Source organism: Sphaeramia orbicularis, chromosome 11 (genome assembly GCF_902148855.1).
Source record: "Sphaeramia orbicularis chromosome 11, fSphaOr1.1, whole genome shotgun sequence".
In the NCBI taxonomy this organism is placed as follows: Eukaryota; Metazoa; Chordata; class Actinopteri; order Kurtiformes; family Apogonidae; genus Sphaeramia; species Sphaeramia orbicularis.
This window is the reverse complement of record NC_043967.1, coordinates 6,750,791-6,822,879: the sequence shown is the minus strand read 5'-3', so window position 1 is coordinate 6,822,879 and position 72,089 is coordinate 6,750,791. Positions and strand designations below refer to the sequence as shown.

Here is a 72,089-nt window from a genome sequence, read left to right as displayed (position 1 = left end):
AGGCTCCAGGCTCCAGGCTCCGGGCTCCGGGCTCCAGGCTCCGCGCTCCAGGCTCCGCACTCCAGGGTTCGCGCTCCAGGCTCCGCGTTCCTTGCTCTAGGCTTGGGGTCAGTTCCAGGCTCTTGGTCAAGGCTCCGCGCTCCAGGCTCCGCGTTCCTTGCTCTGGTCAAGGTTCTGGGCTCAAGGCTCCAGACTCCAGGCTCCAGGCTCCAGGGTCGGGGTCATTTCCATGCTCCGGGCTCCAGGCTCAAAACTCTGGGTTCGGGGTCAGTTCCAAGCTCTGGGCACCGGGCTGCAGGCTCCAGATTCAAGACTCCATGCTCCACACTCCGGGCGCCGGGCTCCAGGCTCCATGCTCCAAGCTCCGGGCTCCGGGCTCCGGGCTCCAGGCTCTTGGCATGGGGTAAGTTCCAAGTTCTGGTCTCCAGGTTTTAGGCTCCACTTTTAAGGCTCGGGGTCAGTTCCGGGCTACAGGCTCCATCCTTCAGGTTTGTTGCTACGCATTCCAGGCTCCTGGCCGCCAGTACCAGGCTCCAGGCTGAAGGCTCCAAGCTCAAGGCTCCAGGTTCGTGATAAGGTCCATGCTCCGGGCTCAAGCCTCCAAGCTCAAGGCTCCAGGTTTGGGGTCAGTTCCAGGCTCCGGGCTCCATTCTCCGGGGTCAGGGCTCCAGACTCATGACTCCAGGGTCTAGGCTCCAGGCCCCAGGCTCCGGGCTCCGGGCTCCGGGCTCCGGGCTCCGGGCTCCGGGCTCCGGGCTCCGGGCTTTGGGCTCGGGTTCTTCTTCCAGAATCTTGGCTCCAGGCTCAAGGCTCCCGGCTCCAGGCTCAATGCTCCAGGCTCTGGGCTCTTGATCAGTTCCCGACTCCGGTCTCCAGGACCCAGGTTTCAAGTTCGGGGTGTATTCCATGCTCTGGGTTGTGGGCTCCAGGCTCCAGTCTTCGGGCTCAAGGAAAATTCCATATCGGGGTTTCACCCCTGGACTTCAGATTCTTTGAACAGGGTCATTTCCACGCTCCGGGCTCCAGAATCCAGGTTCCAGGCTGCGCACTTTGGGTCAGTTCCAGGCTCCAGACTCCAGGCTCATGGCTCAATGCTCCGAGCTCCAGGCTCCAGTCTTGGGATCAGTTCCAGTCTACGGGCTCCAGGCTCAAGGCTCCAGGCACGGGCTCAAGGCTTCAGGCAGGGGGTCATTTCCAGGCTCTGGACTCCTGGTTCAAATCTCCATGCTCACGGCTTTGGGTCACGGCTCCATGCTCCGGGCTCCAGGCTCAGGGTCAGTTCCAGGCTCCAGGATCCAGGCTCTTTACTCGTGGTCAGCTCCAAGCTCCGGGCTCATGGCTCCAGGCACGGGGTCAGTTTGAGGATCTGGGCTCTGAACTCTAGCCCGTGGCTCTAAGCTCCGCGCTTCAGGCTCCGACCTCCAGAGACACAAGACTCCATGTTATTTGTAAGTTGCAGGCTCCATTCTCCAGGTTACCGGATCCAGACTCCGTGCTCGTGTTCAGTTCCAGTCTCAAGGCTCCGGGCTCCTAGCGTTGCTCTACAGGCTACAGGCTCACCACAATGCCAAGATTTCTCGGTTTTCCTTTTTTTCTGAGTAGAAGAGGGAAAAATGTAATGTTGGAGCGTTTCAGACGATAAGAACCTTTTTTTTTTGTCACTTTAACACAAGAATGTTTTTGTCTCATGGAAAACTTTATGAACTGATAAGACTCGGACAAAAAAGCCATAAACCACTTTTTTCTGACTTGTTTTTTTGTGTTTTCATGCCTTTCTTAGTAGAAGAGGCAAACGTGTCATTTTTGAGCGTTTCACGCGATAAGAAGCTGTTTTGGTCACTTTGAGACAAAGATGTTTTTTTTTCAAGCAGAATTTCATGATTTGGGAAGACTTTGAAAAACAGCCATAAAACACTTATTTCTGACTTGTTTTTAGTGTTTTCATGCTTTTCTGAGTAGAAGAGGAAAAAAATGTCATTTTTGAGCGTTTCAGAATATAAGAAGCTGTTTTTTTCACTTTGAGACAAGGATGTTTTTTTCTCAAGCAAGACGTCATGAACTGATAAGACTTTTACAAAACAGGCATAAAATTTTTTTTCTGACTGGTTTTTAGTGTTTCCATGCTTTTCTAGGTAGAAGAGGCAAAAATGTCATTTTTGAGCGTTTCACGCGATAAGAAGCTGTTTTTGTCACTTTGAGACAAAGATGTTTTTTTTTCTTGCAGAACTTCATAATTTGAAAAGACTTTTAAGAAACAGCCATAAAACACTTATTTCTGACTTGTTTGTAGTGTTTTCATGCTTTTCTGAGTAGAAGAGGAAAAAATGTCATTTTTGAGCGTTTCAGAATATAAGAAGCTGTTTTTGTCACTTTGAGACAAGGATGTTTTTTTCTCAAGCAAGACGTCATGAAGTGATAAGACTCGAACAAAACAGCCATAAACCACTTATTTCTGACTTTTTTTTTTTTTTTTTTTTTTTTTGCGTTTTTCTACTTTTCTAAGTAGAAGTGGCAAAAATGTCATTTTTGAGCGTTTCAGACGATGAAAAGCTGTTTTTTTTCACTTTGAGACAAAGATGTTTTTTTTTCAATCAGAACTTTATGATTTTAGAAGACTTTTAAGAAACAGCCATAAAACACTTATTTCTGACTTATTAGTGTTTTCATGCTTTTCTGAGTAGAAGAGGCAAAAATGTCATTTTTGAGCGTTTCACCCGATAAGAATCACTTTTTGTCACTTTGAGACAAGGATGTTTTTTCTCAAGCAGAACATCAGGACCTGATCAGACTTTTACAAAACAACCATCAACCACACATTTTCTACTTGTTTTTTTTTTTTTTTTTCTCCCGTTTTTCTACTTTTCTGAGTAGAAGAGGCAAAAATGTCATTTTTGAGCGTTTCACGCGATAAGGTTTTTTTTTTTTTTTCACTTTGAGACAAGCACGTTTTTTCAAGACCTGAGAAGACTTTGACAAAATAGCCATAAAACAGTTATTTTTGACTTGTTTATTAGTGTTTTCATGCTTTTCTTACTATATTGGTAAAAATGTCATTTTTGAGCGTTTCACGCAAGCAGAAGCTGATTTTGTCACTTTTGAGACAAGGATGTTTTGTCTCAAGCAGAACGTAAGTAAAGCTTCACACTTAGTTCTTGCATTTCTCAAACCGCCCCGTTGAGATGGAATTCTTCCTCACATTTTGCAGCCACACTCTAGTGGAAGAACTCTGTCCATGGTCCTGATTCTTTATCTTTCTTGCTCTCTCTCTCCCTCTTTCCTCCAAAGCTGCACACTGGGCGTGTATGGACGAGGAAGAGCACTGGGAAATGTCGCACTGACCCTTGTCAGGGTTAGACCGGGACGGCTGGTGGACGGTGTGGACTCTGTCTTCTTTCCAGCCCGTGTGGGACATTGCTATTTTTCCAGACAGAACCCCGGTTTGCCTAACCCCTTTTTTAAGCTCCGGTTCTTTTCTCATCTGGAGCTTGATAACGATTAAACATGAACCGTATGTTGAACTTTTTTTTTTTTTTTTTTTTTTTTTTTTTTTTTTTCCAGGGACAACCCCTGTAAGCCTAACACCTTTTTTTTTTTTTTTTTTTTTTTTTTTTTTTAACCTCCGGGGCTTCTCCTCAACTTTAGCCGGACACCTAAGCTTGTTCCAGGTCTGAATCTTTTCCCCTCTCTTCTCTCCAGCCCCCTTAAAGCTGCTCACTGAGTTGTGGAACTTATTCAAACCCCCCCAGTGAGGGGGGGGCGGGGGGGTTGAATGCCGCCCCACATCAGAGCCTCACACTCGGTGAAGAACTCTTGCCCTGGTCCTGGTTCTCCCCCCCCCCCCCCCCCCCCCCTTCTTTTCTTCCCGCCACCTTTAAGCTGCACATTGGAGTGCGCTGAGGAGGAGGAACACCGGGAAATGTCGCGCTGACCTGGGTCAGGATTAGGCCAGGAGGGCCGGCGAACCGTGTGGACTCTGTCTTTTTCCCAGGCCTGGGTGGGACTTTGCTATTTTTCCAGGCCTGTGTGGGAATCTGTTATGTTTTTTCAAAGACAGATCCCCTTTTTAACCTCTGGTGCTTTTCTCATCTGGAGCTGGATAACGGTAAAACTCGAACCGTATGTGGGACTTGTTTTTTTTTTTTTTTTTTTTCCAGACAGAACACCTGTAAGCCTAACCCCTTTTTGACCTCTGGTGCTTTTCTGACGTGGAGCTTGATAACGGTAAAACTCCAACCGTCTGTGGCCATTTTTCAGAACTCCTCTCCTCCTCTCCCTGGTCTGACTCTTTTTTTCTGTCTCTCCCCCACTCTTTCCTCCAGCCACCTTAAAGCTGCACACTGAGTTCTGGCATTTTTCAAACTGTCCCGTGGAGACGGAATGCTGCCCCACATTGCAGCCACACAGTGGGGGCTGAACTCTCGCCCTCCTTGCCTGTCTTCGGTGTGACTCGGGCTTCTACAAACTGATTGCACTTGCTGTATTTATCGTATTTTAAATGTATTTTAATTGTATTTTGTTGTGTTTTAATGGTATTTGAATTATATTTTATTTGTACTGTTTATTTATGCTTTGCACAGTAAAGAACTTTTTGACTGTGTCTGTGAAAAGTGCCCTATCAATAAAATTTATTGACTATTTTGCCTACTTACTGTCTGACTCTTCCCCCCCCCCCCTCTCCCTCTTTCTTCATCAGCCACCTTAAAGCTTCACACTCGGACTGAAAATCACATCCTCCTTCCCGGTTAGGGTTAGGGCTGAGGCCAGGGTCAGGGTTAGGACTCTGAGCTCGGGCTCAATTACAGGCTCCAGGCTCAAGGCTCCAGGCTCCAGGCTCCAGGGTCGGGGTCATTTCCATGCTCCGGGCTCCAGGCTCCAGGGTCCTGGCTCCAGGCTCAAAGCTCGGGGTCTGTCCAGGCTACAGGCTCCAGCCTCAAGGTTCCTGGTTCGGGGTCAGTTCCAGGCCCCATGCTCCTGGCCCCAGTCTCCGCGATCAAGGATCCAGTCTCCTGGCTCGGGGTAAGCTCCGGGGTCATGGTTCAGGCTCCAGGCTCCAGGCTCAAGACTAGGGCTTAGTTCCATGTTCCAGGCTCCGGTCTCCGGGCTCCGGTCTCTGGGCTCCGGGCTCCGGGCTCCGGGCTCCGGGCTCCGGGCTCCGGGCTCCGGGCTCCGGGCTCCAGGCTCTGGTCTCCAGGCTTCTTTCTCCAGGCTCCAGGCTCCTTGCTCCAAACTCCAGGTCAATTCTCCAGGGTCCTTAGTCAGGGTCATTTCCAGGCTACGGGCTCCAGCCTTCAGGTTTTGGGCTCAGTGTGTGTACCAGGCTCCGGGCTCCAGGCTCTGGTCTCCAGGCTTCTTTCTCCAGGCTCCAGGCTCCTTGCTCCAAACTCCAGGTCAATTCTCCAGGGTCCTTAGTCAGGGTCATTTCCAGGCTACGGGCTCCAGCCTTCAGGTTTTGGGCTCAGTGTGTGTTCCAGGCTCCGGGCTCCAGGGTCCAGGATCACAACTCTATGCTCATGGCTCCATGCTCCATGTTCCGGGCTCCAGGCTCCAGGGTCCTGGCTCCAGGCTCCGCGCTCAAGGCTCCGGGCTCGTGATCAGTTCCAGGCTCCAGGTTCTATGTTAGGGGTCAGTTCAAGGCTCCGGGCTCCAGGGTCCGCGATCAAGGATCCAGGCTCCAACCTGGGGGTCAGTTCTGTGCTCCAGTCTCCAGGCTCCAGTCTAGGGTTCAGTTCCAGGCTCCAGGCTCCAGGCTCCAGGCTCCATGCTCCAGGCTCCAATTTGGGGTCAGTTCCAGGCTTCAGGCTCCAGGCTCCCGGCTCAAGGTTCCGTACTCTGGGTTAGTTCCAGGCTCCAGGCTCATGGCTCAAGGCTCAAGGCTCAAGGCTCAGGGTCAGTTCGAGGATCTGAGCAGTGGGCTCAAGTCTTTAAGCTCTGTGCTCTAGGCTCCACGCTCCAGGCTCCGTGCTCCAGGCTCCAGGCTCTGTTTCAGTTCAAGCCTCCGGGCTCTTGGCTCTTGGCTCTGGGTCTGTTCCAGGCTTCAGGCTCAAGGCTCAAGGCTCTGGGCTCCAGGATCCGGACTCAGCGTCAGTTCCAGGGTCCGGTCTCCTGGCTCTTGGCTTAAGGCTCCAGGCTCCTTGCTCGGGGTCAGTTACAGACTCCGGGCTCCAGTCTCCATGTTTGGGGTCAGTTCAAGGCTACGGGCTCCAGGCTCAAGGCTAAGGGCTCGTGTTCAGTACAGGCTCCGGGCTCCGGGCTCCGGGCTCCGGGCTCCGGGCTCCGGGCTCCGGGCTCCGGGCTCCGGGCTCCGGGCTCCGGGCTCCGGGCTCCGGCCTATAGCCTACAGACTTCGGGCTCTGGGCTCAAGGGTCACCCCAATGCCCAGACCTCTTGGTGAACCCATGTACCACACACTTCAACACTGCTCGCTGTGGAACCGAGAACGGTGAAATCCCCGGTGGCGGAAGACCTGCGCCCCTTTGATAACCATTTGGAAAAATAAATAAATTTGAAAGAAGACTGAGATGAAATTGACTCAGATTTCATTTTTTGGTGTTTCACAAGAAAAGAAGCTTTTTTGGTCACTTTGAGACTGGTAGGTCTTTTTTTTCTAAAGAAGAACTTCATGATCTGATAAGCTTTAAAAAAAAAACAGCCATAAACCTATTCTTTCTGACTTGTTCCAAGTGTTTTCCTGCTTTTCTGTGTAGAGCAGGCAAGAATGTCATTTTTGAGCATTTCACGCGAAAAGAAGCTGTTTTGGTCACTTTGGGACAAGGTTGTATTTTCCTCAAGCAGAACTTCATGTCCTTATAAGATTTTAACAAAACAGCCATGAAACACTTATTTCTGACTTGTTTGTAGTGTTGCAGGCAAAAATGTCATTTTTGAGCGTTTCACATGAAAAGAAGCTATTTTAGTCACATTGAGACAATGTTGTTTTTTCTCAATAAGAACTTCATGGTCTAATAAGACTTATACAAAGCAGCCATAAACCTATTATTTCTGACTTGTTCCAAGTGTTTTCCTGCTTTTCTGTGTAGAGCAGGCAAGAATGTCATTTTTGAGCGTTTCACTCTAAAAGAAGCTGTTTTGGTCACTTTGAGACAAGGTTGTATTTTCTCAAGCAGAACTTCACGATCTGATGAGACTTATACAAAACAGCCATAAACCAACTATTTCTGAGTTGTTTTAAGTGTTTTCCTGCTTTTCTGAGTAGAGCAGGCAAAAACGTCATTTTTGAGCGTTTCGCGCGAAAAGAAGCTGTTTTGGTCACATTGAGGCAAGTTTTTTTTTTTCCTCAAGCAGAACTTCATGACCTTATAAAATTTTAACAAAACAGACATAAAACACTTTTTTCTGACTTGTTTTTAGTGTTTCCCTACTTTTCTGAGTAGCCCAGGAAGAAATGTCATTTTTGAGTGTTTCACGCGAAAAGAAGCTGTTTTGGTCACATTGAGACAAGGTTGTATTTTCTCAAGCAGAACTTCATGACCTTATAAAATTTTAACAAAACAGCCATAAAACACTTTTTTCTGACTTGTTTTAGTAGAAGAGGAAAAATGTCATTTTTGACCGTTTCACGCGAAAAGAAGCATTTTTGGTCACATTGAGACAAGGTATTTTTTTCTCAAGCAACACTTCATGACCTGATAAGATTTTAACAAAACAGCCATCAAACACAGATTTCTGACTTGTTTTTAGTGTTCCCCTACTTTTCAGAGTAGAGCAGGCAGAAATTTCATTTTGAGCGTTTCGTGCAAAAAGAAGTCATATGTATTAGCAGAGCTACCGCTAATGTTTATACTGCCCTGACGTTATTCTGAAACATTAGTAGTAGTTGTGAGATGTAGAGCACAGGGATGTTTATTTCAGTTTCAGAAGAGTTTTCTGCGTTTACCTTCCACACATGTGTTTTCTCTCCATAGCTTCTCACATGAGAAAACTTCACCTATCCGCAGTGCGTACTCCTTCCGCGTCGAAATCCGACGTGGAAGGAGTACTATCAAAGCAAATGTGTGCCATCAGAGATTGAAAGGTTGTATTTTGCAATAGTTTAGGTTGAAAGGTGGTATTTTGCAATATATATATATTTTTTTGAATGGTTGTATTTCATAATTTGAATTTTTTTTTTATAGTTGAATTTTTTTTTTTTTTAATTTTTACACATAGATTTTTGTATTCTGAATTCAATTATTCAAAAAAAATTTCTTTAATTCAATATTCTCAAATACAATGTGTTTCAAATTCAATCTAAAAAAATTCAACCTAAAAAAAATTCGATATAACATCTTGGCCAGGCAAAACCAATGGAGTGCCGAGCCACTCGATCTAACTTTCACCCGATCATACATCACGCTGAAGATCACGAGACACTCAGGAAGTGGCGCAGGCATGGTGATTCACACATGAAATGGTTGAATATAGATAGCCTATGAATTTCACAAAATCACCCCCCGTTTTTTCCTAAAAAACTCTTAGTTTCATCATTATATCCTGCCTGTGTGTGTGTGTAGAGCCTTGTGTATCTGTGTGAGTGGCAGCTTCCAGTGGGATGATGTAGGCACGTCCGGCTGTGCTCCAGTTAAAGCCTTCCCCAGGTGAGTTGTTGTAGAGCTGAGCTCTGCCAATAAGAGTTTATTAAAGTTATTATTCATGAAGAAGAAGGACAGACTCCTGTAACTTGTTGTTTGTAATATCCGACTCATCCTGTAATAATTCTGTTGAGTTGTCAGTTTGAAAATGTTGAATTTTTAATGAATTTAGCCTCCGTGCTAACGCTAGCATCCGAAGTTAGCCCCCATGCTATCCTCTGAATGTGCTGCTGGTTAATGCTGGTATTTTGGCCGATTTCCAAATGGTTTGATTTTTTGAAAACATTACACATGTAGGTATGATACTGGATGCTTTGGCGTTTTAAAAAAAATGTCGGTTTTACTACCCAAATCCAAATTCTACATCGTGTTTCCAACTGACAATCTTGACAGAACCGTAAATGATGCTGGACTTCTGTGGTGCTTATGACTGTTCTAATGAGTGGAACATAAACACAAGATCTGGTGGAATTATCTTTCACAGGTAAGGTGTAAGTAAGAAATACATTTGAGTGAGCAGGTTGGTAGTGATATAAATCAAGACCAGACCGATAGAAACTCTCTGCTCTGCATCCGGGCTCTACCAGCTCAATTTACGATATCTCTGTAGCACCGCATCCTGTAATAACAGTGCAGTATGTAATGATGTAATAATCTTTCACCCCATTTTGTAATAAAATTCTTGGAACTGGTAGGAACTCAAACACAACAGTATTAGTATAGACAGCTGGTACAGGGACTTTCTGGACCTCCTTCTATGGAACAGGCCTCACTTTTTTTGAACTCTACCAGTGATTATAAACACCAGGGCCATGGGCTACTGTCAAATCTGGTTTGCTTAAAATAATATGTTAATTTGATGGTCCTGTTCTTTTTTGTGTAACAAATTGTACTAATATAATGCTCTGTAACCCCCCACCCCCACCCCAGCCTTGTCTGTGTATATATGTGTATTATTTCTATCTGTCAGAAATTATTAAAAAAAAAAAAAAAAAAAATCTTTAACGGATTTCATAATAAACTTTGCTGCATTTTGTAATAATTTCAGAAATGTAAGTGTAGCAGTAAATTTTTTGTCAGTAATACTTAATTAGTGCAGCTTTTGTCTGTAGTTTGCAAACACATTCCCCATTATAATGAATACACAGTTACATTTGATTTAGGTTTGACCAAAGAAACACTTGACTAGTTTTTTTTTTTTTTTTAATGAATTCTATTTAAGCTGGAATGCCTAATGTTGCTCTGCTAGTATGATGGTTTTTCCAATTAAGGCATTAATTACCTCCGCCAAGGAGGTTATGTTTTTGCCGGCGTTGGTTTGTCTGTCTGTCTGTCTGTCTGTGTGCAAGATAACTAAAAAAGTTGTGGACAGATTTGGATGAAAATTTCAAGGAAATGTTGATACTGGCACAAGGAACAAATGATTAAATTTAGGTGGTGATTGGGGGTGGGGTGGGGGAGGCACTGGTCTGCCTTGGGGGAGGTCTGCGCTCTCTGAGTGCTTTTCTAATTTCAATGGTTTTTGATGGTTAATTACATAATGCACCGAATTATTACATTTTCTTTTAAAAAAAAAGTGCTACACTCACATTTTGCAATAACTGTTGCAATACGTAATAAGTTATTACAAAATGCAGCAAAGTTTATTACAAAATACGTTCAAGAATTTTATTACAAAATGCGGTGATATTACATAATGAGGTGAAAAATTATTACATTATTACATATTGCATTGTTATTGCATAATGTGGAGCTACAATCCCACAGCTGCTTACAAGTGAGACAAAACTGAGGTTAAAATGCAGTGGTATTTATCTATAAACTGCCTCTTGGTAAAAAAAAACAAAACAACAACAACAAAAAAACAGACCTTAGATTGCAGTCATTGATATGTTAGAATACAGCATTTAATAGATGACAATTAATGATAGATATTGGATGTATTAAATATGAAGACCTATGGATTATGGACAAACCCTTTATGTGAACGGTGAACATTCTGTTTTGTTGTAGACAATTTTTTACGTCTCTGGATACTTTTCTCGCATTTCTAAGGTTTTCCAAAGACAGCTGTTTGAAAAGATAGGTAGAAAGGTATACGTGCCATTTAGCTAAATAACCAATGTCTATGATTCATATATCTTTGTAAGTATTTGATAACTACTTAATGCCACAAGTTTCTAAAACTTTTTTCTGTCTGCACAGTTAGGAATAAAGTACAGCACATTTCTGGATGCTTAATACTTTTCTTAAATTTTGTATTATGTTTCTTATTTTTAGCAGCACCATCAAGGACCACAAAAACTTAGAGGAAAGCTGAAGAGAGCCTGCCAGTGCTGCCAGACCTCAGCATTTCCATGAGGGCGGCCCTCAGGCTAATGTTGGAAGTATTTACATGGAATAATTCTCAAACACATGAGAGCATCAAGACCCTGGTCACATTCAAACCTCCATCACAGTTGCTTTCTGCCACTCATTTTAGACCCACTCAAATCCACTTGAGCATCAATTTAAACCTACTGTAGTTGCTGAACATGTGTCCCTGACACTAAGATGCTCATACCCAAGGTGCCCGCAGTGGGACTGAGGGATGAGATGAAGCATGTGAGCCAGCAGTGGAAATGAGGAGTTAGAAACATCACTCAAGATTTTCCTCCCTTTTTCCATTTTTCCAGGGATAGAACATCATATATGAAGAGCTGAAGGACAGACTGAAATGATCCTGTGGAGGATCTGAGGGAGAGAGCCTCATATATGAAGAGCTGAAGGACAGACTGGAATGATCCTCTGGTCAAATGGAAATACTGATTTGAATATTTCATGTAGGTGCTTAATGTTTACACTCAGTTAGACTCCTCCTTCCTTATTATTTAAAGGGGTTTATGCTAACTTCATATCAGAAGTTAGCATAGAGAGAGTTCACCTTCACACTACACCTTCATGGTCTGAAGGCAGATGTTTATTGGACACAGTCTTTCCATTTTCCTCTGCTCCATCCATCCTCATACATTACTACAGTATTCTTCATGTTGCCTACTTGTTAAATTCATGAACTACTTTAGTCCTACAGATTAGGTTTTGTTACAGAGAGTAAAAATTAAAGCTCATATCAAATCATCACATCACATTACGCATTCTGATGCATTTTGAGGTTTCATATATTCCATTTTTTATTTATTTTGTATAAAGGTGATGAAAGCAGCAGAGCAGGAGATTGGCCAGGTCCAATTAGGACAAACTCCCGAGGTGTCAGTATTGACGCATGTTGTCCAGGAAGAGACTGACACAGACGATGTGTTTTTGCTCAGGGAACATATTGAAGAAACATGATTTGGCATTGATAACCACCATTCACACCTACTGAGCTTAGTATCTATGTTTCTCAGAATTAGGCTGCACCACTTTGACTATAACAATGACTTCAGGAATCAACTTATTGAACAACTTCAATGATGAATTGAAGGAAGTAACATCAAATAACACATTTTAAAGGTCAATCAAAACAAAAACGTTAAGAAAATATGACCAAAGTATTAGTTAAAATGTGTTACAGTATGATCAGTTTGACATATAACACTGTCATGAAATGGACAGAGTTTATTTTTGATGTGAGTAACATTTTGTGTTTTGTGCAGGCTTAGAATTTATTTGGATATGTATAAGGTTTGTTAGGCTCATAGGAGCTGACATGAGAATGTATGGTCAGTAAAAATATAGGGTAAGGGGGAGGGAGTAAATAAGTTGAACTTCATCCTGCTCCTTTTTAAATGTTTTTTTTTTTTTTTTTTTTTTTTTTTTAACCTTCATCCTACCAGCTGGGGTCCAAGTGGACCCCAGGACATGATTTTTATATGTCTCTGCTGTATCATTCATTGATTGATCACTTTGTGCTGGAGTTTCTCTGTCTGTATGTCCATGTTCGATTGCTTCTATTAGTTCCAAAAACAATCTGACATAATGGGTACTGTATTCAACTTGCGATCAGGGTCCAAATGGACCCCAGTTGAATAGCAGTTTTTCTTAGTCCATAATGAGCATCTAAAATATAATTTTATTGTTTCAGTAAGTGATGGCGAATAGAAATAGAAGAGCAAGGTTCACTGCTGCACAAGCCCTTAGGTCTATTTTAGAGGCAGAGGACAGCTCTGAGGCTGAATTTGTATTTTTAATTTGTATCACCCTCATTCTTACACAATTAGTTATTGTAACGGTGTTTTCTGATGCAAACTGTTTTCATACGTAATAAAAACATTCCAAAATGAAATGACATTTCCTGTCTGTTACTAAGATGTGATATCACCATATATCACAGTGGGGTCCACATGGACCCTGGTTGGTAGGATTAGGATGTGAAATACGTTGGTAGGATGAAGGTTAATATTGATTTTTCTTGTACTGGTTTTAAATGTTGATATTTGAAATAATCAATCAAAGCTGTGCAAAACAGTTCTCTGTTTTCAGGGGTTTTATCTTCCATAGGCCTGATTCATGATAGGCCTGGTAAATATTCTTGTAAATTTCTGAGTATTTTCAAGGGGGATTCTTTATGTTCTTGCACTTATTTCAAATATTTCAAAGTTATAATGATAATATGGCAGTGATAATGGCAATATTAATTAGGATTTTGGTTGTTATAATAGTCAAATTCTAATTGCATTATTTATGATAGTGATAATAGTATTTTTATGATAATAATCAAATGCAATATATACCCTTAAAGCAATTGTTTAAAATAAAGACCTGAACACACCTTGACGTTTTCTGAGTTCCTTCTATTCTATTTACGTCTCTATCTGTCCTCCATGTCTGACGTTTGTAACAAACAACCCGTGTAAATATATGTTAACAATTGAGCGATTTACGATCAGTTTAATAGTGCAAACGAACACCTCTTTCCTCTGTAGACTTAATGCGCAGTGGCAGTGAGTAGCACTGTGCTAGCTTAGCTGCACTGTGCCACGATGGGCGCCCTGTAGGCCTGTCACTCTAATGGGCAGCAGCAGTGCGTATATATGTCTGTGGCTGGATATGAAAACAAATATTTTTAATTGTAAACTGTGTTGTTCTAAATTAAAAAAAAAAAAAAGTATATATGTCTATGGCGCTGCCATCTGAGCATCACATGACATCCGGCTTGACGCATGATTGGGTGAACGTTAGATCGAGTGGCTCGGTACTCCATTGGTTTTGCCTGGTCAAGATGTTATATCAAATTTTTTTTGGTTGAATTTTTTTAGATTGAATTTGAAACACATTGTATTTGAGAATATTGAATTAAAGAATTTTTTTTTGAAGAATTGAATTCAGAATACAAAAATCTATAAAATTCAAATTATGAAATACAACCATTCCAAAAAAAAAAAAAAAATTGCAAAATACAACCTTTCAACCTAAATTATTGCAAAATACAACCTTTCAATCTCTGATGGCACACATTTGCTTCGATAGAGTACCCCCTGCGTCAAATAGTGCCGCTATGGGGCTCTGACCACATGCGTCGATTTCTGACAATTAGGGATGAGACTGTGTTGGTATGTATGTGCTTGCGTTAAAGTCACATGAAAAACTCTACAACTCACAACTACTAATGTTGCTGTGAGCTTTCTGGTCCTATGATCTGAAAATTAAAGTGAAGATGAGAGAGAGTAAAATTCAGAAGTGATTTATCTGAACATGGTGGAATATTTTAAATCCTGTGTGTGCTCATTAAAGCCCTAAAGGCTGTTTGTGTTCTGTCAGGAGTTTAATTGCACTCATAGCAACTGTTATACTTTTTTATGTAGCTTTTGTCATATTAATCATTAATAATGTAGCAACATAGTTTTGAATGACAGGGTCCCTGCTATTGCAAAAATATAAAATTTAATAATGAAGTCAACTTAAGGCTTCCCAAATGCTGTAATAAATTAAGCATGATGCGTTGAGCATAAGTCAGCATGTGGCCCAAGAGTTTGCAAGAGTCTCCCTGTATTTTTGTTGTGTTTGAACTTAAAACAAAGATAAGTCAGTATAGTTATATTTAAATTTTACTTTATTTACTGTGGAAAAATTTCAGGGAGCTATTTATTTAAGCTTTTATTCAACTTTATAAGAGATGCTTCTGAGTCTAGGAAATCCATGCACTTCTGGAGCTAGTATTTTCTATTTGATTAAATAAACATGCTTTAGGCATTTAAATGAAGTTCAGTGTTTGCATTATTCAAAAATTTTCACGCCAATTTTTACACTTTTACTGCAAATTAATATCGGCTCCAAATATCGGTTATCGGCCTCCTCTAACTACTAATAATCGGTATCGGCCCGGAAAAACCCATATCGGTTGATCTCTAATCTGATTTAATAAAAATGCAGCTGTTGCAGGTATATTAAACTGAAGCCGAATTAAACAGGTTAAGCTGAGTCTAAAACATCCACTGGTTTTGTCGTAAAGACTGGATCCAGGCCGGCGGAGGGAAAACGCCGTTAAATCAGTGTATTTTTGGGGACGATCCGGTTGGGAGTCTGCGGATTGACACCGCTGCCACCTCTGCTTCGGTGTCTCCCTCTCCCTGCTGTCAGTCAACCTTGCTATGCCTGTCTCTCTCCGCATTGGTCAATGCAACAGCTCTGTCTGTCAGTCTGTCTCAGTCAGAATTTAACCAGAAAACAGACAAAAATTATAGAGAACTTATGAAGCAAATTATAGAAGGACTAGGATTTCATACATTTTAATGTAAATACCATAACATCTGATATGAATTAGCATTTAACAAGAACAACTATAAAACAGTAGTAGAAACAGGCAACTGTACATTAGAAGTAATAATAAGAATAGATGTCTTCAGCAAGGTTATTATTGTTAACGAAAACGAACGAAATGACGAAAACTAAAATTGAAAAAATGTTTTCGTTAACTGAAATAAATAAAAACTCTAATTAAAAGAAAGAAACTATAACTAACTGAAATTGTATTGTGTGTTTACAAAACTAACTAAAACGTATAAAAAATATGGATAAAATTCCCTTCATTTTCGTCTTTGTCAATGTCGGATTGATATCAAATTGATTTATTTCGCTCCAGCAATTGTAGCTGCTGGCACCATAGGGCACTTCACAGTCTGTCATGTCTGGTCACTTGTGGTTTCCAGCCGTTTTCTAGTCCCCACTCTACATGGAACATACAGACTAAAGCTGGGACAAAGCACCACAGTCCTGTCTGGGATTTATTTTAGTGATGCGTGGGGTCGTTTTTTTGTTGTTGTTTTTTTTGCGCACCGTGTGTGTGCCTGAGTGACAGAGACAGAGTGGCGCTAAAGAACAGAGTCAGTGTTGAACTAGCATCCAAGTAAAGACTAGAGAGTTTTTCACCACGAAAAGGCCTTCCAAGCCCTTAACTGCACAGTTTAGATGAGGAGAAAAGAGAGGGATGATAAGTAATCCAATTACAGAGGTATGGAACCTGTTATAATGTTAAAAAATGTTTGATGTTACTAGCTACAGCTAGCTGAATTTAAATGAAGCAAAGTTAGCTAATAATGGAACTGTTGATGATTAAGATATGAGATATCTGCTAAGGTGTGGTTTACTGCTGATGAACCGGGTTATGTATGTTTATAAGTGGTTTATATATGTTTCTATATGGTTTCTACATGTTTTTATCTGGTTTAACTGCTGGTTAGCTGGTTTATATATGTTTCTCTCTGGTTTAACTGCTGGTTAGCTGGTTTATATATGTTTCTATCTGGTTTAACTGCTGGTTAGCTGGTTTATATCTGTTTCTATCTGGTTTAACTGCTGGTTAGCTGGTTTATATATGTTTCTATTTAGATTATTGCTGGTTAGCTGGTTTATATATGTTTCTATCTGGTTTAACTGCTGGTTAGCTGGTTTATATATGTTTCTATCTGGTTTAACTGTTGGTTAGCTGGTTTATATATGTTTCTATTTTGTTTATTGCTGGTTAGCTGGTTTATATAGTGTTATGAGATTGGTGTATGTGTGTGTTCCTTTAAGTACGAGGGTGGTGTGTGTGGCGCGTGTGTGTGCGTAGGGTGTGAGTGGTCGAGTGAGGTGAGGGAGCGGTGGTTTTGAGTTGTGCCTGTGTGAGAGGGACGGGGAAAGAGAAAAGTGTAAGCTAACATTTATATACAGTGTATAAAATAAAAGCTGAAGTCTGATTCAAGGACCCGAGTCTGCTGTATTCCACCACTGGTAAGGGAGTTAACCCCTGTCATTGGCCCTGGAAGAAGTCTCTCCTGTGCTTGCTGACCATGGTCAGACGAGCTGAGCAGGAAAGGTTAACACTGGCGACCACGAAGGGACCTTGCAACGTTTCAGCAAAAGAGCAGTGGTGAGCAGACAGCGGTGAAATAAACCGGACAGTTAACGGTGAAGTAAACCGGACAATTAACGGTGAAATAAACCGGACAGTTAAGCTAAGCTAAAGTACCCTGTTTGCTATAATCGGCCGAGCAGCTAACATGGCGGCCCGTAGCCCATTCCCCGCTGTCACAGATGTGTGTGGACAAGCCACTAGCGACTCAAACCCGTTCATGACGCTAACAGTAGCTAATGATAATATAATAGAAGTACAGACGGATTGTGTGAGCAAGAGAAATGGGAAATATAGTCATGCTAACCCCTTTCTCTGTGAAGAGGCGCCAGTTAAAATGTGGCAAAGAGAGACTGAACCACAGTATGACCCCCCCACAGCTAAAGTGGTCAAGCACCAACCCCTTTCTTAAAGACATTGAGGCCAGTCACCAAGCATATGGCCAGTCATTAAAGCAACAATATCCAATTTTGCCCTCTCCTGCCACTGTTATAGCCCCTTACACCAATCCATTTTCCCCTGTACACCAAGATAGTTTCACCCAAAGCACCCCTGTCACCTGTCATCTCCCACGTTTCACCTGCACCGGACTGCATACCCCCAGCCATAATCCACCTGAAGAAATAATGAAATTAAAAGAGCCTCCCACCAAATGTGTCCAGCCCAAGTCACATCCACGACAGCCTCTCAGCACTTTTTACCAGCCTTCATCTGAGAGTGAGGATGAGTATGACCATAGAGAGAGAGTCCCTGCCATACGTCCTGGTCAGTATGATGGCACCACTCCATGGAATGAATTTCTACGCAGGTTTGAGAGCTGTGCAAAGGCAAATCATTGGTCAGAGAAGACAATGGCAGTTCAGTTATAGTTCTGTCTGGTGGGAGCTGCAGGGGCCATCATTCACAGAAATCCTCGGTCTTCACGGTGGGATTATCGCCGCTTGGTGGAGGAGATGGAAACTGCATGCGGTCCTTCTTCAGAATATGCAGCTGCAGTGGCTATTGAACTGAGACAGCATGTCCACCAAGTGGGAGAGGCTCTTCATGTTTTGAGGGACAACATATATGGTAAAGTGTCTGTTGCTTACAGTGACAGAACAGAGACTGAGCAAGACAGCATAGGTGTGGAGGTTTTCACTAATGCCCTGGGTGATGCAGAGATTGCTCAGAGACTGTTAGAACAGCAGCCCCGTACACTAGCCCAAGCCTATGACATTGCCCACCGCCATGAAACTCCCAAGCGAGCGGCATCATATGTGACCAGCCTCATGCACACAGGGGTGCGCAATATGGCTGAACGGAGGCCCCGAGCAGCTGTGATCAGAGAAGGCACTGAGGTGGAGGAACCAGAACCGGCTGTTGCATCCCCAGTAGCCAGCTGGAAGCCTAAATTTCAGTCACACAGTCCCAATCACCCAACGCGCAGGGGAAAGGGGCGTAGAGAACATCAGTGGGAGGAGGTACGTTGCCACAACTGTTCAGGCCTGGGCCACATGAAGAGGAACTGCCCCTCACCAAAGAAGAGCATTAAAGCCCAAACTCTACCAGCCTCCCCTGAACTCCCAGAGCCCGCTGTACTTCACCTTAAGCCCCAAGGTCAGGAAATGAGCATTCACATGCTGATACATGAGCTGGAAGTATGTGCTGTTTTAGACAGTGGGGCCAGGAAAAGTGTGCTGCCTTTATGTCACTACAATGCCATCCACCCAGATGTTCGTCCTTCCCTTCAACCATCTGTGATAAAGACTCTGCTTGGTGTTGGCCCTGGTGATATACCTGTCCTTGGTGAAGCTTATGTTCTTGTTCAGATTAACAGCCGGCAGGTGAGCGTGCATTTCTTGGTTGCTGATATAGCTGGTGATGAAGTGCTCCTCGGCCACCCATTCCTGGTTCAAGCCCATGCACGCCTCGATTTTGGACACCATCGTATAGTGCTGTTTGGGGAGGAGGTGCCATACTTCCAGCCACAAAGTAAATCTAAGACATGTGCAGTGAGAGTGGCCCGGACTGTGTTGGTGGAAGCTGGAGAGGAGTGTGTGATACCAGGAAATACCCACTTTAGGAGACCGGCCAAGGGGGAAGTGTTACTAAGCCCCACCAAAGGGTTTGTGGAGAAACACAAGGTGCTAGTGGCCCGTGCAGTGGTGGAAGCTCAGCCCCTTAAAGTTGAACCCCTCCGCATTTTCAATCCTGGGAGCAGGGCCGTAACCATAAAGAAGGGGGCCATTGCTGGGGTCCTCCAGCCTGCTAAAGTCCTGTCTCCAGCATCCACAGCCCAACTTCAACAGACTATTAGCAGTTCCCCCATCGTCCCCCAGCACCTACAGGAGCTCTATGCACAGAGCTCTACTGAGCTTAATGCTGAGGAGCAACATCAACTGGCACAACTGCTGTCCACCTATGGCAGTGTATTCTCCACGGGCCCCAATGATCTTGGCCGCACCAGCCTGGTTCAACATGACATCATAACCCGACCAGGCGCTCCAGTCAAGCAGCCGCCACGCAGGATGGCGTGGGATAAACAACAAAGTGCTGACCAACAGATTCAACAGAACCTGGAGGCGGGTCTGGCCTGCAGCAGCCACAGCAGCTGGGCATCGCCTATAGTTATGGTACGCAAAAAGGATGGAACGTATCGCCTCTGCATAGATTATAGGGCCCTGAATGACTGTACTATTAAGGATGCATATCCACTACCACGCATGCAAGACACATTGGACACTCTCTCTACTGCCAAGTGGTTCAGTACGCTGGATCTTGCGTCTGGCTACTGGCAAGTTGAACTGACCCCCAGAGCATGCAAGGCAGCTGCTTTCTGCACCAGACATGGACTGTTCGAGTGGAATGTTATGCCTTTCTGACTGTGTAACGCTCCATCAACATTTTAGCGACTGATGGATCGTGTTCTGGCGGATATGCAGTGGGAGACTTGCCTGGTCTATCTGGACGACATTATTGTTCTGGGCAGGGATGTGCCAGAGATGTTAAAGCAACCAGGCCTGGTCTTTGACAGACTCCACCAAGCCAACCTGAAACTCAAGCCTGTGAAATGCTGTCTTTTCCGCCGCCAAGTTACTTACCTGGGCCACATTGTCTCGGAGGATGGTGTGGCCACCAACCCCAGCAAAGTTCAAAAGGTGTAGGAGTGGCCAACACCCACATCAGTTCAGGAGGTCCGACGGTTCATTGGCCTCGCATCATATTATCGGCAGTTTGTGAAGGACTTTGCCACTGTAGCTGAACCGCTCCACGCCCTGACCAAGAAATATGCCCGGTTTCAGTGGACTGAACAATGTCAGGCAGCATTCAATGAACTCAAGCACCGGCTAACCACTGCACCAGTCTTGGGTTACCTGCTGGACCAGTGTGATATGATATTAGACACTGATGCAAGTGACGTGGGCATTGGCGCTGTCCTCTCCCAACTGCAGCAGGGCAGGGAACATGTGCTAGCCTATGGCAGCCGTGCATTGTCCAAAACTGAACAGAACTATTGTACTACTAGGCGGGAGCTGCTAGTGGTGGTGGAGTTCACATCACACTTTCGACAGTACCTCCTGGTGCGGCCCCTTCTTATTCGTACTGACCACAGCAGTCTTCGCTGGTTGACACGGATGAAAGAGCCTGAAGGGCAGCTTGCTAGGTGGCTTGAGAGACTCGGTGAGTACAACTTCGAGATCATCCACCGCCCCGGTTGGCTGCACAGTAATGCAGACAGCCTCTCCAGGAGACCTTGCCACCAATCCTGTCTATGTAAGCTGCCAAGCTCCCATCTCCACCCCACAACCTTCAGTCATCAGGCTGTGCAATGCGAGTTGGACTCTGATATCAACGTGGCGGTGAAGGGTCCAGTGGGGGTAGAGAGACACTCTGAGTCTGCAGCGATGAGCCTAGTGGGGGTAGATGATGCTTCATCTGCTAGCACTGATACACTAAGCTCCCCAGAGAAAGTTTATCTGACTAGGACTAATGAGACTGGAACCGAGTTGTTCTGTCGCTGGTCATTAGAGGAGCTACATCAGGCCCAGAAAACTGACCCAGACATCGCCCCTATCAGAACATGGATGGAGGCTAGCAGGAAGCGCCCTCTATGGGTAACAGTTTCACCATATAGCCCAGCCACAAAAACGTGTTGGAGCCAGTGGAACTGGCTCTACATCCAAGATGGAATATTACTGAGGTGGTATTACTGCCTCAATGACACTCAGTTTTATCCCCAAATTGTGCTGCCTCGTATCTTCCGTCCTGATGTCATGAAGCAGATGCATGAAGGGCAGATTGGTGGGCATTTTGGGGTAGAACGCACTGTGACCCGGCTGCAGACCCGATATTTCTGGTACCGGATGAGAGAGGATGTTGCCCTCTGGTGTGGCACCTGCACCAGCTGTGCATCCAAGGCCAGGCCCTCCAAAACACCACAAGCACCTATGGGCACGGTTCATGTGGGAGCCCCAATGGAGCATGTTGCATTGGATATTATGGGCCCACTGAATGAGACAGAGCGCCATAACGTGTATGTGCTTGTCATTCAGGACTATTTCACCAAATGGGTAGAAGCTTTCCCTCTACCCAATGACAAGGCTGTAACTGTGGCTGAAGTGCTCGCTTCTCAATGGGTGTGTTGTTATGGGGCACCACAGTCGCTGCACAGTGATCAAGGACGGAACTTTGAGTCGAAGTGTTCCAGAAAATGTGCACACTGTTTGGTATTGAGAAAACGCACACCACACCCTTCCGACCCCAGTCCAACGGCCAGGTTGAAAGGTTCAATGCCACGTGGCAAAAGATCCTGGCCACCACAGCGGAGCAGTGTCACTGGGACTGGGACCTCATGATCCCCTATACGGTCATGGCATACAGGGCGACAAAACATAGCACGACGGGGTTTACTCTCAACTTCATGATGTTCGGCAAGGAGGTCAGTGAGCCAGTGGACTTGGTAGCTGGCCTGCCACTGAACCCTGATGAAACTCCCTCAGCTCCTGAGTATGTTCAGCACCTCAGACAGCACCTGGAGCTGGCACATCAAATTGCCAGAGAAGCACTTGGTGAGTCTGTGAAGTGTGCTAAGAGACAATATGATAAGAACTGCGGCCGCACACAGTATCAGGTTGGTGATGCTGTGTGGTACCTCATCAAAGGCACAAGGAAAGTCAAGAACAAAGTCAAAAAGTTCCTCCCATCTTATGAGGGACCGTTCTTCGTCCTGGGGCAGTTGGATGATTTGGTGTATCGTATTCAGAAAGGCCCAAAGACCAACGTTAAAGTAGTGCATCATGACCAGCTGAAACCCTATCGCTCCCGCGATCCCCTGGACAACGTCTGGGTCTTCCAGCAGGCCGAGAACTGGACGCCAACAGAGGTGCCACCTCCTTCATTGGACACAGATCCTACAGACCCTGGCCTGGGTCTGCCAGAACTGTTCTCCACTGCTGACACTGAGGGAGCCTCCAGCTTCAGCCCATCAGAAACAGCAGTGGACATCCCCATAACTGAAGCCACACAGCCTTCCACCTCTCTTTGCCTGGACTCTCCCGTTCCTGAGGACTCACCGGAGAGTGGGGGTGGTGTGGTGGCAAGACATCAGCAGAACCAACGCCCTCAAAGGCCGAACCGCCAGGGGAGACCACCGGTCAGGTTGGGTGAGTGGGTGGCTCAGTGAGCCGAAAAATTCATGGACAGTTAAAGGTTTAAAGTTAAAGGACTGTGTCTAAGAGTTAAGTTTAAAAAAATAAATGAATAAAAGAAGATTCAAGATGATTGGGTTATTTGAGTTGAAGTAAAGACAACTGTTGTTGACTGTTTGTGCTGTTTAAAGCTAAGATAGTTCATTAATATTCAGTTTAAAAAAAAAAAGAACATAAGTGGCAACTAACTATTGTATACTGTACCTGTCCCCTCTAAGATGTGGCATTGTGAGTTATCCCATATGCTCTATGCTAGTGCTCCTCTCAGAATGATTTTTGCACCACTTGAATAAGTACACAGTCACAAGATGAACTGCTTCTTCATAAGCACTAGGACACTCTTCACCATCACTCCCAAACAAATGGACTTGAAATCTGCATGTTATGTTACTACAAGGACTGTATTTTTGCATGAATATGTTCTGGATTAGAATTCTAGAATAATGTCCATCCAGAGTGGGGGTAGTGATATGAGATTGGTGTATGTGTGTGTTCCTTTAAGTACGAGGGCGGTGTGTGTGGCGCGTGCGTGTGCGTAGGGTGTGAGTGGTCGAGTGAGGTGAGGGAGCGGTGGTTTTGAGTTGTGCCTGTGTGAGAGGGACGGGGAAAGAGAAAAGTGTAAGCTAACATTTATATACAGTGTATAAAATAAAAGCTGAAGTCTGATTCAAGGACCCGAGTCTGCTGTATTCCACCACTGGTAAGGGAGTTAACCCCTGTCATCGGCCCTGGAGGAAATCTCCCCTGTGCTTGCTGACCACGGTCGGACGAGCTGAGCAGGAAAGGTTAACAATATGTTTCTATCTGCTTTAACTGCTGGTTAGCTGGTTTATATATGTTTCTATCTGATTAAACTGCTGGCTGCTTTGTGCATCTCCTCTCACGCTTTGCACCCCCCCACCCACCCAACCTGCTATAGCGAATTTATACATTGCACTGTACATGTGTTTGTGTCTCTGCTCAGTCAATGAGCCGCCCTAACCTGACCCCCAAATGAAGTGTCCAGGGTAACCCGCTGATTTGCACCTCACTAATTTCTTTGAATAGGATGGTGAGGAAGATAAAATATATGAAATAACTAAAATTAATACTAAAACTCACATTTTTTCCCGCCTATTAAAATAATCCTTTAGTTGAATTGAAATGATGAAAATAATGGACAGATTAGTCAATTACAAAAAGAATCGATAGTTGCAGCTCTACCCATTTTGATGTGGAAAGACATGAACTAGCATAACAAGAGCATACTCCAACAATAATCCTTAAATATTGCCTGCTAGTTGTGGTGGTTGTAAATAGTTGACTTGATTTTATGTTCAATATTCTACCATCTTCACATGCATGCATTGGCCCTTTTCCACCAGAGGGGGCGTGTGAGAGCCAATGAACACTGGGTCAATAGGTGAAGCACTTTGAGTGCCCAAAAAAGAACTATAGAAATATAATTTATTATTATTATTATTATTATTATTATTATTATTATTATTATTATTATTATTCACAGAGACTCATCATTTTATTTTTTCCCCTGTTGAACCAAAAAAGATACACAGCAAAAATGGCTTGTACAAAAATAAGAACATTTAACTTATTATTGGGATAAAAGGTCTTATCATCTGTCAGTGCAGTAAGGAAATGTCTGTCTGTCCGTCCGTCTGTCTGTCTAGTCTTATGTAGATGTAATGATAGAGTGGCTGGTCCACTGACTGTATGACCCTTACCCCAGTAGGTCCTGGTAGTTCCACCCACTGGTGTATGAGTGAATGTTAGGCTTTGTACAGGCCACCATAAAAGTGTAGAAAATGTGCTAAATAAGTGCAGTCTATTTAACATTTAATGACTACATACACATGTATTTACTGGTCCAACTGTTTAAAGCAGTATAAATGTGTTGAGGGTTAACAGTTCCTGCGTCCTCCATAAATAGTTCCTGCATCCTCCATAAACAGTTCCTATGTCCTCCATACACACTTCCTGTGTCCTCCATAAACAGTTCTAGTCTAATAGTGGAGCTGGTTTTATTATAGATATTGTTTAAATTAGTTGTAATATCTCAGTAGAACAAGAGGAAAATACCTAAAAAAAAAAAAAAAAAAAAAAAAAAAAAAAAAAAATATATATATATATATATATATATATATATATATATATATATGTGTATATATGAGACAGAGAAATTCATCATACAATGATAAGACTTACATTGTACATACTCAAAAGACAACAAGCTGAAAGTATGTTTGTAGATTTGTTGGTATGAATGATGTGATACTTTCAGTTTTGTTCAGTCTTTTGAAGATGAAAATTATTGGAACAATTCGAATAATCTGAACAAGATCAAGTTTAAATAAGTAAAAATTGACCTTTCAAAAATAAATATTCTTAATTCAATTCAGTTTATCTGAGTCAGATATTCCTTTTTTTGCAGTGTAAGGGCTCGCGCGCTGCCTGTGACCCCTCAGGGAGCGGAGCCGCGCGCGCGCGCACACTAGCCCTGCTTGTTAATAACGTTCATAACGTTATCTCTCGCGTCACTCACGTCCCTATCGACGGCGGCCGGTGCAGGAGCTGCTGGAGCTACGGTTCAGGTGCACCGCTCTGATTCAGACACACGGAAAAGAACTTTGGAAAATTGCACACACAGGATGAACCCACGACTGAAGAATCTCACCCTGATTTGTCGGGAAATGTTTCTGTGTTAACGTTAGTCGCCATTGTTTTCCTTTTGTTTATTTGAGTCGGTGATGGGATTCCTTCAGGACCGACAGCGGAAACCCCTCTGAGGTAAGGAGCGGACGGACCGGAGTGTTCGGCTGGACTTTATCACATGTACATGATGTGGTTGTGGAGTTTGGTCCAAAGTTAACTACAAACAGACAGTGAGTTTTCGGATGGACAGATGGACTCAAATACCGCAGCGAAGTTGAGTCTTGTGCTGCTCCTGGTTATATCAGCTTCACCACCTTATTATTATTATTATTATTATTATTATTATTATTATTATTATTATTATTATTATTACATGTGTGTTTGGACAGTTCTGGTTGACTAGTAGTGAACACTGGGTTAGGGTTAGTTATATCAGCTGTACCACCTTATTATTATTATTATTATTATTATTATTAGGGTTAGGGTGGGTTATATCAGCTTTACCACTTTATCATTATTATTATTACTATTATTACATGTGTGTTTGGACAGTTCTGGTTGACTAGTAGTGAACATTGGGTTAGGGTTAGTTATATCAGCTGTGCCACCTTTTTATTTTATTTTATTTTATCTTATTTTATTTTTAGGGTTAGGGTTGGTTATATCAGCAGTGCAACCTTATAATTATTACTGTTATTACATCTGTGTTTGGACAATTCTGGTTGACTAGTAGTGAACAGTGTGAGTGCACACAAACTTGTGGTGAGTGAGTGCAAATGGGACAGACAACAAGGCTGCCATTGTACCGGATCAGCAGCGGATTAACGGAATTCCTTTTTTCTGCACTGTCTCAATGGCTCTCTCTCTCTCTCTCTCTCTCTCTCTAACACTAAACATCCCCCAGCCAACATCCAAGGGACCAGGGTTAGGGTTAGGACTGGGGTTATGGTCCACCCTGACTGTTCTTAACCCCTAAACAGCTGTGAAACATGGACAGGGTCCAGTCAATTATTGTATATCTGTATTATCATGTGCTGATAACAACAAACCATTAGGTTCATCGTTGAATCTCTGCTGCATTTTCATAATATGAAATTGTTGTAGAAAATGTAACCCCTTAAATAATCACCTTGACAGTGTGATGAGTCTGTAAGACCCAAAGGGAATATATAACAAAAAGCAAAAACTCATATCTGAGAAAGTTTGGCATTTGAGCTCAGGTCGGCCCCTTCAGGGCTGATCTAATGATAATGTCAATTAATCAGATATTGATTAGTAGAATCCTCAAATATCCACCCTTAGGGTTAGGGTCCACACCCCACTGTCTGCCTGGGCATCTGGGACTGTCTGAGGCTCATACTGGTCTTCAGGCTGTTGTGTCACTGCTGCTGCTCTAAATCTCATGACTGATGAAAAGAATGAACGTTTAGGGATGTTTGTGAGTTGTTGTGTGTGTGTGTGTGTATGTGAGCTGCACAAGGTGGAAGAACACCAAGTACATGTGGTTGTTTGTTCATCTGCGATGTAGAAGAGCTGCAAACATACGCCTGGACACCCCCCCCCCCAATACACTTGCACATCATGCACAACATGTACCACCCCCCACCCCACCCCCACCCCCCGTATGTGGCCAACCAACATGTGGGGAGGTAATCCCAGCTATTAGGGTAATCTCCTCAGCATGACGATCAATAGGGGAGGGTGCTGTGCGACAACTACCAGACAAGAGTAGTGGTGGAGGGGGCACAAAATTTGTCCCAAAGAAAAATGATTTAATCATCCAGATTAGGTCAAGAGGAGACGCAGCGTCTGTACGTCTGTACAGAAGGGGGGAGGGTCCAGACGGACCAGACAGGAAGATGTGAGGGGTTAAAGCCTTCTCCACTTTCCACTTAATCTGACATATATGGAAAAATAACACAAACACCTAAGTCAAACATCTAATGGGACTGTTGTAGTAAAGAGACAGAAAATCAGTGAAAAAATATTTGAAGCAGACTTTTTCCTTAAAGATGAGAGTAAATTGAAACATAATGCTCACAACCAGGTGTTTTATGTGCAGCAGTGTAAGGATTTCAAACCCCTCTGTGAGGTAGATTACACACAACATAAAATATAAAGGGATAAGTCACATATGTGCAGTAAGTTCAATAATATGGTTAACTATATTAACTTTAGATTAGTCTGAGTTACTCCTTGAAGAAGTTTATTCTCGGTGTAGAGCTGGCCCATCAGGCCTAAAATGTTATCACAGTAACTAGTAAATGTCAGATCTAGGGCTGCAGCTATCAGTACTGTCAAGTAGTGTCAATAAAGTCAAGTAGTCAACTGAAAATGTCAGCGATTAATTAAGTAATCAGATTTTTCGTTTTTTTTTTTTTTTTTTTTTCCATTTTTAAACAACAATACTCTTGCCGCTGCAGGTGGGTCTGAAGAGGGGCGGTTTAGAGGACATGGGCATTTCTGACTTTGCAACACTACCTGACACGATGGAGCCAGATGTCAGCACAGAGGACGTCCACGCAAGGGTGGGGTAGGGATTAGAGGTTTTGGTGCTACAGCTATTGTCAGGGAAATAATCGCGGTTTCACGATTACTACGATTATTATGCGAGGTTTATATGTGGGGGTGTGGTTTCAGACCTCCAGCACATACCTCACAATTGGTATGCGCAGATGTGAGAGTGAAACTTTGTAACAATTCACTTATTTTTTTCCAAAGCGATGTGTCACAGGTGGATCAACTATCAGCAGGAAATAAGCAAAATAAAATAAAATTTGGTTCTATATCGGCCTTTGAAACTGCACAGGTGAATCCAGCACACACACAAAACAAACCCTAAAATAACAAAATTAAACCATGAAGCAACCACACAGCAGAGCCAACAAAAAACATGAACTCATTTAACACAAATCATTGAACATAAAGGTACTCAAACCCCCCAAATACCTTCCCCTTTTTAAGTCCCCAAAGTTTTTCCACATGCTAATAGTCCATATCATAGATCAGTAGTAGTTCTGCTGCAAGCTTTAGTCACTGCACCAAACACCTGCACAAGACTGGTCCACGGTGGTCCAGTTGGCCCCCAGTGGTCCAGTTGGTCCACGGTGGTCCAGTTGGTCTAGATGGCCCTTCGGTGGTCCAGTTGGTCCAGTTGGCCCAGTTGGCCCACGGTGGTCCAGTTGGTCTAGTTGGTCCAGTTAGTCCAGGTGGTCCATTTGGTCCATTGAGGACAGTCATCCACTGGACAATGGGTCAAGTTTAATTAGGGCTGGGTAAAAAAATCGATTTAATCGATCTTAGATCAATCTCATTTTAATTTTGCGTAATCGATTAATAGTGGATGAGATAGATTTTTCAGAGCAGGACCGGGAGTATGTGGAACCGCGGGCGGCTCCGTCTTACGAACCCCTGGGGAAGACTTGGTCAAGCTCGCGAAAAAGACAATGTCGGACCGTTACACTACACCCCAACCAACATTCACGGAGCACGTGCACCCCCCAGCCCCGCTCCGGCCAACAATCAGGGAAGATTACTCTGAATCAATCAATTAATACTGAATCGAATCGATATTGAATCAAATCGAATCGGGATTAATCGATTCAGAACCTTATGAATCGAAATTGAATCGATTATGGAAATTGGCCATGATACCCAGCCCTAAGTTTAATCCACAGAGGTTTTAAATCCACACAGTTTGGTTCACAGCGTCTCAAACTCTGACAGGCGTCCACCTTGGTGTAGGACGTCCCTGTCCTCTGTGCGTCTGTGTGTGCGTCATATTCTCCTCTTTTTATGCTGCCAGTGCACATACATTTTATAAATTCTTTTTAAAGAATATAACAAGCAATAAATCAACACTGTGACCAAGTTTTACACAAGGAGTGTAAAATAAGTTACTTCATCTGTGCTGGAGGTCTGAAAGGGACACATATTAACCCTTAGGGGTCCACGGGCACGACTCTGTGACTGAATCACATGACATTTTCAGCACATTGTAGCGTCAGAAGGCAACGACGTAGACCACTGGGGACAATTGCATTCGAAAGTGCGGACTTGAAGCACTTTCCCACTTTTTATTTGATGTTGATAGAGCAAGTACAACTGGAGATGTAACGGTGCGCTATTATAGGAAGTGTTATATTTCTGACCATATCTGTCATTTTTTGTCCTTTTTCAAAACAGAAAAACTGTCCGAATGTGTAGATTCTAATCCACAGACGGCATTAGCATTACAGGTAAGGGTGAGAAACACCTCCACCTGAACCGGATGAGGAAATTGTGAGGACCAGGGGTGGGGGTTGGGGTGGGGGGTGAGAAAACACGAGAAAACTCCTATGTAAAGATATGCTTTAATGTCAAATATTTGAGTATCGTTTTAATTTTTTTTACAATTTTGATTTTATATACCTAATATTTGGAACCAATATTCACTTTTAACGTCTTTGAAAAGGTTCGATAAGCATCTTTGTGTTATTTATGCTATAAATTATATACATTTTAAAAATTGGATTTTATATTTTTTGTGTTTTTTGTCCTTTTGTGTGTGTTTGTAGGTTAAAGTGAAAAAATAATAGACAGATGAGATAGATGAAGTTGTGCTGAAAAAAAAGATACCAAACATGGGTATAATAAACATGTATTTTTATAGTCTATAAAGGCAAAATCAAAAGTACTGAAAAACAGACAAAATAGGCTCAGAGCCCTATGGGTTAAAGACATCATTAATAGAATGACCTGTGGGCTCTGTACTTAACACATGGAACTAACTGCTCTATGTCTCCCACTGTTGTTGAAGCTCATTTACCTTTTTCCTACCTCCTGAAAGTTCATTAACTTTCATTTGAGGACGTTTGTTTAAGTCAGATTGGTGTGAATGGGTTGGACAATGGTCACCTGAAGCTGCGTAGATGATGGTAGAGAACGCAAACTGTATGGAAATGAAAGTGAACCCACATCGAAAATATATTTAAGGTCAAGACAACTCAGAAATACGTCCATCCCCTGAGACAGACGCTGGTCCTTCTGTCATTTTCACTGGTGGAACATTGAACGTAGTGCTCCTGTAACGTCGCTTTCGTTCCGTGCTGAAGCACAAATTGGCCTGTTTTTGTTTCTTCTCTGAATCTGCCATCATTTCTGTGTTTGGTTCTGCTCTTATGTTTTTGGTTCTGCTCTTAATCTGCTGTCATTTATGTTTTTGGTTCTGCTCTTAATCTGCTGTCATTTATGTTTTTGGTTCTGCTCTTAATGTCATTTATGTTTTTGGTTCTGCTCTGAATCTGCTGTCATTTATATGTTTTTGGCAGCCTTGACCATTAATTAATTAACCATGACGTTTAAAATCATGATTAATCGTAACACTATGATATCGTTACAACCCTATGCAGGGGATGGATCTCCAGGAGTAGGGAGATGCAGTGCCCCCCCCCCCATCGTTATTCTTCTGTGGCCACTGGGATGACCGCAGGACCCACCTTATAGATTGTGTCCTGGATCAGGAGGATGTTTTCAACTGCTCTGTCACTGACCACATAGTCCACATGACCATGGACTAGACCAACCTCTGTCCGGTACTGGACCGATACTGACCCACATTTGAGCTACAGATACAATGGAAAACTGTGTACCATTCAGTCCATCCTGCACGGGACTATATCTCTCTCAGCTGATAGAGAGGCGCCTTTAAATTCAACACACCATGGGCATTTTAAGCCCATTTTGGGCCCTAAATTGATTCCCAGCACCTCTAAAATATTTGAAGGTTGCTGAAATTTTTCTTTTTTCTTGTTTACTTTATGTCCAATCTTAACATGCTAGAAAAATGTCAGTACATAGTTGAAACGTAATATTTTAACAACAAAAATATGGCCCCCCACCCATCTTTTCTCGAAAATGGTTTGATCCACTCCATCCCTCCTCTCCTTTCCTGACTCAGACTCTGGGCTCCACGCGCAGGTGTTGCCTTCTAAAGTTGGGGTATAGTAGTGGTGGAAGTACCCAGTTTAAACAAGGACATTTGTTTACTTCTCTCACTTAATACCAACACACTATTATTATCGCCAGTCCCTATTTTTGCTGCATTGAAATGTAAATCACTGTTTATGCTGTTAGATGGGAGTTAGCTGATGTTTTTTTTCTAGCTAGGAAATGTTCCATGTGGTTCAGTTAACCTCTGTCCTCTGTTTGAAATGGACTGAGAGAAGCTGCTGTTGTGTCATGTACATGTGTTCAGATTAAAGACAAGGTGCTACTGTGTTTATCTGACTGGCTAACTGACTGAATATCCATTAAATCCTAGGATGTGTGTGTGTGTGTGTTTGTGTGCAGGCAGGAACATACAATTGTTTTTTTTTCTAAAAAAAAAAAAAAAAAAAAAAAAAAAAGAGCCAGATTCACGTAAGAGTTTGAGATCAACTTGTGTAACCTCATTTGCCACAGCAACCAAATATTCAATTACAATGATGTTATAAGTTGTACCAGTTTATATCTCTTATTAGATAGAAAACAAATTGTTTGGTTATTTGCCTTTTGGTTAAAGCACAAAGAGAGAGATGGGAGCAGAGAGACACTTAACATATACACTGGTCTACAATTTTTTAGAAATTATCTGCCTCAGAGATTAAATGTGCTAAATGTTACATATTTTAATCAGATTAATTGGAAAACAAATGACAAAAGTGCTGGTTTGCTGAGGTTTTGACGGTATATGATAAAGTGTTATTCCAGATATATATTGGTTTATGTACAGCAGATACAACAGATTTATAAATGTTCCACTGATATAACCTGTAAAGTCAATGTATTGTCATGTGCAGACAGTGCTTTAAAGTAGATCTGGTAGCTCTGAGACTAGTATTCCTCTGGAGTTAAACCCATTCTCTCATAGACGTATATGTTGAGGAGCTGCTGTATCAAAATGGAGGATTGCCTTCCACCAGAAATCCATTCCTCTTTTACTGTGGCTCAGCATTTAAATAACTTTTGTCAAATTTGATGGTTTAGTCAGAGTTTCTCATAACCAAAAAAATGATATGCTTTTCTTTGACAAATGTAGGAACAATGGTCCAAAATTGCGTTAAAATCTACAAAACAGTGAAATTTCTCTTGCCTGGCCAGCCAGCACTCTGGGTGCTCAGCACCCCTACACCTCTGATCCTAGAATTGCCCCTGCAACACACATCAGAGTTCTGCACAGATCCACTACTTTTCCAAACCCACCGGTAGCCATGTACATTAGACCCGCAACCCGACCCGACCTGTGATTAAACACATTGTCTAAACAATAGCTCACTTTTAAGTACCGTGGCACGCTATTACAAGGAAATGCGTACGGTAGATAACTGTGGTGTTTTTATACCACTGTTTTCTTTTACATCCCTATGCAGAACAGGAACTTATTTATTTAAAAAAGCTCTTTTTGTACCTTACGTGTGCTCATGTATGTTTTAAATACGACTATATACAAGTAAAGGAATAAGAAAGGCTTCTATTGTCCAGGACACAAAGGGTTCTTTTATTCAGTACTAGGGATGGGAATTGAGAACCGGTTCTTTTTGAGAACCGGATCCCAGTGGCTCGATTCCTTGGAATCATTTGCCTGCCAGCTTAACGATTCTGCTTATCGATTCTGCCTTCGTTGCTCATGCACAATGATGTCACGCATACGCTGCATTGTTTTGGTCAGAACGTAGCCAACATGGCATTGAGGCAGAAACAGTCTAAAAAGATGACACCAGGGCCACTGGAACACTTGCAAAGCTTCCATTTCTTCAAAAGGGTGGAATCCCTCCAATATGCTCAAACATTTGTCCACACAGTATGTAATTCATTTACAGGAATGTCACATATTTGATAGGCTACTTAGTGGTGCTTGTGAATCTAGCGGCAGAGTGAACACCAGGCCATCATCCGGGCCCAGTTCCAGTTACGGTGTGGGCAACAAACATCGTACCACCAGCGCGGACAAACCACAGCTTTCAGACAGGTGTGGACAGGGGGACTTTCCTTTCAGACAGGTGTGGACAGGGTGAGACTTTGGACAGGTGTGGACAAGGGGACTTTGGACAGGTGTGGACAGAGTGACTACCCTGATATTCACCGTCAGCCAATGACACCTATGTGGATGAACAGCAGGTTCCTCACCGGGGCCGCTGCTCATTCCTTAGATTTACTCGGGGGTGTCTGTCTATGTGTGGGGGAGGAACGTACTCGTCCAGGGTACCAAGCACCAGGACCCAGTGGTGAACAGCGGTTCAAGCTGGAGCTGCTTAATGAAATTAATAATTAATCGAATACTCGATGCAAAAAAAAAAAAATAAATATTCGAGGACTTTTTGTACTCTAATTACTCAAGCACTCGTTGCAGCTCTAGTCAGATCATTATTTATTTCCAGTTTAAAGGCTGATATTTGGTCCTGAGCAACAGCTGAAAATCCAGATGACTATATACTTTTATATATACACTTGTACGTACTGATTTTGTGATAAAGTGCTTCTTTTGGTTTTTCTTTATTTTAGATCAAAATGAAGAAACTTAACACAAAGACAAGAACAAACACAATGCAAGAGACAGTTATTTCAGGTCAGAAGATGAAACACACTAAATAAACAGTTCAGTAATTCACAATGTTCTACAGGTCAAATGTTCCAAACTATACTTAGTGCCATTAAAAACACACGGGTCAGAATAATCTGTATATTTGTAGATATATTAAATTAATTTGTTTGGCGTTGCCCTCATATTCCAGATGGGATCATTGATCAACTGTGGACAAACTGTGTTGAACTGAACAGGTTTATTCACTGAATACAGGGACTCACAAACTGAAAGTGTCTTCATTCAGTATGGGGGTGTGTCCACCTCTGGGTTCAAACAGAGCAATGACCACACATGGACCTGATCACACGATCCTGTCCTGAGGATCCGATCTGGCACCGATCCGATCACTCAGACGACCAATTGGACTGCGATGACAGTGCAGACGGAGTGACTTAACCATGGCTCAGACCTGTTTGGAACATGACAATGACCTGTTTTCTCTATTGGATCCTAAGTCGTGGTATTTTGAACAAAAACATTTGGGCATTTCCTGTTTATGGTCTGTTGACCACACCTACAGTTACCAGTCAAACATGACTCTGTACAAGAGATTCAACTCAATGTCCCACATTAAAGGATTAGAACAAACACAGACGCCGCACATGTCAGGAATGAAACAAATACAGCTGTTAACTGTGGTACTGATCTAATGAGCAAAATATACAGAATAGGCACCTGAGGAAATCATTTAATGGAAATTACACCACATGTTTGGGCCTTGAGTTTTTAATGTTAAGTATATTAAAATGAAATGAATTAAATGTTTGTTCAGCATCAAAATATACATGAGTAAAACATTTGGAAGTATTTTAACTGAGGATATAAACACAATATACTCTAAGAGCAAAAGAGAAGTGTGCATCACTGGAGTATATGATGGTAAATATAATAATCATGATAATGACATTGATTAGCTCTAAATGTAAGTTTGTCTGAAATGGGTCATAATCTATATTTCAGATATTCTAATGCAAATCCATTTGGTGTTCAGAACAGACAAACACTAAATAAACAGAGGGGAATATTCAAAACTGTTAGAATGAAAGAATGTTTGCTCTTTTTGAGGACAATTAGTCTGCATAAAATATGTTTATATTTGAAAAGAGGTTGTGAAGAAAAACCTAAGGAGTAGAAAAATGTATAATAACTCGCTGTCAATAGGTCAACACTCAGTCTTTGTCTAAACTCTCCACGGTTTGGTATGGTTTGGACGCTGAGCCTGGCTGGGGCCTGGCTGGAGCCCGGCTGGAGCCCGGCTGGAGCCCGGCTGGGGCCCGGCTGGAGCCCGGCTGGGGCTTGGCTGGGGACTGGTTGGGGCCCGGCTGTACACTGAAACACAACTGGGAGCTGATGGAGAGCCTTAAGGATCATTTATGTTCCTTTACATACGTAAATAGTTCATCTATTTCTAACATTGTCATGTGTCACTGCCTTCATACTTCCATGCGTTGTTGAAATGAGCGTTTCTCAATCAATCCACTAGAGGGCGCTGCTCTTAATTACCATACTGGACAAATGCTGTGAAGAAGAGTAAAGTCTTATGAGAAAAAGAAGAAGAAGAAAGTCAATAATAACCAACATGGCAACGACAAAGGAGGTTTTACTAATGTGGATACTAATGTTAATATTGAGAAGGGTACTTGGAAGTACAAGGGCTGGGCTCCGCTTCTGGCTCTGCCACATATCGCTCTAGCTGAGCTCTGCGTCCGGCTCCAACCAATGACAGTAGAATTCTGTAAGTCAGTCGTCTTGCAAAGCTCTGATATAAACACTAGTTGTCCGGAAATGTCATTTGAAAATGACAAATGAGCCATACTGGGACATGTACCGTTGCACCCCTAGTTCTTACTGTGGCCCGCTTCCATAATGTCGGTCCCGTTCAGACCCAAACCCCCGACTGGAATTCAGCAGATCGCTAATCGGACTTATTGCAAGTGAGAAATGGGTCCGGCTGTGATCACGCACTAACAAGGTCGGCCTGGTTACCTCCTATTGTGATCGCTTTGCTTTGTGTGCATGTTTGTTTGTTTGTTAGCAAGATAACTCAAAAAGTTATGGACAGGTTTTCATGAAGTTTTCAGGAAATGTTGATACTGGCACATGGAGAAATGATAAAATTTTGGTGGTGATCGGGGGGTGGGGAGGCATGGGGGCCCACTAATCTGCCTTGGAGGGGGTCAGCGCTGTCCGAGTGCTTTTCTTGTTCTTACTGTGGCCCCGTTCCATTCTGCCAGCCCCCTGGTTAGACCCGGACCCGTTTACCTCCTCCATGTTCAGTTATGCTGCCTTCATGTCCTCCAGGGAAGAGTAAAATCCACAAACCGTTGAGTTCAGTCCTGTGTAAAAGTCTGTGGTCCACATCTATGTCAATACTAAACTAAATGAGGGCCGTTCTAATTTTTCTTAATCTGTGTATTACACCAGTAACCTTAGCTCAGCTAGAACCCATGGATTCCCATGGGTCAATGCGCTAGTATCACTTTATCTTTCCAGTTTAAACACTGATTATTAATCTGTCCAAGACAAACAACTAACCGTAACTGTTTTAGCTCTCATTGTGTACACAAACCTCAAGACTAAACAAAGATGTATATTGTGATGAGCATAATTGCTGTGATAGGATTTTTACCTCCGCCAAGGAGGTTATGTTTTTGCCAGGGTTTGTTTGTTTGTTTGTTTGTCTGTCTGTTTGTTTGTCTGTCCGTTAGTGTGCAACATAACTCAAAAAGTTATGGACAGATTTTGATGAAATTTTCAGGGTTTGTTAGAAATGGGATAAGGAAGAAATGATTAAATTTTGGTGGTGATCGGGGGTGGGGGGGCCCACGGGGGGGCCTATTTCCAACAAACCCTGAAAATTTCATCAAAATCTGTCCATAACTTTTTGAGTTATGTTGCACACTAACGGACAGACAAACAGACAAACAAACAAACAAACCCTAGCAAAAACATAACCTCCTTGGCGTGGGGGGGCCCATGGGGGGGGGCACTGATCAGCCTTGGCGGAGGTCTGCGCTCTCCGAGTGCTTCTAGTTTTTACCATTGTGTCCTATCTATAAAGCATTTACTTCTGACATTTTGGAGGGGTGTTTTAACCCACTAGTTGCACAGGTATGCTTAGTTTTTCTCTCTTAATGGAGTTTAGACTGAATCTGAAACACTTGCAGGTTTAACACAGTTGTAAAAAAGTGATTAAGAATGGAGCGAATTATTGTTGAGTAGGAATTGCTTCTGAAATACCATGTGGCACATGTGTTGCTTTTTCACTGAGTGTGCAGGTCCTTTTCTTCTGCAGATCATACAGATGGACTACCACATATGCTAACTGTCTCTTCCTTATAGTCTTTTTTCCAGCTGCCCGCATCCTGGGGTAAATAAACTGACCTAATATTATATGCAGATTTCTATAACAGAATCAGGTGACAGGAGACATCCTGCTAAGTTAGTTCGGCTCCGTTCAGACTACAGGCAAATGTGACCCAAATCCAATTTTTGTGTCCATATGTGACCTGTATCTGCTCTGTTACAGACAGTTTGAACAGCACCAATCTGACCCAGACCACTTTCATAAGTGGTCCAAAATCTGACCCAGACTACTTTCATATGTGGTCCTAAATTTGATACAGACCACTTTCATATGTGGTCCTAAATCTGATGCGTATCTGATACTTTCCATTGTGACTTCATTCTGAATGGCCAGGTCACATTTATCCGACCTGTATGTCATTGAAATGCAACAAACTTCACAATTCTGCATCCCAGGAGGAGGAGCGGAGGAAAAACATATTTACTTCCTTAAACTAGGGATGTGACGATTAGAGATTTTGGTGGTACGATTATTGTCAAAGAATTAATCATGGTTTCATGACTACTATGATTTTTTTGCAGGATTTATACGTATAAACCCCCTGCTGCACCCGCATGAAAGTGAAAGTGAAACTTACTCTACCGAAGCTACGACAGTCTGAACTGCAGAAGAACGGCCTTACTCTACCAAAGCTATGACGGTCTGAACTGCAGAAAAACGGCCTTGCTCTACCAAAGCTACGACGGTCTGAACTGCAGAAGTTTTGTTCCATGCGGGAAGCACATATTGACGTGTCTTTGGTTCTGCTCTTAATCTACTGTACTTTTTGAGACGGTTTTTGGTAGCCTTGACGATTAATTTACCATGGCATTTAAAATCGTGAGTAATCGTAACACTATGACATTGTTGCAACCCTATTGTAAACCCAGTGTGTCTGTGTGGTCATGTATTCCATCAGGACTGCTTTTGTGCATGTGGGTCACTTCAGGGTCACATTCAGTTCAGACTCAAAACTGATAGAAGCCGCATCTAATGTGAAATATGAACAAGCACACACAAAAACTGGATTTCACCCAAAAATCTGAATTGTGTATGAACGGAGTCATAAACATGTTAAAATAAAAATATTCCACTCATATGAGGATGGGTTAGTACATTCTGTCAAAATGAAACACAATCACTGCATATGACAAACATATTTTGGGAAATTCACTATAGGTGCTACTTCTTTTTTGACACTTAACTTTTATTAGTTATTTTAACATTTGTTACACAGAACATAAGCCAAACAAAACAAACAACATTCAGCAATAGATACTGGTTACAATCCAAAAGCAAAAATAATAATGGCTACAGTTATAAAGCAGAAATCAAGTTGTATGTTCAAATTTGAGCAGCAGTTCACACAACACTCTCAGGACTATGAGACAAACCACACATTAATTGTCATTAAAGAAACTAATCCATTTGTTCCACCTTCTCATGTATAGTTCAACTTGCAGTCTCAGCATAAATATTAATCTCTCCGTTCTGTGAATTTCATCTACCATTTTCATCCATTCCTCTAGTACCGGTGGCTCAAGTTGAAGCCATTTTCAAGTGATTGTTTTTTTTTTTTTTTGCTGCAGCACCAAAAATTTTTAGGAGGTATTTGTCATTTACTGTCAAATCGTCAGGAAGATCTCCTAACAAAAGTGGAAGAGTGGGTTGTTGTAATTTAAAACCCAAAATCTGTTCTATTTTTATTCCAACATCTTTCTAAAAAGTTGTGATTTTCATACAGGACCAAACAATGTGGGTGTGGTTTGCCTCTGTGTCCCCGCAACCCCTCCAGCAAGTAGAAGCATTTAAGTTTCTACTAAACTGTTGTTTTGATGTTGTAAAGAACCATACTGAATTTTTCCAACAAAATTCTCACCAGCAGGCTGAAGAGGAGGTAGAAGTAGCAGATTCACACATATTGTCCCATTGTTCACATGATATAACAGTATTAAATTTTTTCTCCCATCTTTTTTTCATATAATCTGTTGAGTTTCCTTTGCCTTTCAACAGGCCTTGATAGAGGTTAGAAATAATAGATTTAACATTGCTTAGAGTAAGCTTGTGAAACTAGTTGAATTATCTCATTGGTCTCTGAATTACATGTTTAGTATGTTTGAAGAAAGATATTTTTGCAATTGTAAATACCTAAAAAAATATATTTTTTTCCAAATTATATATATATTTTTTGCATTGTTTGAAAACTTGGTAAGTTATTTTTATCCAATATCTTGTAATATACTGTTATCCCTTTATGTGACCAATTTTTAAAATTTGAATCAGTTTGATTAGGTATAAAGTCAAAGTCTAAGGACTCTTATCTGGCTGCTCAGTTTTAGATCATTCAAAACTTCAAACCACATCATTACTGTAAAAGAGACCAATGGACTTAATTCCTTTTGACAAGCTGCTGCAAGTTTCTGATCTCCAATCAGCACTTGTATTGGAATATTTCCACACATGTTCTCCATTTCTTTCCATGTAGCCTTGTAGGCACCATCACACCACTGTATTATTGTTTTAAGTTGAGCTGCAAGGTAGTAGTTACATAGATTTGAAAGGGATAAACCCCCTTTTTATTTTCTAATCATAAGTGTACTGTATGTAGCTCTAGGTTTCTGTCCCTTCCAAATAAAACAAAATATGTTTGTCCCACTCACGGAATTGAGAATGACGAATTCTAACAGGCAGTTACATAAACAGATATAATAACCTAGGCAAAACGGACATCTTAATGATCTCAGTTCTTGCATTAAAATCAAATATACATGTTACTCATTGTGTGAGGTCTTTCTTAATCCTCTTATTCACATTTTCAGTTTTTTTTATATAGGTCACTCAGAGAGTGGGTCAGCCACACACCTAAGTATTTTATTGCTTTCTGAGACCAATCAATAGAAATTTTGTCTTTAAGCTCTGTTGAGGGACAGTAATTTAAACTCATAATTTGTGTTTTAATTATATTTAATCTATATCCTGAATAGGCACCAAATGTATCCAGGAATTCTAGAAGGGCCTGGATGGACTGTTCTGGATTGGAAAATAAAAGAACATCATCTGCATATAACACTATTTTATGTTCGTTTGAATTAATTATAATACCATGAATATTATTTTTTTCCCTTATTGCCTGGGCTAGTGGCTCTATGTAAAGGGCAAAAAGAGTTGGGGACAGTGGACAGCCCTGTTGAGTAGATCTCTCCAGCTCGATCTGGTCTGTTAAAAAGTCCATTTATCTTAACTCTCGCAGTTGGTGCTGTATATAGTGTCTTAATAATATTAATTGAACTTTCAGAAAAAAACAAATCATTCCAAGACTAAGAATAAGTATTCCCAACTGACACAATTGAAAGCCTTTTCGGCACCTAAACTAACCAGTACAGATTTACATTTATTTGTATGAATATTATGGATTATTTGAAGAGAATGTCTTATATTGTCCTGAGTTTGTCAGCCACTGACAAAACCTGTTTGGTCCTCGTCCATCAACTCTGAAACAAATGAATTCAGCCTGGTAGACATGATAGATGCATATAATTTGTAATCTAGGTTCAGAACCGATATTGGCCTATATGAGCTGCACAGTGTTTTATTCTTACCTTCTTTTGGTATAACTGTTATAATTGCTATACTACAGGTCAGGGGTGGGCGAACTACAGCCCGCGGGCCACATCCTTGGTCTATTTAATCCGGCCCATTGAAGATTGATACAGAATACATATTTGATGTGAATGATTGAATGATTGCATTCATTTGACTTAGACTTGCAATGATAGGCATTTCACCACCAGGTGGCGCATTAGGCGCAGTGACTTGATTTTGCGGAGCCTGAGCCACTTCGTGTTATCACTCCTCTACTGCTCAGAATCCACCTGCAGCAATGTCAAAGAAAAGAAAACTCGACAGTGAGTGCCAGGTGTTTAATAAGGAATGGACACCTAAATACTTTTTTTACTGAAGTCCGGTCAAAGGCTGTATGTCTTATTTGCCAAGAAACCGTTGCGGTTTTAAAGGAATGCAACATCAGCCGTCACTTTTTCACCAAGCATGCTAATTATGCTAACAACCTGTCAACGCAAGAACAGACGGCTACCGCTTATAGGTCAGTAGCTAACTTGCAGGCTCAGGAAAACACCTTTATCCGAACAGCTTCCATCCAAGAATCAAGCACGAAGACTAGTTATTTACTGGCATTCAAATTAGCAAAAGCCAGCAAGCCTTTCTCCGAAGGGGAGTGTCTCAAAGAGTGCGTGGTAGAGACAGCAAGTATTTTATGTCCTGAAAACAAGGACAAATTTTAAAATACTTAGCTTGTTATGCGGGACAGTGACTCGCCGTGTTGAACTAATTGACGAAAACTTAACTAGCAAGCTAAACAAAAAAGTGGGGCCATTTTCATTTTATTCTTTGGCACTGGATGAAAGCAAAGACATAAAGGACACCCATCAGCTTTTAATTATTATCAGAGGGATTAATGAAAATTTTGAGATAACAGAGGAATTTTTGGCAATGGAATCCCTAAAAGGAATAACACGGGGAGAGGATTTATATAACAGCGTGTCAGCGGTCATAAAGAGGCACAAGCTACCTTGGAGTACACTCGCCAACGTTACCACAGATGGATCACCAAATCTGACAGGAAAAAACCTCAGGCTGCTCATAAGAATCCAGGACAGGCTGAAAGAGGACAACCCTGAGCAGGAGGTCATTTTCCTACACTGCATAATTCACCAGGAAGCACTGTGTAAATCTGTGTTGCAGCTTGACCATGTAGTGAAGCCAGTTGTGAAAGTTGTTAGCTTTATTCAAGCGAGGGGACTTCACCGTCATCAGTTTATTAATTTTCTTGAAGAAACTGATGCTAATCAGAGGGACTTGCTTTACCATTCAAATGTCTGCTGGTTAAGTTTGGGGAAAGTATGTCAACGAGTGTGGGAGCTCAAACAGGAGATTATCTCATTTTTGGAGCTACTTGAGAACACTGACAACTTTCCTGAGCTGAATGACACAGATTGGCTTTGTGATTTAGCTTTTACTGTGGACATACTGACACACATGAATGGGGTGAACATGAAGCTACAAGAGAAAAACCTGTTTGTGCATGAAATGCAAGCAAACGTCAGAGCCTTCAAAACCAAGCTAGTTTTATTTTCAAAGCAAATGTCATATAAGTCATTCGCTCATTTCTCCACACTGGCTACGTTAAAAGAGGCCTCGCAACATGTGAAAAAATACAGGAAATCACTGGATGACCTGCATGAAGAATTCTGCCGTTGGTTCTCTGATTTTGGAAAAATTGACAAGTCACTTCAGCTGGTGTCATGTCCCTTTTCACAAGATCCTGAAACGGTGCCACAGGAGTTGCAGTTGGAACTGATTGATCTCCACTGTGACATGGTGTTAAAGGAGAAGTTCAACTCCCTTAAACTGGATGAGTTTTATGCTTCATTAAGCACAGCCAGATATCCAGACATCCAGAAGATGGCACAGAGGATGCTGGTGTTGTTTGACTCTACATATGTGTGTGAACAGACTTAGTGTGATGAACACCAACAACGCACCCCACAGATCCTAGCTGAGTGATGAACACCTCAGATCTGTTCTGAGAATTGCCACAACAGAATTAACACAGACTTCGATGCACTGGCAAAAATGGGTGATCAACAGCACTGTTCCCACTAAAAGGTATATTAACACTGTAATGCTTTTTTTCTTTTTATGTTGGATATGTACTGTTAACAAATGTTTTTTTTATATGTATCGCATCTTGTGCTGACCCAGTCTGTCTATCAAATTTTAAAAGTCAATGTGGCCCCTGAGCCAAAAAGTTTGCCCACCCCTGCTATAGGTGCTACTTCAATGCTCATGCCATTGTGTTTTTTCCTTAAATGACAAGCTTAAAGGTGGGGTAGGAGATCTTAGAAAAACAGTTCGAGCAAGCTACAGTTTGAAAATACTCAATTCAGAAGTCCAAACTCCTTTCTTCAGACATCCCCCCGAAGCCACGCCTCCAGAGTACTTGTACACACAATGCTTGTTGTCGAGGGTTAACAAGCACTGCACAGCAACAATTTGCCCGGCTCCGGCTTTGGCTCCAGCTTCAGATCTATGCATACCTCATACAGTCTCCTCCAACACCCCTGCTCTTTCAGAACAGCCCCAGTTCATACCTATCTGACTAACGTTACATTTAGTGAGAAAATAGTTTGCTGGTGAACTTTCCATCCTATTATAACTAATATGACTAATATAGCTAATATAACTAATGTAGCTAATAAAGCTAATATAGCTACTATAACTACTATAGCTAATATAACTGATATAGCTTATATAAATGATATAGCTAATATAACTAATATAGCTTATATAGCTAATATAAGTAATATAGCTACTATAACTAATATAACTAATATTGCTAATATTACTAATATAGCTAATATAAATAATACAATTAATATAATTAATATAGCTAATATAACTAATATAGCCAAGCTCTGACTCTGTCTTAGCTTCCTGTATGAGTTGTTCCAAACCTCTGAGAACGCACAATTCATGCACAAAGTGGGGTACAAATGGGGGAGGGCAAATTGCAGTTGAGTTTGATAGACATGTCACCGTTCCATCTTATCGATGGGTCAGTTAAAATGATTGGATGGTGTTTTTTCAGTCCTGTCCGTTCCACAGGTGATGACATTTTTTTTTTTAAATTTTTGTGTTAGAGCATTTAATTAATTGGTTGTAATCAGGGCATGAAGGGGATTTTAAGCAATATAGTAAAAAATGCTCCTGGAAAACATCTTGCACCCCACCTTTAAGCAGTGGCACATTAAAGTGCAGTTGTTTTCTGTGGACACCACCACCACCACCACCAACAACAACGATAGCCAGGCAAGTACATGGAAAACAACTCTAGTTAGTGATGACATAGGGTTATGAAAAAAAGACAAGGAACCTGCTCTTTAATTCTCCAGTGGAGGGAGTAGAGTGCAAACACTGGCAAAATGTCCAGATGGAGGATGGGAGGGATGAGTAAGGCGTTCACAGATCCCTTGTGTTTGGCCCCATTGAGACAGAGGGAGATGAGATTGGATGGGTCGGATGGAGTCAGGTTACTATCACTCCACTCTAGTCCAAAGAAGCGCTGGTGTAAAAGATGCAGTACCCCTATGGGAAACCTAATCCAAACCCTGCTGCCAGCTGTCATTCTGATGCTCCAGGCTAAAATCGCTAAGCAGGTATCGCCTTACATTTCTTCAATCCTTACCTTAATCATAGCAGGAAATGCAAAATTATATGCTTGTTGTTCTTAACGACAAACCGACTTGTAATGTGTAACAGGAGATGTTTGACTAATTTTTCAACGTAGCTGAATTCTTCCTTCATGAGAAGACCAAAGTACAGATTGTACCAAAGGGATTGCATCTAAAGGAAAGGGGAAATACTGAGTTTCAATTGGGATTTTGCTCTTCAAACTTTTAATATACTATGATGAAGTACTCTTAAATGCAATACATTTTGTATTTGAGAGATTTTTTTAATGAACAAGCAATGTAGTATTGAAGGTAAATGTAGAAACAATAGACACCATGCAGCAGTACTGTACCTTAAAGGTAAATGTGACTAGGCTAATTTGATTCTCAGGATAAAACCCCAAAATATATGATTGTAGGAACGCCATATAGTTATATAAGTTCTCAGAATTTACATACAAATGAGTTTAAACCATTCTCTCTTTGGATCGTGATCTGACAAGGCTCACAAATCCCTGCTCTCATCTAATCTCAATCTGATCAGTCAAACACAGTATTTATGTTTGAAGAGGCTTCTACCTGTGGGGTTGTAAGGTAAACAGTGTTGACACCAAAACGTTCCAAATGTTTAATATAATTAATCTCTTAGGGTGTGTTTGAGTAGACCACCACGACTTCAATAGGAAACAATAGTATATAGTACTGTCGATGTAGTATGTAGCTATAGTAGATGGTACTAAAGAAACCTGTTGTGGTAAAAAGGTGGTGATGGTAGAGGTGTGGAGGGCTGACGATGACAGGCCAAAGCAGAGCGGCACACACACATAAAGGGATGCCGTCACAGTGAGTCGGAGCTGACCTTGCCATGATAATCTAATCCCTGTCCAGAGTGCTTTTTTTAGAGAGCAAGTTAATGCCAGCAGATTATACTGCAGTGTCTCCCACACGAGCCAATTCACAATGAAAAGAGTGTGGGTCCATAGGGTCTGATGGGACTGACTGCAGTGTGCACTTCTTTAAAATGAGAGGAGAAAAAAAAAGGCACATGGCACACATCTACTCATGTTTGTTCTGCATCTCATGTCCAGTTTTGGACGATTGTAGAGACATGGGACATGACAACAGGTCCAAGTCCAACTCAAAGGTACAAAGCTTCTTCTCTGCAGGCTCCTCCCCCTTCCTGGTTTGCTTTTTTTTGCTCTTAAGGGCATCCGTGATAAAAGGCCACTTATGGAGCCGCTCAGTTCATGCTATGAAGAGTAATCCTTGTGTATGTTGTGTAACTGAGTGGAGAGTCTGACAACGAGGGGGATGGGACCGATTTGTGTAAGTTTGCCAGTGCTTGCGACTGTTGAGCTTATGTCTGTCTAATCTCTTAGGTACATTAGGACGCTCTCCCACTACATAGGCCTGCAACACTCGCCCCCCCCAGCAATCTAGTAATTCTAGGAACACTGTTACTGTAGTCCATACATTATACATGACATACACTGTCAATGTGCATTATATATTGAAAACCAGTCTCAGTTGAAGTGAAGGTGTGTGTCAGTCATGCAAGACAAGAACACATTTCCAGGTAACTTTACTTATTGGTTACTTTGCAGATGTATCTTATAAATATCCTATTGAAATAAATCAATATATTAGGACGTATTATAGACTAAGCTGCTCAATAGCTACTTATGTACAGAAATTACAGTGAGATCAACCATTACCAGCTGCAAAATGAAAAAAAGAATGCACAAATGCATGAGTAATTGTACTTTACCAAGTTAACCCTCAGGTACATTAAAGCAGCGAATGACTTTCATATATATATATATATGTATATATATATATATATATATATATATATATATATATATATATATATATATATATATATACACACACACATACAGGGTGGGGAAATAAAATTTACAATGAACATTTAGTTGTTTTTTCTCTGTAGGCACTACGTCAGTTGTTTTGAAACCAAACATATATTGATGTCATAATCATACCTCACACTATTATCCATACCTTTTCAGAAACTTTTGCCCATATGAATAATCAGGAAAGCAAATGTCAACGAGTGTGTGATTTGCTGAATGCACTCGTCACACCAAAGGAGATTTCAAAAATAGTTGGAGTGTCCATAAAGACTGTTTGTAATGTAAAGAAGAGAATGACTATGAGCAAAACTATTACGAGAAAGTCTGGAAGATACTATTAAAGAAGAATGGGAGAAGTTGTCACCCGAATATTTGAGGAACACTTGTGCAAGTTTCAGGAAGTGTCTGAGGGCAGTTATTGTGAAAGACGGAGGACACATAGAATAAAAACATTTTCTATTATGTCAATTTTCTTGTGGCAAATAAATTGTCATGACTTTCAATAAACTAATTGGTCATACACTGTCTTTCAATCCCTGCCTCAAAATATTGTAAATTTTGCTTCCCCACCCTGTACATATATACATATATATATATATATATATATATATATATATATATATACACACACACACACACACACACACATATATATATATATATATACACACACACACACACACACCAGCTTGGTGAAGGTGTGTATTGTATTGTATCAATTACATTCTTGCCAACAGACTTCTCTAATATATTGTGATATTAATAATAATAATAATAATAATAATAATAATCGCTCAGCCCACAATATACAGGCTATTCTGAAAAGGACTTGAATGACCAATATTATGTTCTGATGCTTCATACTTTTAATTATGTTTGTTTGTAACAGTAGTTATACCCTTTGATGTTTTTACTTTTGCTCAGATAAGAGATCTGAGTGCTTCCTCCAACACTGATATCAGGGATTAATCATTTCTTCTGGGGGAAATTTGCCTTCATTTTAATAGAAATGTAACATATTTGATCTGAAACCAAATATGTATAATACCACTTCTTGTATTTTAGCTGTCATAGTTGGACCTTCTTAATCCTTCTACTTTTATTTGATGTCTCTGTTGTGTTTGCAGTTGCCTGAAACACCCAGGATTATTGGAGTGAAAACAGTAGATGGGAGGTGAGGCTTAGTGACAGACTATGGATTTGAACACAAGCATAAGGACAGTCACATGTTCTGTCCAGTCAGGGGTATGTGTTGGCAACGCCTGCACACTGATTATGCACAGTATTCAGCATGTACGCACACTTTCACACACACGTATACATGCACACAGTGACAGGCTCACAAAATAACTCCAATAACTGTGATTGGACAGTTTTGTCTTATGAAAATGCTACAAAACAGGTCTGTTTAAGATGTCAATGAAGGGAGTGCTCCTGCAGAAAAAATGGAGAGGAAATGCTATTTGTAGTCCACAGCAGGAAATGACACCTACAGTTATGGTGCAGCAGCCAGATTCACACACACTCACACACACACACACACACACACACACACACACACACACACACTGACCATAGTGCATTTGTGCTGAGCTGGTGGGGCCGTCAGGTTGAATCTGTGTGAGGACAGCTGACTGGACATGCCTATTCATCTGCCAAAGAAAAGAGAGAGAAAAGGGATTCTAAAAGAAATGAGTTAAGCCCCTGGAGCAGCATGTGTGTCTGTGTGCATTAGTTTTCAGATCATCCAGTGGGCTTTCAGCGTTTATGGCATGAAAGCTGAAGAGGTGGAAAGAGATGGGTTCTTTTGTAGTCATGAGATAACAGCAAAAGTCACATGGCATGATGACATTACATGTATATTTGTTGGTCAGTGTTGGCTGATATGAACATACAGATCATGCCTGTTTTATATCACAGTATGTTTATATTTGATTAGGGTTCTATTTGTGATATAATTCTGTATTGTGCTAATTCCGTGTGCTAATACTGTTTACTTAAGTGTTGGATGATACTAATACTGATATTTAAAAGGACATCTAGGCAGATACTCATATTACTTTGTGTTTCTTTAGTTTGTTTTTGTTTTTTACCCCTCGGCCAACTTCGGGCCGAAGGGGTATTGTAATCATTTTGTCGTCCGTCCGTCTGTCTGTCCATTCCATTCAGTGACATAATTTCATTTTCTGTTGAATTCATTCATCTGCTCCACATTTATCCTGTGGATGCATCTGGAACAGTAGAATATTGAACACAGATGACCTCTGACCTCCTGCTTCCAGGTCACATGTCCTTGTACAGTTCTAATATTTGAGTACTTTCACATATAAATATGTATAAGTTTGACACAAAGACAATCTAATGTAAATTATAAGAACTTAAACACAATCTGACACTATATTTGACTGAGGGGGTTTAAATGTGTGCAGCATGTTATGTTATTTACATCCAACCCTTCATCACATTATCATTGAATGACCACATATTGAAACATACACATTTAATATGACAGATAAGTACATGGATACTGATACTGGTAAATATTGGCTAATATTGATGTCTGCCCAATGTATTGATGCATCCTTATTTATTAACCTAGAATTTTTTAGTTTTAGTTTTTACTTTAGGGTATATTGTATTTAAATTGTCAAATAAAAACACAAAATGTTTCAATGTTTTGTTGTTTAGAAAAGTTCAAAAGCACACATTACCATCTTTCATGTAATTTTCCTCTTGACTTGATAGATTTTGCCTTTTATGATTACCCGTCTTATTTCTTCAACTTTGACTCGCCCTCTAAACCCCACCTTGACATTGATCTCATGAAATTGCATTGTATGTCATGCCTGTTCTTATGGCATTTGGCATGTCATACGTACACATTTTCAACCTTTTGCATGTTATTCTGCGCCATTTCATTGTGTGTCAGTTGACCCCCAGATGTCCAGTTTACATAACCCTAACCCTAAACCCTAACCCCTAACCCCTAAACCCTAACCCTAACCCTAACCCCTAACCCCTAACACTAACCCCTAACAATAACCCCTAACCCTAACCCGTAACACTAACCCCTAACCCTAAACCCTAACCCTCAGTGCATGGTATTTGACACGGCGTGAACATACACATGGGAAGCTTATAATGCATACAGATAACACACCAATTAAAAGTGGCACATATATTTAGGCCAGTCATGATATCACGTTGCCATCCAGTGGCCTGACTTATCAGGTCCAGTACTTCCCCCAGTGGTCTGACTTATCAGGTGCACTGCTGCCCCCAGTGGTCTGACATATCAGGTGCACTACTGCCCCCAGTGGTCTGACTTATGAGGTTCACTACTGCCCCCAGTGGCCTGAGTTATCAGGTGCACTACTGCCCCCAGTGGCCTGACTTATCAGGTGCACTACTACCAGCCAGTGGTCTGACTTATAAGGTGCACTACTGCCACCCAGCGGTCTGACTTATCAGGTGCACTACTGCCCCCAGTGGCCTGACTTATCATGTCCACTACTGCCCCCAGTGGCCTGACTTATCAGGTGCACTACTACCTCCAGTGGTCTTACTTATCAGGTGCACTATTGCCACCCAGTGGTCTGACTTATCAGGTGCACTACTGCTCCCAGTGGTCTGACTTATCAGGTGCACTACTTCCACCCAGTGGCCTGACTTATCAGGTCCACTACTGCCTCCAGTGGTGTGACTTATCAGGTGCACTACTTCCACCCAGTGATCTGACTTATCAGGTGTACTAACTGCCCCCAGTAGCCTGACTTATCAGGTGTACTAACTGCCCCCAGTAGCCTGACTTATCAGGTGTACTAACTGCCCCTAGTAGCCGGACTTATCAGGTGCACTACTGCCACCCAGTGGTCTGACTTATCTGGTGCACTACTGCCACCCAGCGGTCTGATGTATCAGGTGCACTACTGCCACCCAGCAGTCTGCCTTATCTGGTGCACTACTGCCACCCAGTGGTCTGACTTATCAGGTGCACTACTGCCACCCAGTGGTCTGACTTATCAGGTGCACTACTGCCACCCAGTGGTCTGACTTATCAGGTGCACTACTGTCACCCAGCGGTCTGATTTATCAGGTGCACTACTGCCACCCAGTGGTCTGACTTATCAGGTGCACTACTGCCACCCAGCGGTCTGACTTATCTGGTGCACTACTGCCACCCAGTGGTCTGATGTATCAGGTGCACTACTGCCACCCAGTGGTCTGACTTATCAGGTGCACTACTGTCACCCAGCGGTCTGATTTATCAGGTGCACTACTGTCACCCAGTGGTCTGACTTATCAGGTGCACTACTGCCACCCAGCGGTCTGATTTATCAGGTGCACTGCTGCCCCCAGCCGTCTGACTTATCAGGTGCACTACTGCCACCCAGCAGTCTGACTTATCTGGTGCACTAGTACCACCCAGTGGTCTGACTTATCAGGTGCGCTACTGCCCCCAGTGGCCTGACCTATCAGGTGCACTACTGCCACCTAGTGGTTTGACTTATCAGTGCATGCCAAAGTTTTTGGACAGACGGACAGACAGAGGGATGACTAACTGATGACAATCCCCTGTGGCCCATGTGGCTGAGGGTAAAAAAGTGAAAACTGGATTTGAGTGGGTTTTTTTTTGGTTTTTTTTTCATTGTTTTTTTTTTTTGAATGTTAAAGAGCTCATTTTGCTTAATTTAACTGATTGTAAAATTAGAACTGATCACCAAATCAGAGACTACGGATGTGTTTTTGTCTTAAAACTGTCTGTTTTTTCCAATTTTTACTTATTATCAGAATATAACCTTCAAAAAAATGATTTGATGTTTAAGAGGATGAATATTGAGCATGTTTACATGATGACAGTTGTGGCTGTATGGCCCTTCTCATACCGACCAAATGCCCAAATACCAGTAATGCCACATGTATCTTGTATTATGGAGTCTAAGTATGATACTGCAGATTCAGATCTATACCAGACACTAAGCACCCAGGCCTCTTTGACAAAGGCATAAGCTCTTACTGGAGAGGCGGCTAACTCCACACTAATGGCCCGTTTATTCCCATCTGTTGCCCTCAGCTCTGACTTTATCCCCATTGTGTTAAGTCATTACGTTCGCCTTAACCTTAACCCCTTAATTGCCACCCTCCAGTTTCTCTTGCACCCCCCCCCCTCCTGGAGACAGTGTGTCATATAGGCCATGCACTAATCTGATGGCGTCTGCCTACAAAAAACACCTGCCACATCCAGAAAAACCATCCTAAACCTCCACATACACCAACCACAGCAATGTGAGAGGATCAGCAGCACATATGAGCATGAGAAGACATGCACTGGACAGATGCGACTGTGGATACACGGATAATTAGACTGACAGCCTCATCCCTGGAAAACCGTAGCAGAGCCAGCCTCTGTCCAGCCTTTATATATATGTATGTGCATCTAGTTTTCCCCTCACATTCAAAGACTGACAAGACAAACAAGAGTTGTCTTTTGTCCTCCTTTCTTTGCCCAGGCATGTATTCGAAGACAGTGACATGGAGGCCCAGGACTCTTTGCTTTAACAATAACTCTCTCGACCCCCCAATGAGGGGTGGAGTTCCAGACATGAGGCGATGTGACAGTTCTGGTGCGGTTGACACAATGACAGGTTTTTCTCTTTACCGCCTGGCTGGTTTTATGCCACAGAGTACTTTCTTTCACTTCAACACAAGTGTAGTCATGTTTGCCTTAGGAACCAACTAAACAAACAAAAGGCTGCAGTATGTTTGAAGGATTCACCAAAAAGGTTTTATTCACATGTATCAGAAGTGCATAAGCCACAGAAACCCAAACCAATGCCTTTGTCAGATTTACCTCATGATGGTTGAGGATTATTAGATGGATGGATGGATAGATAAACTTCATTGTCTATTATGAGTGACATAAATTCTTCTTCTTCAGGCTCGTAAAAAAAACAACAACAAAAAAAAAAAAACACTAAAGACAAACATTGAAAACAAAAACGTTAAAAACAACATTCAAGTACAATCATGCTAAAAAGGAGGAAGGGCCTGTTAAAATCAGCCGTTGTGTGGTTTGTGTAGAAAGAGTATCTTTACAAATGACACACAGCTTTTTTTATGAGGAATTATTTAAAATTCTTTTGCTAAAATCCTTTACAATCCTGCACCAGCATTATCCAAAATTTAGAGGTTTGTCTATCTCTGCTTATAGGCGTTTTTTTTTTTGTTTGTTTTGTTTTTTTTCATGTTCGTGCATAATGGATTATTGATCGTGAATTAGAGTAGACTGCCCCTCAGGGTTCATCCTGGTCAGCCAGGAATGAATACAATTCTTCATGCTTCACCTCACACACTCAATTTAGGGATAGGAACCCAAGGACATACACACATACGTGTGAGTTGAGACACTGACCCACAGCCAATATTCACCAGACTATGTCTATGTACTGACAAGCATTGAACGTCGACAAAGGGACAAAGGGTTTTCCACTGTGTGTCTGTGGCAAATGCATGTAATGGGCTGTTTCTGCTCTTAGTGACAGAGTTGTACTTGTGAGCAACTTCTGCTGTTTGCATGTATGGGCATGTATGGACACTCATTTGCATAATCAGTTTCACATCTTTCCAGTTCATTTTCTTTTTCTGTTGTTTGTCATTTAACTCCATTGGCATGAAGTTTTCAAGGAACATTGTTTTTTCGGCTTTATTCAAACTTGAATAGTCCTTTGGTCCGCTTATTTGATTCGGATAGAATGTGGACAGATTTTGTCGAATTTTTTTATTTGGTTCGATCACATTGTCATTGCACGTTTTTCTAGTCGACCAAACTTTATGAAACAGAAGCATGTGATGAACTGTGCTGGCATTGGACAGGAAAGTTGTTGTTGGGATGACTCAGGGACAGTGGGTGTTGATGAAAAGGTGAAAAGAAACATGGAGGTCCTATGTGACCGTGGACCACATGTCCATGAGACATTCAGTGTCCGCATTGGTCCACGTCCATCCACGGCTCACGGCTGTTAGCTCTGACTACCCAGGCTCGGCTCGGCTACTTCCTGTTTTGTTGATTACCCACTAGTGATGTCCCAATCTGGATTTTTTTGCTTCCAATCCGATTTTTTTAGGATTAGTTTTGTTGATACTGATCTGATACCTATCCGATACCAACTTTTTACAATAAATTTTTATTTAAATCTGGAGTCACTATTTATAGGTTATTATTGTATTATTTTACTGTAGATCCCAGTTGGTCTGAATGTAGAACCGGAACTAAAACAACATCGACAGCTTTGACTCTTAATAACTTTAGTATCATTTTTGCTCTTTCCACATTCATACTGTGGACAAATTAGACCCCTTGACCAGTTTTGGCCTGTGGGCTGTATGTTTACCACTGCAGTAACCGGTCTATGCAAAGGTCTGTCCAGGTATTATATGGGGGTGCGTTCCGTGCCATACGTTAGTGATGTGCACATCTGTGGGTCATTCACAGGTCAGGTTGGGTCGGGTCAAATAATTCCACAAAAGCCCCACGGGTTGAAAAAAACTCGACTGGTGCATCACTACCGGACCTTAAAGTTAAAGTGAAACCTATAGACGTTTTACTAATTCCTCTAAGCATGATGTGCAGCTAATTTTCCTTTCCACTACTGTACCTTTGGAAACATTAATTTGAGTAAGCAGGAGGTGTGTTTACCCCCCCATCCCAGAACCAGGTCCGGATCGGCCCGATCTTGTGACTAAATCCAATCCCATCTTCTAAAAAATGCCAGATTGGCAGCCAATACCAATCTTTGGATCGGATTGGGACATCCCTATTACCCACAATGCCACACAGCTACAGTGGCTAGTCAAGCACAAATAGGCTTATAGTTCCCTGGTTTGTTTTGGCTGGAGACCGGTTGTATTCACAGCAGGAGTGAACCGGCCCAGAGTCCGTTTGGAGACGCACCCAGACCACCTAGAGGATGTGCTCTTGGTCTGCTTGTTTGGTTTGAATCAGAGTTCGCGTGTTTGTATTCACACCTAAAAAAAGTCCAGACTTTCCAGGGAAATGAACTCTGGTCTGTTTTTGAAGGGACCAAACAAAGTAGGTGTGAATGCACCCTTACTTTCAGATAAATACAGTGTGGCTTTTCACGATGCTGTGCTTTAGCTTTTACAGCTCCAAACTTGAGGCTCATGGACAGTCAATGTTTAAAGGCTGATAGAATGATTATATTTTTACATCTTCATCACCCTGATTCTGCCTCAAAGTCAGTGTTTCCAGTTTAGAAACCAGGCATTAGCCTTTTGCCACTTTGGCTGGCACCAGTAGTTTGTAAAATGTGCAGCTGGTAAAAACTAATTGACCTAACTAATTTATTGGTCTCTTCCTCTTCCAAACTGCAAAATACATTGTCTTTAAAGCCAAGTGTGTAAGATTTATAGGGTTTAAGAGGATCTAATGTTAAACATTACTGCTTCACTTTATTCAATATATTATTTTAATTATGTTTTCATTAGTGTGTAATAACAAAAAATGAGAATTGTTTTGCATTTGTTCCCTTATAACGAACAGTGTTAAACTCCCGCCCCATGGGACCTAACTTCAGAAAAAATATTAGCAGCGGGCAATGGCCAGAGATTCTGTTTGAATTGTATCATCATTGACATATATGATATTTGTCGATCTAAAACATAATTTTACAGTCCAAGAAAGTTGTGGCAAAGATAGTAAAGAAATATCTTGTTAAGGGCGAAGCAGCTCAATGGACTGCATCTCTTGTTGTACATGATAATCATGAACACCAAAATGGCTGTTACATCTGCATATTTTACCTCATTTTTAAAAGAGAGGTGATTAAGACACTATTAAGTATTAAAGTAAGTGAATATGATCCGTTGCAAGCAAAATGTGGGCCGAAACAGAAATGTCAGTGTTGCTACCTCTGTGTCTTTCTGTTGATGTATTTTCAGTCTCATACTTGGACAGTTTTACAGCAAACTGACTTTATACTTAAAACATACCTTTTAAAATGACAAATATATGTCTAAGTAATGATATAATGTAAAGGGTTTAGGGTCCCATGGGGCCCAGCCGAAAGGGGTTGGACTTGGGCTCTGTCTGCATTCACTGAATTAAGGTGTATTATTGTCATCCATTAAAGCTATACATACCGATGTGGCATTTCTCACAGCACTTAGTAAAAGTTTGAACATGAACAACCCGCCTCCCTCCAAAGCCCCGCCCACTTCCCCCTGCCTGAGCTCTGATGCTGCCCTCCTCTCACCAGCTGTGGTGGAAGCGGAGGTCTGGTCCACTTCGGTGTGTCTGCAGACCCCTCCCTCAGCAATCAGACACCTGCCCCGGGCTCGCGAGCCCTGTTTCATCAGTAGACCCTGTATTTAAGGGTCTGGTCTGTGCAAAGCTGGGTCTGTGTCTTCACTGCAGTGCCCAGGCGATGGGTGCGCGCACTGTGAACGTGCGGCCTCCACAGATTTTCTGTGGACATTTGAGGTTTCATAGTCCATACATTTATCATCCTACATCATCCTACACTGTGTGACACCAAGTACATGTACGTGTATGAGTCCCGTGGTCATAAAAGCTGACCTTTGAGCAGACCTGTCTGTGGAGTCCAGTACACCAGACTTCTGACTTTTATCTCCATCCTTCATTCATTGGACTCCTGTTTGTTCCTCTTAGTTGTTGTTTCTGTTAATAAATCCGTTTTTTGCCTTCCACATGTGCATTTGAGTTTATCCATACACATCCTTAGACAGGAGACTGTGGTCAGTGACAGGAGGGGCAGCGCGAGTGAAGTGTCAGATTCAGAGGTACCCATATTGGATGTGGAGAAGGCGATAATGGATCAGATGCTGGACGGCCATAATTAATGATTGACAGGAGGCTCAGCCAGGTTCAGCCAATGATTTCATTCGGACCGAATAAAATGATTGGTCAGAATTTGATCAGAAGTATGAGCAATATATGAGAATTAAACATTTTTGAGTTTCAATACCTGGTTGATTTCTTTTACATTTTAGTTTGACACACACTTATTAGGAGCATTTTAAGATGACAAAAGAAAAGTGTAAAAATGCCACATCATACAGTATAGCTTTAAGAGTGTCTACCACAGTTAATATCCCCTTAAATAAAATGTTCAGAGCAAACAAGCACAAAGTGGCACTTCACCACTTAATGTAACCAAATCACCACACTCTGAACCTTTAAGGATTGAATAATTTGTTGATTGAATCATGTTTAATGACCTTCAAAAACTAATTTTCATTTCCTTTTCTGTTTTCAGGTTCTCTTGCAAGAAAAGAATGCAACTTGGTGAAGGAGACCATTTCTAAAAACATCCATGGGCACTAAAGCAGTGATGGTTTGCACATTTTTTAATTGTATTTTGAGAACTTACTAATTTTTTAAATTCTAACCTTTACATAATTAGTAGATTTATTACACGGCTGTGATTTCTGACATACCAATACTACAGAAACGTAATGGAGATAGAAGAGAAAGAGGATGTAACACAGAAATGCACAGCTACTATAAAGGCAGAGGATGATGGGAGTTCTGGCCATTCCTGTGGGGTGTGCGGTCGCAGCTTTCCTCTGCTCAGCTCTTTGTCTCAGCACATGCGGAGACACACCAGGGAGAAGCCATACAAGTGCCCGTATTGTGAACACAGGACAGCTCAGAAGGGCACCTTGAAGGCTCACATCCGAAGCCATAAACTCGGCCTCTTCACCCATAATCTGAGCGACAAGGAGGGCGATGGAGATCAAAAGCAGAAAGAAAAGGGTCAGACACGTGACACTCCAGGAATTGTCAGTGTGTCTGACAAAGCACATACTATCAATGGGAAAGTGAAGAAGAAAGGAAGCAAGAAGAAATTGAAGGGTAAAGATGTTGAGGTCAGTGATGGAGCTAGTGACAGACCCTTCACCTCCAGTGTTTGTAGCCAGGTTTTCCCTCAGGTATTGCTCCTTAAATCCCATATGAAAAAGCACCGGAACTCCCAGGACCATGGCTGCCGGATGTGTGGACGCCGCTTCCGCCAAGCTTGGTTTCTCCAGAGCCATATGCGTATCCATCGAGTTAAAGCCCAGCTGAAGGGCAGCAAAGTCAACGAGCTGCCTGCTTCTATCAATGGGGTTCCTCAAGACCCAGCTTCGCTCATCAATGAAGATTGCCTCTATGAGCTCTGTGCCAGCTGTGGGAACTTCTTCTATGATCGTAAGACTTTACGAGCACATGAAAAGATCCATCAGCTTAACCGCAGCCACAGTCAGTCACAGAATCCAGCTCAAAAAGATGGTGAGACTTCTGACTTGGACACTGCTAAAAGGCATTTTTTTGAAAGGCTAAACCTCGAATGTGCTGGACAAAAGGAAACTCATGACCAACAAAGCCTGGGCAGGCGAATTCCAGAGCTGGATCCAGTTTGTAGTTACCAGGCATGGCAGCTAGCCACAAGAGGACGTCTAGCAGAGGCTACAGAGAAATGTTTGGGATGGGAGGAGCGACTAGCAGATGCTGAGGTCGCCTACGATACAGAGAAGGGCGAGTACATTCCCCTAAAGCAAGACAAGAAGAGAAAACCAAACGACACATCCAGCATAAAGAAGAAGAAGGATGATACAAGCCTTTATCACACCACAAACACTAAAAGTGGAGATAAGAGGATCTGTAAGGATCGGATTCTGTTGAATGGACTTGGTCAAGCATTCTATGAGGCGCTGCAGATGAAGAAAGGCAAAGGTGTTAACGACTCGCTCAAACAGATGAGCTTCAGAAACCAAGACCAGGAAGGTAAACCACACACTCAGTGCTTCACCACAGGACCGCCAGTCAGGCTTAGAATGTGGACATTTGCTTTCATTGTTGTGTATTTTACTTCAAACAATCGACAAAGCCCTCTGATTGACTTTCCCTTATGTCTGACTTACAATATCAGGTCATTGAAAATTCAGGTGTAACTAATGTTTGGGTGAATTGGGTGGAAACGTGAAGTACTTTAATTTTGTAACATTATAAAAGGGAGACCTCTTGTGTATTTTCAGTGAAACTATAGCAGCTGTGACTAAAGCTGTGAAAAGAATTCAAGGCATCATATTTTTTTTTTTTATCTCTTACAACAGTGGTTCTCATACTTTTTTACAGTGGAGTATCCCCTGAAATATATGTTTTTATCCAAGAATCCAAGTATTGAAAAAATTAAGCTAAATGAGTTCCTGTGCCAAAGGTGTCTGTTTATATTTTCAAAACTTTGGAAACAAACAATAAATATTTAACTGTAATATATATAAAAAATTACAAATTTCTATAAGCACATTTTGTGCACAAACATAAACTGAAAAGTACCCTCTCTCATTGATAGGAAAAATAAATAAAAAGAAAATAAAAAAAAGATGACTGACAATAAAACTAACCCTGCCAATGACATGTACGTATTACTGCATATGAACTGTGAGTCTTTTGAACATTTTAGTGACAAACATGGGCTTGTGTTTTATTAACCATTTTTAACATTCTTGGTGATAAGGTGGCAACTGCAGTTCTCAAGTTATCTAAGCTTTTCGTAATGTTTCTCAAGAGGAGTGAAATTCATAAAGTGTCCTCTTCTAAATGTCCTCAGCCTTACCAATGTGACATGGGTTTTGTACTGGGGTGTTGCTGGAGATGAGCTGGTGCTGTTAGCTAATGTGTCCCTGTAGAAAAAGCACAGTGGCTGCGGTGGGTTAGAGCTGGTGGACATAGATACCATCATGACATATTCCTCAATATAATGGCAAAACTTGGGTGGTTCTGCCCTGGCCTCCTCTGATGCTTGGTGTGTGTTGTTGTCTGCAACATCGCCACTTTGCTTTAACCCACTGGTTCTCATTCTTTTTCTGTGGGCCCCTTTAGAGGCCCATAAACCTCCAGGCCCCCTTTGGGGGACCATAAACCTCCAGGCCCCCTTTGGAGGACCATAAACCTCCAGTCCCCCTTTGGAGGGCCATAAACCTCCAGTACCCCCTTTGGAGGACCGTAAACCGCCAGTCCCCTCTTTGGAGGGCCATAAACCTCCAGTCCCCCCTCAACCCCAACAACACTGTACCAGTAGTTCAATTATGACTTTTATTGACAGAAACATCAATATTATATCAATATTTTTTGCTTTTTCTTGATTTTTTTTTTGTTCAAATAAAAAATAACTTAGATTTTTTGCTTGAATAATATAAATAAACTCACCCAGACTGCTCCGAGACAAAATCTGTCCACATAAAAATAGTAAATGTCCAATTATGTCCAACTATGACAATACAGTTCCTTTTTTTAGTCCAACAAACCCATGTTGGTTCCACAGATGAACATGTGACCAATATCAGTGGGTCAATGAGCCCGTTTCCATTGGACATCTGAGAACATTAAAGTCCAAACTGGTCCAAAACATAAACATGTGTGTCCATGTGTCTTTTCCAGTCCAGTCTTTGTCCATTGTCCAAACCTAAACTCTTTGTCTAGTCTAGTGACAGATCACCATGGCAGTAGATTGTTTTGGTGGACGTCCATAAAATGAGTCCAGGGTGCTCCAACCATCAAACATTAGTTCCACCTGATACATGTTCTAACCTGAAGAACAAAAAAATACCCAGGACTGATCCCATGACCCCCCTGGAAAGACTTCACACCCCCCCTAGGGGACCCACCCCACAGTTTCACCAGCACTGGTCTAACCACAAGTCCATAGTTTTAACTGACACTCACTTGACAAGTGACAATGAATGAAATATGATGTAGTTCATGTTGGGTCAAAGTACTGTGCCACTGGGGGTAAGCAGGCCTCAGAGTTTTTAAGAATGTTGAAATGATATAAGGTCAGGAGTGTCAATTTTATTATATGAATGCATTTATTGTGTTTTGTATTTCAGCATTAATTCTCATTATTTATTTTGTATTCGGTATGTGATGACTTATTTAATGTATTTTTCAAAAAAATTTCAAGTACCCCCTGGGCTTCTTCCAAATACCCATGGGGGTATGCATACCCCCATTTAAGAAAGACTGTTTCACGGTGTCATAATAACAAAAAAATGAAAGAATGTAGTGCATGAAATTGGCTGTCGCCAGAGAGAATGATCAAAGAATGTTGTGTTTTTATGATGTGCCAAAACACCTGTCAGACGGTTTGTCCCTTTGTCACATTACACTTAAAAATACATTTTCTCTCCTATTTCCAGTCAAATCAAAACTTGTTTGGCATGTTGTTATAAATTTTTGTTTTATTTGTATTCAGTGTTATAGAAAACATATATATAGCACAGAAAGAAACAGGTGCAAAAGAAACTAGTGGTCAAGACAAATTAATTTATAAGAGGTATCTATTTGATTACAAAAATCTGAGCACCATTAGCACTACATCCTATTTTTAGGGTCATGTTGTCAAGTTCCTCCCCTGGACATACAACCAGAGGCCGTGCCATTGTTCCTTAACCATATCAGAGGTCAGTTCAGTCGTTAAAATATGTCAGATTCAAGAGTTTCCACAGTTCCTGCCTCACCTTGTGCACAGGAGTCTGTGCCTCTCTCCAACATTTTAGAATCAGTCTGGCACAAGTTCTTAAACCTGATATTAATACTTTGAATTCAAATATGGCCAACAGTGATGTGACACTTGTATCCCAGAGGAGAGACAATTCATTTTCCAATCATTCATTGTATCCAAAACACAGGTTGCTGTAATTTCTATATTGTGGATGTGAGGACAGTGAATTAATCATTTGTTTATTTTACAATCTCTGTACTCCATCTACACAGATAAATCAGTCCAAAAATCTGTGGAAAATTAAGACGTTAAGCTTCTCCCAGAAATGCGATGATTATACACCTTAAGACTAAACTTGGTATTTATTGGAACTGTTGTTTCAGTTGTGAGTGCTGTGGTTGTCATCGTCTTATGAAGTTCTTTTATCTTGGATAACATGGATTTGATACTCAGTGCTGTCTTGTCATTGTCTTTGGATTTTGGTTCTTAAATGCTGTTAATATTGTTAATCTGTCATCTGTTTACTGCTTTTTCTGTTTGGCCTACAGATAAAAACCCATACCTATGTGAGCACTGTGATTTCTGCACTGTTGACGCCTCCCTACTCAGGTCCCACCTGCAGAGGCAGCACCAGGACTTCCTTTCCAGGACTCCCTGTAGCAAACAAAACATTAGTGGTTCCAAAGCCTCCAGATACATGGACTACCTCAGGAACAGGAGCGTTTTGCTGAGTCAGTCATATTGGAATCCTTACACATATCAACCTGGCCTGGTTTCAGCAGAGACAAACATTAAGAAAGAAATATCAAATGATCAAACAGAGGTCAAAGGGCAGGGACGTACGACCAGTGATGTTGGTACTCTCCTCAATCTGTCTGCACTGTCTAGTACAGATGGAGACAATACAGCAAATGATCGTGTTAAAACAGAAGGCCTGGTGAAACATCAGTGTCCGTACTGCTCTCACATGACCAACTACCCAGAAGTTCTGTGGGTCCATCAACGCGTTGCGCACAAGGTGGACAGCAGCAGCTCCATGGCGCCCAAGTGGGCCCCCTGTTCCAACAGCCTCAAGGGTTTGAAGGCTGGTTCTGCCCAGTGGAGACGCACAGGACCTCCACCGTTCCTTGAAGGCAAGGACTGTCCCACTTTACCTGCTCCAAGAACTCACCGAACAAAGCCACCAAGTACCACAACCAATAGCAGCAACAGCAGCAAGCACTTAGCACCTAAGACCCACTCAGCTGTCCCAAAGTCCAAGCAAAGCACTCACTCCAAGGACCTCCGCTCTTTGGATGGAACACATTCTAGCATGAGGGTGGGACTCCAACCTCATAGTAAATCTGGAGAACAGATTGGAGCAGCAGAAGGAGGGAGCAAAGGCTCCAGAGTCCACGCTCCTTCATCAAGCAGCAGGAGTTTCTTCAACTCTCCATCTGCAAGCAGTCCCAAACTCAGAGGACACTGGGCTACAGTGGAAGGAAACTTCCCACCTGAGGGCTTAGGTTTTATGTTAGCCAGGAACCACAGTGGCCCTTCGTCTGCTGTGGCTGCATCCAGACTCCAGGCCCACAGAAAGACCTGTGACTCCTCTGCAGGTCCCAAAGGCTCTGATCTCTGGCCAAACATGAACATGTGGGGTGTGCATGGGGGCAAAGCATATTTAGACTCACTCCTTTTTGCTCAGGGAAAAAATGAATCGACAGCAGAAACGCCAATGGACATTAATATTTTAAATCTCCTGAAGAACTACAGTCCACATGATCTGACCACTCTGTACCAGCACTGGGGATTTGTCGATCCGAGGCTTGATCCACAAGGTAAGGACACACTTTATCTCCGTATTTTCAACTAAATTCCTGAATATTGTATACTGACCACTTCTTGTAATCAAATTCAGGTTGACCTTTATATTAAAAGGTATACATATTCACCATTAACCTTTGTCTAGGGTTGCAATGGTAACCTTGCATTTTTATTCAAAAAGTGCAGATTCCTTCTTTTTGTATTTTTTTTTTTTTAAAGGAAGACTTATACATACTTCCATTAAACTTTTTTTGAAGCTTTATTAAGAACGTTTTTGAATGAGAACTTTTTTTTTCCCTGGTTGAACACTCATATACATACTTTTGCAACTCCGACATAGAGCACATTTTAGAAGCTCATTGAATTAGTCTGCTCTTTTCACTTCTACATGTTTTGTTTTCTTTACATATAGTACATCTCAGAGATATCAGTCCAGGCACAGCACATCTGTTTGTCTACCTGTAGTTGGATGTAAGACATTCTACAACACTGACAGATTCACTAGTTTAGCATCAGCTGAAAGTCCCATTATATTTGTACAAGTCTCCTTATATTTGTACAAGTCCCATTATATTTGTAAAAATCCCATTATATTTGTAAAAGTACCATTATATTTCTAAAAGTCCCACTATATTTATAAAAATCCCATTATATTTCTAAAAGTCCCATTATATTTGTAAAAGTGCCAATATATTTCTAAAAGTCCCAATATATTTGTAAAAGTCCCCTATATATTTGTACAAGTGCCATTATGGATGTAAAAGTCTCATTATATTTGTACAAGTGCTATTACATTTGTACAAGTGCTATTACATTTTTAAAAGTGCCATTATATTTCTAAAAATCCCAGTATGATTGTAAAAGTCCCATTATATTTGTGCAAGTCCCATTATATTTGTAAAAGTCCCACAATATTTATAAAAGTCCCATTATATTTCTAAAAATCCCATTATATTTGTAAAGTGCTATTATATATCTAAAAGTCCCATATGATTGTAAATTATATTTAAGTCCCATTATATTTGTCAAAGTCCCATTATATTTGAACAAGTGCCATTATATTTGTAAAAGCACCATTATATTTCTAAAAGTGCCATTATATTTGTAAAAGTCCCATTATATTTCAAAAAGTCCCACTATATTTGTAAAAGTACCATTATATTTGTAAAAAGTCCCATTATATTTGTACAAGTGCCATTATATTTGTAAAAGTTCCATTATATTTGTAAAAGTCCCATTATATTTGTACAAGTGCCATTATATTTGTAAAAGTCCCACTATATTTCAAAAAGTCCCACTATATTTGTAAAAGTACCATTATATTTTCAAAAAGGACCATTATATTTGTAAAAAGTCCCATTATATTTGTACAAGTGCCATTATATTTGTAAAAGTCCCACTATATTTGTAAAAGTCCCAGCATATTTGTAAAAGTCCCATTATTTCTAAAAGTCCCACTATATTTGTAAAAGTCCCATTATATTTCTAAATATGCCATTATATTTGTAAAAGTCCCATTATATTTCACAAGTGCCATTGTATTTGTAAGTCTCATTGTATTTGTGCAAGAGCTATTATATTTGTAAAAGTCCCATTATATTTGTACAAGTGCCATTATATTTGTAAAAGTACCATTATATTTGTAAAGGTCCCATTATATTTGTAAAAGTCCCATTATATTTGTAAAAGTATCATTATATTTGTAAAAGTACCATTATATTTGTGAAAGTATTATTATATTTGTAAAAGTATCATGCCTCATGCAGAACAAAATGACCCCATTCTCATCTACACAGGGTTATATTGTAGCTTATTCATTAAAAACTGGTAGTAAATGGGTAGTTTCAACTGGCCAGTGCACAGAGTCTGGGAATTAGTATCAGAACTAAAGGAGTCAGAGTGTTGTACTCCAGTTTGGCATTCTGCAACTGCTGGGCCATGTCAAACTTACATTTGTACCATCATCATGCAGAGTTTAGGAGGCTGTTGAGGAGGAACTATGGATGACCTCATAGTGGCACAATATGGTCATGCAGACTAATGTATTGAAAACAGTGCTTCATAAAGGCTGGAGGCTAATAGGGTGATAATATTTATGTTAAAAAGCAACTGCTTAATGGTGAATATGTGTAATTGAATCTAAAGTTTTACCATGAAGTTTAAATTCTTTGGAAGAGACTCAGGATAAGTAACCATGCAACCTGATGAAAGACTGATGAAACCTGATGAAAGTCAAACACCTGAAACATGACCAACATTTATCAAACGCTGTCTAATGCTTTTTGATTTCACAGTGATATTGCAGTTGAATGGAAATTTTGGAAATGAAGTCCATTCTTCCTCTGAAGCTTCCAAGCAAGTATGTTTTCCTTTCTATTGTTACTGTGAGTCAGAGTCTGGGGGAGGGGTGCAACTGCACAATTAAAAACTATATTCCAGTGTTCTAAATATACATATATATACATATATATACATATACAGTGTTTGAGCCAGTTGCCATAGTTGACCAAGTTAAAATTAGATATTTTTTGACAATTTGATAAAGTTTTAAAGTTTTATTCATGGCATTACTTCAAGAAGCTGTACCCAGGGCTTCTCCCTTACTTTCTGATCTGTCGCACACTTTGTGATGCCACTGTCAATGCAACAGGCAACTTAAACATTGTAGAAGAGATCTTTGATTTTACATGGAGGCAGCTACATGTGTGTTTACATTTCCTCATTTGATGTGAAAGACTGGTGTTATACTTCCTGACCAGCTGGGTCAGTGTGTCAGCAGCTTCAGTAGTGTCAATAGTGTCAGCAGCTTCAGTAGTGTCAGCAGCTTCAGTAATGTCAGCAGCTTCAGTAATTTCAGTACCTTCAGTAGTGTCAGCAGCTTCAGTAGTGTCAGTAGCTTCAGGACTGTCGGTAGTGTTAGCAGCTTCAGTAGTGTCAGCAGCTTCAGTAGTGTCAGCAGCTTCAGTAATGTCAGCAGCTTCAGTAGTGTCAGTAGCTTCAGGACTGTCGGTAGTGTCAGCAGCTTCAATAGTGTCAGTAGTGTCAGCAGCTTCAGTAATGTCAGCAGCTTCCGTAGTGTCAGTACCTCCAGTAGTGTCAGCAGCTTCAGTAGTGTCAGTACCTTTAGTAGTGTCAGCAGCTTCAGTAGTGTAAGTAGTGTCATTAAAGTCAGTAGTGTCAGTAGTGTCAGCAGCTTCAATAGTGTCAGTAGTGTCAGCAGCTTCAGTAGTGTCAGTAGTGTCAGCAGCTTCAGTAGTGTCAGTAGCTTCAGGACTGTTGGTAGTGTCAGCAGCTTCCGTAGTATCAATAATGTCAGCAGCTTCAGTTGTGTCAGTAATGTCAGAAGCTTCTGTAGTGTCAATAGGGTAAGTAGTGTCATTAGTGTCAGCAGCTTCATTAGTGTTAGCAGCTTCAGCAACTTCAGTAGTGTCAGTGACTTCAGTAGTGTCAGCAGCTTCAGGAGTATCAGCAGCTTCAGTAGTGTCAGCAGCTTCAGTAGCATCAGTAGTGTCAGCAGCGTCAGCAGCTTCAGTAGTGTCAGTAGTGTCAGCAGCTTCAGTAGTGTCAGCAGCTTCAGTAGCATCAATAGTGTCAGTAGTGTCAGTAGTGTCAGCAGCTTCCACAACTTCAGTAGCGTCAGTAGCTTCAGTACTGTCAGCAGCTTCAGTTGTATCAGCAGCTTCAGTAGTGTCAGTAATGTCAGTAGCTTCAGTAGTGTCAGCAGTTTTAGTAGTGTCAGCAGCTTCAGATGTGTCAGCAGCTTCAGTAGTGTCAGCAGCTTCAATAGTGTCAGTGGTGTCAGCAGCTTGATTAGTATCATTAGTGTCAGGCAGCTTCAGTAGTGTCAGCAGCTTCAGTTGTATCAGCAGCTTCAGTAGTGTCAGCAGCTTCAGTTGTGTCAGCAGCTTCAGTAGTGTCAGTAGCTTCAGTAGTGTCAGCAGCTTCAGTAGCATCAGTAGTGTCAGCAGCTTCCACAACTTCAGTAGCGTCAGTAGCTTCAGTACTGTCAGCAGCTTCAGTTGTATCAGCAGCTTCAGTAGTGTCAGTAGTGTCAGTAGCTTCAGTAGTGTCAGCAGCTTCAGATGTGTCAGCAGCTTCAGTAGTGTCAGTAGTGTCAGCAGCTTCAATAGTGTCAGTGGTGTCAGCAGCTTGATTAGTTTCAGTAGTGTCAGGCAGCTTCAGTAGTGTCAGTAGTGTCAACAGCTTTAGTAGCTTCAGTAGTGTTAGTACCTTCAGGAGTGTCAGTAGTGTCAGTAGGTTCAGTATTGTCAGTAGCTTCAGTAGTGTCAGCAGTGTCAGTAGTGTCAGTTGTGTAAGTAGTGTCAGTAGCTTCAGTAGCGTCAGTAGCGTCAGCAGTGTCTGTAGTGTCAGTAGTGTAAGTAGTGTCAGCAGCTTCAGCAGCTTCAGTTATGTCAGTAGCTTCAGTAGTGTCAGCAGCTTCAGTAGCATCAGTAGTTTCAGTAGTGTCAGCAGCTTCAGCGACGTCAGTCATGTCAGTAGTGTCAGCAGCTTCAATTGTGTCAGCAGCTTCAGTAGTGTCAGCAGCTTCAGTAGTGCAAGTAGTGTCAGCAGCTTCAGTAGTATCAGTAGCTTCAGGACTGTCGGTAGTGTCAGCAGCTTCAGTAGTGTCAATAGTGTCAGTAGCTTCAGTAGTGTCAGTAGTGTCAGCAGCTTCAGTTGTGTCAGCAGTTTCAGTAGTCAGTAATGTCAGCAGCTTCAGCAACTTCAGTAGTGTCAGTAGCTTCAGTAGTGCAAGTAGTGTCAGCAGCTTCAGTAGTATCAGTAGCTTCAGGACTGTCGGTAGTGTCAGTAGCTTCAGTAGTGTCAGTAGTGTCAGTAGCTTCAGTAATGTCAGCAGCTTCAGTAGGTTCAGTAGTGTCAGCAGCTTCAGTTGTATCAGCAGCTTCAGTAGTGTCAGCAGCTTCAGTAGTGTCAGCAGCGTCAGTAGTGTCAGCACCTTCAGTTGTATCAGCAGCTTCAGTAGTGTCAGTAGTGTCAGCAGCTTCAGTTGTGTCATTAGCTTCAGTAGTGTCAGCAGCTTCAGCAACTTCAGTAGTGTCAGTAGCTTCAGTAGTGACAGGAGCTTCAGTAGTGACAGTAGTGTCAGTAATGTCAGCAGCTTCTGCAACTTCAGTAGCGTCAGTAGCTTCAGTCTTGTCAGCAGCTTCAGTTGTATCAGCAGCTTCAGTAGTGTCATTAGTGTCAGCAGCTTCAGTAGTGTCAGTAGCTTCAGTAGTGTCAGTAGCTTCATTAGTGTCAGTAACTTCAGTAGTGTCACTAGTCTCAGCAGTGTCAGTAGGGTCAGTGGTGTTAGCAGTTTCATTAGTGTCAGTAGTGTAAATAGTGTCAGCAGCTTCAGTAGTGTCAGTACCTTCAGTAGTGTCAGTCGCTTCAGTAGTGTCAGTAGCTTCAGGAGTGTCAGTAATGTCAGCAGCTTCAATAGTGTCAGTAGCTTCAGTAGTGTCAGTAGTTTCAGCAGCTTCAGCAACTTCATTAGGGTCAGTAGCTTCAAATGTCAGCAGCTTCAGTAGCATCAGTCGTGTCAGCAGTTTCAGCAACTTCAGTCATGTCAGTAGTGTCAGCAGCTTCAGTAGTGTCAGCAACTTCAGTATTGTCAGTAGTGTCAGCAGCTTCAGTAGGGTCAGTGGTGTCAGCAGTTTCAATAGTGTCAGTAGTGTAAATAGTGTCAGCAGCTTCAGTAGTGTCAGTAGCTTCAGGAATGTCAGTAATGTCAGCAGCTTCAGTAGTGTCAGTAGTGTCAGCAGCTTCAGTCGTGTCAGTAGCTTCAGTAGTGTCAGCACCTTCAGTAACTTCAGTAGTGTCAGTAGTGTCAGTAACTTCAGTAGTGTCAGCAGCTTCAGTAGCATCAGTCTTGTCAGCAGTTTCAGCAACTTCAGTCATGTCAGTAGTGTCAGCAGCTTCAATTGTGTCAGCAGCTTCAGTAGTGTCAGCACCTTCAGCAACTTCAGTAGTGTCAGCAGCTTCAGTAGTGTCAGTAGTGTCAGCAGCTTCAGTAGTGTCAGGAGTGTCAGTAACTTCAGCAGCTTCAGTAATGTCAATAGCTTCAGGAGTGTCAGTAGTGTCAGTAGCTTCAGTAGGGTCAGTGGTGTCAGCAGCTTCATTAGTGTCAGTAGTGTCAGTAACTTCAGTAGTGTCAGTCGCTTTGGTAGTGTCAGCAGCTTCAGTAGTGTCAGTAGCTTCAGTAGTGTCAGTAGTGTCAGCAGCTTCAGCAACTTCAGTGTTTTCAGTAGCTTCAGGAGTGTCAGTAATGTCAGCAGCTTCAGTAGTGTCAGTAGTGTTAACAGCTTCAGCAGCGTCAGTAGCTTCAGGAGTGTCAGTAGCTTCAGTAGTGTCAGCAGCGTCAATAGCATCAGCAGTGTCAGTAGTGTCAGCAGTGTCAGTAGCATCAATAGGGTCAGTGGTGTCAGCAGTTTCATTAGTGTCAGTAGTGTAAATAATGTCAGCAGCTTCAGCAGCTTCAGCAGTGTCAGTAGCTTCAGTAGTGTCAGCAGCTTCAGTAGTGTCAGTAGCCTCAGTAACTTCAGTAGTGTCAGCAGCTTCAGTGGTGTCAGTAGTGTCAGCAGCTTCAGTCTTGTCAGTGGTGTCAGCAGCTTCATTAGTGTCAGTATTGTCAACAGCTTCAGTAGTGTCAGCCGCTTCAGTAGTGTCAGTAGTGTAATTAGTGTTAGCAGCTTCAGCAGCGTCAGTAGCCTCAGGAGTGTCAGTAGTGTCAGTAGCTTCAGTAGCTTTATTAGTGTCAGTAGCTTCATTAGTGTCAGCAGTGTCATTAGCGTCAGTAGCATCAGCAGTGTCAGTGGTGTCAGCAGTGTCAGTAGCTTCAGTAGTGTCAGTAACTTCAGTAGTGTCAGCTTTAGTTGTGTCAGTTGTGTCAGCAGCTTCATTAGTGTCAGTAGTGCAAATAATGTCAGCAGCTTCAGGAGTTTCAGTATTGTCAGTAGCTTCAGTAGTGTCCATAGTGTCAGCAGCTTCAGTAGTGTCAGTGGCTTCAGTAGTGTCAGCAGCGTCAGTAGCTTCAGTAGTGTCAGCAGCTTCAGCAACTTCAGTAGTGTCAGCAGCTTCAGTAGTGTAAGTAGTGTCAGTAGCTTCAGTAGTGTCTGTAGTGCCAGTAGTGTCAGCAGCTTCAGCAACTTCAGTAGTGTCAACAGCTTCAGTAGTGTCAGTAGTGTCAGCAGCTTAAGTAGTGTTAGTGTCAGCAACTTCAGTAATGTCAGTTGCTTCAGGAGTGTCAGTAGTGTCTGTAGCTTCAGTAGTGTCAGCAGTGTCAGTAGCGTCAGCAGCGTCAGTCACGTTAGCAGTGTCATTAGTGTCAGTAGTGTCAGCAGCTTCAGTTGTGTCAGCAGCTTCAGTAGTGTCAGCAGCTTCAGTTGTGTCAGTAGTGTCTGCAGCTTAAGTTGTGTCAGCAGCTTCAGTAGTGTCAGCAGCTTCAGCAACTTTAGTAGTGTCAGTAGTATCAGTAGCTTCAGTAGTGTCAGCCACTTCAGTAGTGTGAGCAGCTTCAATAGTATCAGTAGTGTCAGCAGCTTTAGCAGCTTCAGTAGTGTCGGTAGCTTCAGTAGTGTCAGCAGTGTCAGTAGTTTCAGTAGCTTCAGTATTGTCAGCAGCTTCAGTAGTGTCAGTAGCTTCAGGAGTGTCAGTAGTGTTAGCAGTGTCAGTAGTGTCAGCGGCTTTCAGTTATGTCAGTAGCTTCAGGAGTGTCAGTAGTGTCAGCAGCTTCAGTAGTGTCAGTAGCTTCAGTAGTGTCAGCAGCTTCAGCAACTTCAGTCACGGTTCGAACCCTCATGGTACGCCCCTCACGGAACACCCCTCACGGTTCGTCCCTCAGGGTTCACCCCTCACGGTTGGACCCTCGCGGTACGCCCCTTGCAGTTCACCCCTTGCGGTTCGCCCCTCGTGGTTCGCCCCTTAACAAAGCAGAAGCATGTGTGTTTCCATTAGACTGTGTCATATTAGTCAGAATCTGGACTAGACTGTGACCTACATTAAAGACAGTGGTTGCATATGGAGGCACCAGCAGCAGGTGCACCTGTAGACCACATCCATCTGCACGGACTGTGTGAGTGTGTGTGTGTGTGTGTGAACGTAAGAATAAATAAGACTAATTTCCATGGTTGATTACGTCGACTAAATCCACTAGTTTAATTAGTTTAGTAATAATAACTATTGATGGGCTAATAGGACCATTTTTATCATGCTAACATGTCAGACCTTTAATGTTTAACACTTATGTAATGACCGTTCATGTACAGACTGACTGCAGGTGTTTGACTCATCTACTGTGTCTCTTTGTGTTACAGGTGAACAGCCGGTCCACTTCCTCAGGGTCTCTTCATAAAGGATCTTGAATAACGCCATGTTCCTGTGGGCTTCGGCTCATATAATACTGTGGAACAAAGACGCCTGCTGTTCTTTAAAGGAACCAGCCATAACTCCTTGAGAACAGAGGACCACAATATGCACAATATATGCAATGCACTGAGGTGGACATTGACTCTTTTGTCATATGGTTGTTTAATTTGAAGTGTTATGCATGCTTTATTTGTTAAGGGTATAGACATGTTTGTTACAACATGAGATACATTTAATAGAAATGAGGCAGAATTGTTTAATGTAGGAGAATAATAGAAAGATTGTAGGGAAAAAAAAAACAGCCAAACTTGAAATTAAATAATTAGAGCAGCAACACTAGGAAGGAGCAGTATGTTGAGTAAAGGCCAACAGATGATGGTTGATCATGATCAAAATACGTAAGAAAGCCTTGAAACACCAAACCCTGCAGGAAGACACGATGAATATTCACAAGTAGACCAAGACGTAACCTTTGACCTATTTATTTACAGGACAGCTGTGTTGAAACAGGTCCTCCTTCTAACCCTAACCCACAGACACTGAAGAATGGGATCCATTCCCATTCTTCAGTATCTGCACTCATAAGTACTAACAGAACCAAACACCAGAGGCACATCCAACTTGTGGGACCAGTAATCTTCTGTTTCTGTGTCTTGTTCTTCTTCTTCTTCTTCTTCTTCTTCTTCTTCTTCTATTATTATTTGGTCCAGATGCCGCAGACAGACCACTACATACTCAACTACTGTTTGTCATCCTTTGGATTCTATCTAATATGACCACTCACTAAACTGAGATGGAATAAATGTTGGTGTCAGTGACAGATGGACGTCAAACACTGGCTTCAGGCTCATCCACAGGTATCAAACATGTGGCCCCAGGGCCAAAACCAGCCCCCCAAAGGGTCCAGACCAGCCCATGGGATGAATGTTTGAAATGCAAAAGTTACACTGAAGATATTAAATCAAGTATGTTTTAGGGCAGTTTTAGTTCAGGTTCCACACACAGTCCAATGTGATCTGACGTGGGTCAGAACCACTAAAATAAGATCAGAATAATCTATAAATAATGACAACTAAAAATGTTT

The 72,089-nt window shown here is 41.8% G+C and overlaps 1 protein-coding gene and 1 long non-coding RNA gene across 5 annotated transcripts; one reads left to right on the top strand and one right to left on the bottom strand.

The window, feature by feature from the left end:
• Positions 1-23,283: 23,283 nt before the first annotated feature.
• Positions 23,284-38,482, bottom strand: LOC115428810 (uncharacterized). Its single transcript, XR_003936694.1, has 3 exons — positions 38,470-38,482; positions 36,403-36,406; positions 23,284-23,386 (listed from the first exon to the last, which is right to left on the bottom strand). It is a non-coding gene; the product is annotated as an uncharacterized LOC115428810 (long non-coding RNA).
• Positions 25,128-71,395, top strand: LOC115428793 (zinc finger protein 516-like). Of its 4 annotated transcripts, XM_030148015.1 has the most exons (7): positions 25,128-25,370; positions 35,900-35,910; positions 48,996-48,999; positions 56,616-58,113; positions 61,381-62,652; positions 64,933-64,997; positions 70,954-71,395. In XM_030148015.1, exons 4-7 carry the CDS (start codon positions 56,802-56,804, stop codon positions 70,999-71,001), a joined length of 2,697 nt encoding a protein of 898 aa, XP_030003875.1. In that variant the 5' UTR covers positions 25,128-25,370; positions 35,900-35,910; positions 48,996-48,999; positions 56,616-56,801; the 3' UTR covers positions 71,002-71,395. The 4 variants fall into 4 exon arrangements, with proteins under 4 accessions (XP_030003875.1, XP_030003876.1, XP_030003872.1 ...); XM_030148016.1 differs by lacking the exons at positions 35,900-35,910; positions 48,996-48,999 and adding an exon at positions 27,782-27,787 and having other exon boundaries at positions 56,621-58,113; XM_030148012.1 differs by lacking the exons at positions 35,900-35,910; positions 48,996-48,999 and having other exon boundaries at positions 56,603-58,113.
• Positions 71,396-72,089: the final 694 nt, after the last annotated feature.

Coding starts and splice junctions, on each gene's coding strand:
- LOC115428793 (XM_030148012.1), top strand. CDS start 56,802: ATGGAGATAGAAGAGAAAGAGGATGTAACACAGAAATGCACAGCTACT. Junction 58,114..61,380: donor CAGAAACCAAGACCAGGAAG/GTAAACCACACA, acceptor TTTGGCCTACAG/ATAAAAACCCATACCTATGT. Junction 62,653..64,932: donor TCCGAGGCTTGATCCACAAG/GTAAGGACACAC, acceptor TTGATTTCACAG/TGATATTGCAGTTGAATGGA.